Here is a 72,089-nt window from a genome sequence, read left to right as displayed (position 1 = left end):
GACAACGACACGACACAGGACACGTGTCTCAGCCAGAGAAGGACAGATGTGGCGCTGCAGGGACCAAAGGATTCGTGGTCACTTCATGTGTGGCCTCTGTCAGAATAGTACAAGAGGGTTTCCAGAGGCTGTCTCAGCCTAGAGGTCATTTGCTCTGGCTCCAATCTTCCTGGCCTCTCATGTTTAAATGCAGAATGGCCCTCCTTATCCTGTGGCATCTATCATCTATGATCAACTCTTTCCATCAAGAAAGATAAGGAGCAGACAGGCAGGGTAGCACTTGCCCTAGGAAGGATAAGGCAAGAGGCTCAAGAATTCAAAGTTAGCCGTGCTACAGAGTAGATTCCAGACCAGCCTTAGCTGTACATAGCAAGATCCTGTCCAATAAGAAGGGAATGGGAGGAGAGGAAAGGGCATGACAGCCATGACAGCGCACACCTCTAATCCCAGTATATGAGAGATGGAAGCAGGAGAATCAGGAGTTCAAGCCTAGCCCCAGCTACACAGTGTCAGGCCAGACTAGGCTATACAAGACCCTGGTTCAGGAAAGTGGGGAGGAACTCTTACCCCGCTCTCTTCAGCCTTCCGTACTACCGATCCCTCATAGAGCCTCTATAGTAAACCCAACCCCCCTTTGTCAGAGACTGTCTTCACAGATTACACAGCCTGCCTGGCCTTACTCTCAGTCACAAGGATCTTCCCAGGGCCTGGCATCCTCACATCAACAATAGACTTCACTTAGCCAGAGAGGGCAGTGCCAGCCTATCATCCCAGATACTCAGGAGATGAAGGCAGAAGAATTACAAGTTCAAGGCCAGCTTGGGCTTCAAAGCTAGTTCAAGATCAACCTGAGCAACTCAGTGAGACCATCTCTAAATAAAAAATATTTTGGAAAGGCTAGGGTGTAGCTCACTTGCCTGGCATTCAAAAGCCCTGGGCACAGGGCTGTGCTCTGAATTTATTCACCTTTCTCAATGCCTGGGTCAGTTCACCTCAATTTTGTACCTTCTGTATGTTCCCAGTGAGGCCTTCATGTTTTCCCAAGACAAGATTTTCAAGTCCCCGCAGGGCATATACCCTTGGTGGTATGCCTGTAAGTCTCTGCAGTTCAGTGACATCTGCAGCTATTATGGCACAATGGATGCCCCATCCTATCCCTCCAACCCCCACCACACTGTGGCCACAGTGGCCTCAACACAGCACTCAGTTCTGGACATCTTGGGATGGTGGTATTAAGTGGATGTTTCCCAGCCCTCTGTTCCCCTTCCTCTCCTTGCGGCTGTCTACATCTGGGCCTGGTCACTGTCAGCATTTTAGATGAAGGATTGAGAAGAATAAATGTGAGAATCTGATTAGTCAGTCTGCTGGCTTCTGGAAGCTGTGGTAGAAGACACATTGCATAATAAGAAAAGGCTATTAGCCATGGAAATCTGCAGATTTCAATTAACCTTACTTGGTGCAGATAATTGAGAACTGACCAAGAAAGAAAAGCTATTTTCTTTGCAAACTTCTTTTCATTTTTTAAATTTTTATTTCTGATGTCATCTTTTTGTTGTTTTTGGTTTTGGTTTTTTGTTTGTTTGTTTTTGTTTTTGAGACAGGTTCTCTCTATTATGTAGCCCTGGCTGTCCTGGAACTTGCTTTGTAGACAAGGCTAGCCTGGAACTCAGAAATCCATCTGCCTCTGCTTCCCCAGTGCTGGAATTAAAGGACACCACCACGACCAGCTTCTGATGCTATCTTCACGCTGCATTGATCAAAACTCGTCATCAATTGGTACCCTCTGTATGGCATCAGAGATAAATGACTGGCACGTGAACCCATAGGCTTAAGGCAACCTAAAATTCCCAGAGTCAAAAGGAAGTGAAGCCCACCTCACCCTCCATTCCTGTGCTGTTTGTTTCTATGGATTCCAGATTTTAAGTCTTTGAAGTTCGCTCAACCTAACAGGCTGTATGTTCCGGCCCTCCTCCAGGCATTGATACCCTTGAACAAACTGCCCCCTCCCTGCTATCCTTCCTCTCTTTCCCCTAGACTCCTGTGTGAAATGCCTAGAACCTCTCCCAAGCCTATGTCTTCCATATGTGACTCAAGTTCAGAAGTATATCAAAGGCCTAAGACAATGCCATTCATTCTGAATGGTCAAGTGCCTTCCACCAGGACCTTGCCGTGCCCTCCAAGAGAAGGCTAGATGTAAATCCAGTTGCTCTTGAAGAGTCAGGCACTAAGGGCAGCAGCCATGTGCATCCCTGAGTTCAAATTCTGAAGCTTCTTAGCTTTGTCTGTGTATTAAGGCAGCCTCAGCTCCCTCTCCTGGACACTAAGATTTCCCATAGAGTCTTCTTTGTACGTAGGTTTACTTTGAAACCTAAAAGAGGTGCTGTATTAGTTACTTCTCTGCCGCTGTGAGAAAACGCCATGACCGATGTGTCGTATAGAAGGAAGGATTTTTTAGGGCTTAGAGTTCTAAAGGGGTAAGAGCCCACCACCATCACAATGGAGAAGCATGGCGGCAGATTGGCAGAGCAACCGGAGCAGGATGCTGAGAGCTCCCATCTTAAACTGCACGCAGGAAGCAGAGATAGCAAGCTGGAAGTGGTGCCAGTCTTTTCGGCTCTCAAAGCACATCTTCAGTGACATACTCCCTCCAACAAGGCCACATCTCCTAAGCCACCCCAAACAGCGTCACCAACTAGGGACCAAGTATTCAAACACCCGAGACTATGGGAGGTGTCTCACCACAGAAGACTACCAAGAACCAGGTAGAAAATAAGTTCTAGAGGCGAGATGCTTCTTGCCAGTGTTACCAGTGTCCTCAAAGCCATAGTCATGACCCCAGATGCCTCATCAGCTATCACCTGAGACCCACTCTAGAGGGCCTCTAGGCTTCCACTCCCCTGGTTGTACCCTGGTGCTTTCTAGGGTTCTCAGTAGAGCAGCTGTATGATGTTTGTACAGATTCCTATCCCTGCCCTGCAAGATGGAGCCTGCTGTTCATGGGTCTTAAAAGCCATTTCCAAACCGTTGGCACAATTAGCAGTTAGGGATGCAGGAGCAACTATGACTGGTCCAGCTGATAGCAACTCACTCCCTCAGGATGAGTTCTTCCCAGGAGGGTCCTCCATTCTCCTGCAAACAGGCTGCTAGGAGATCCGGCTCATCAGGCTTGTTGACAATCCCAAACATGTCTCCATATACTTAGACTTAATTACAATTAGCATGGAAATTAGCGCTCCCTTTAAAATTAACAATTCATACTTCTAGGACCATTAAAACACAGACCCATGGCCCTGCACAATCCTTCCAACCATTCCTCTCTCCCTCTCTGATGCTTTGAATTTCTGCTGGGTTTTGCAGACAGCGCCATCTTCTGGAGAAGAACTCAGCTGCACCTTTCCCTAGTGGGTGGGACAGAGGGCACAAGTGCTAAAGCTTCCTCTTCTGGCCACAGTTCCTTTGCCAGATAATTCTGCTTTAGCTCTGCAATGGCTAATGGTCCAAGAAGGTTAGAAAACGAAGAGCCAAATGTAAGATCCAGAAATCAACCTCTCTCTCTCTCTCTCTCTCTCTCTCTCTGTCTCTCTGTCTCTCTGTCTCTCTCTTTCTGTCTCTCTGTCTCTCTCTGTCTCTCTGTCTCTCTCTCTGTCTCTCTGTCTCTCTCTGTCTCTCTGTCTCTCTCTGTCTCTCTCTGTTTCTCTCTCTCTCTCTCTCTCTCTCTCTCTCTCTCTCTCTCTCTCTCTGTGTGTGTGTGTGTGTGTGTGTGTGTGTGTGTGTGTGTGTTTGTATCCGTCCCGTCCATCTGTCTGTCTGCTGTGTATATGTATGTACGTCTGTAACACCCATGCACACCCACCACATGTCAGCCTCCAGCTCTGTTCACCTTGTTTATTGAGTCAGAGTCTCTCACTGAGACCCAGAGCTCACTGATTAGGTTGGCTAGCCAGTCAGCCCTAGGAGTCACCTGACCCCACCCCCCAGGGATGCAAGTGAGCACCCCCACTCCTGGATCTTTGCCTAGGCCTAGGGCTGGAGGTGAAGCTAGTCCCCATGCTTGCACAGCGGGTGCATTGCAGACTGAGCCATCTTCAGCTTTTGTCACCGGTTCTTTCCAGCCACCTGGCACGGGAAGTGTCTGCTTTATTAAACTGGTATAATGGATTTTTGTCTTGATATAAAAATAATTACCAGTCTAGAAACCCTGACTAAATAAAATATCAGAAAGCCCACAGGTAATGCCCAATAGTATGTCTGGCTCCCTCTCTCAGTTAGAAGATCTTTACACTACAGCAGGAAAAAAATCATGATATGGAAAAGCAGCTCCATGTCTCACTGGATCTGAAAAACATCAGGATGACATTCTATCTGCTCTGTTAGTCTATAACTCCTATTTAAAAATAAGTCGTCCAAAAACATTCTTTTTTTCCTAAAAAGAGATCTCTGGTTACAATTCTCCTCCAGCTAGGGTGGGTACGGAGTGTTTGGTTTATCATTTGTGGTATGCCATGCTTTGTATGTGAGTAACTGTGTTATTGCTATTTTAAAGTCAACAGATTCCAAAGTTCAACTGTGTATGAAAATGTCACCATGGAACCCATTATTCTGTACCATAACTAAAAAAAATTCTTAAACTACTAAATAATGATCAAAATTAGTAATGGTGGCAGCTAACCAACATAAAATCCTTACTGAAATATATTTTGCCAAAATTCTTGGCATAGTCATCTTTGTGCTAATTCAAAGTTATGGCACTAGATTATCCTCATCTTAAAGATCGATACACCGAAGAAGATATAGAATGTAACACCAGGATCATACAGGGGACTTGAAGCCAGCAGTGTGGATGACTTCTGAGACTCTGAATTGACCCATGATGACACCCTTCCTTACAGTAGACCAAAATCTGCATAACGATGCATCCGTGAACTCTCTGGAAAAAATAAAGCCACTCAACATAGAAGCTCTTTCTGCCCTCAGCTTTTCTGCCCATCGATCTGCTTGTGTCCATCCTCAACCCTTGAACCACTTCCAAACACGTAGTCAAGTCTGTGAAGATACAGACAGAAGACATCAAGAGATGGAAGAAAAGAAGGATGGTGAGGAAGAAAGGGATGGAGAGAAAAGGGGAGGGCATTACTTAAGATTCACTTTTATCTTTAATTATGTGTGTGTTTGAGTCTGTGGGGGAGTATGTGCCCAGCAAAGCATGTGCACTTGGAGGTCAGCAGGGTCAGATGCTATGGAGCTGAGGTTACAGGCAATTGCAAGTGGCCTGGCATGGGTGCTGGGAACTGAACTGGGGACTCTACAAGAGCAGTACGTAAATACGTACTCTTTTTTCTTTTTTCTTTTTTCTTTTTTTTTTTTTTGACAGGTTTTCTCTGTGTAGCTTTGCACCTTTCCTGGATCTCGCTCTGTAGACCAGGCTGGCCTCAAACTCACAAAGATCTGCCTGCCTCTGCCTCCCAAGTGCTGGGAATAAAGCCGTGTGCCACCACTGCCCAGTTGCAATACATACTCTTAAAAACTGTTGATCTCTCTTTCCAGGGCTAATAATGAGTAATTCCAACTCAAGGTTCTTCACTTGGGGCCTATGGGGCCATGAGGGCTCTAAAATTATAAACAATGTGTCTCCTATAAGGTTGTGTTTCTAGAGAAAAAAATCTTTAGATTTATTCCCATCGTCAAAAGTACTCACATCCTGGAAAATATTGAGTCACCAACTTCAACAGAGAACAAAACGGGGCCCCATCAACCACTTTCCTTGTCCCTCCACCTGGAGCACCTTCCGTTCAGCCTACATTCTCCCTTTTGGTCAAAATATGGAAATGAGCCCAAAGGAAGCCCAGGAAACAAGAGCACCTTTAGAACTGGCTAACATGCTCCTGTCATGTTCAGTAGTTAATGTGTCATGCCCCAGACATGGCCTCAAATGTGGAGGAGAAATCAGGCCAATTCAGACAAAGTTAACTTTGGTTGAAGTTTTCTAACACTGCATTCTAAGCATTATTACTGTTGTCCCTGTGTGATTGATTAGAAAAGGAGAACAGGAGGCACTGGAAATGCAAGAGTCAGGCCAAGTTCAGTCCGACTCTATGGCATCTGTTCCCCTCTGCTCTAGGAAAGACAAGCAAGAACTAATCATCATATGCTTCTCTGATGATGTTGGCAATGTCGTCATAGGGATGGGCACATGCATATACACATACCTAGGACTGAGTGGCCAGGAAGATCCATCAGCTTCACTACTTCTCTGATGTAACAAATATTGGGGGGATTTCATGTGGTATTGTGTTCCCCAAAAAATTGTGCAGGCTAATAAACTTATCTGGGGTCAGAGAACAGGACGGCCACAATATTAAACATGAGGATAGGCAGTGGTAGCACACGCCTTTAATCCTAGCATTCCAGAGACAGAAATCCCTGTGGATCTCTGTGAGTTCAAGGCCACATTAGAAACAGCCAGGCATGGTGACTCATGTCTTTAATCCCAGAAATCCAGCCTTTAATCCCAGGGAGTGACAGCAGAAAGTAGAAAGTTATATAAGGCATGAAGACCAGAAACTAGAAGCATTTGGCTGGTTAAGCATTCAGGCTTTGGAGCAGCACAGTTCAGCTGAGATTCATTTGGATGAGGACTCAGAAGCTTGCAGTCTGAGGAAACAAGACCAGCTGAGGAACTGGTAAGGTGAGGAAACTGTGGCTTGTTCTGCTTCTCTGATCTTCCAGCATTCACCCCAATAACTGGCCTCAGGTTTGATTTTATTAATAAGAACATCTAGCAATTCTGCTACAATTTCATAACTGAAGGATTCAACATCTTAATGCTGCAAGAGTTTTTAGTTCCTGACTTGTCCCACTAATTCACCATTTTACTCTATGAACTTCAATGAGCCATTCTCATTGCTGGGCATGAGGTAAGTAGATCTAGTATATTGTCTTGTAATATTGTCTCCAATAAGCTCCAAGGTCCATGCCCTGAGAGGACTCACTGGCTAGCAGAAAGAAAGTCATGTGGGTACAAGAAACCATGACAGTACTATGAAATAAGCACTGAGGGGCTGGGAAGATGGCCCAGTAAATAAGAACATGAGACCCTAGTGTGAAGACCTGAGTCTGAATCCCCACTGCCCATGTAAAGCCTGGCAGGGCTGCGGGTGTCTGTAACCTACTGCTTAGGTTGGGGGAACCAGAGACAGGGTGACTGCTGGGACTCCTGCCTTCCAGCCTTGACATGTTTCTGTGAGAGACCCTGTCTCAAGGGGGAAAAGCAGAGAATGAGGGGGCGGGACCTGTGCCCTCTGGACTTACATGTGCGCACACACCAAACACACAGACCACACATACACTCGTGTGTACACAACAGCAACAGAACCAAAGGACGTACCGAACCCGGTGGTGACATGGAGAAAGACCTTAGGAGAACCAAGATGTGTAAGCTGTGCCTTTAGGAGTTGGGAGAAGTTAAGAAAAAGCATGGTGGCACACACCTGTAATGCTGGCTCTGAAGAGGCTAAGACCAGAGGATCACAAGTTGAGGCCAAGCCTGGGTTAGTGAGACTCCGCCTCAAAGCACAAAAATCTCAAGAGAAAAGACTCAGAAGGGTTTGACAGGCAAACAATGCCAATACTTAATGTTATTGAGTCAATCACATTAATTATTGAGCCAATGTGTGATTTTTTTTCTTTGCTCAAACATTATGTTTCTATGGTGTATTCTGAGGTGAAAATAACATTTAAGTCAGGAGACAGAGTGAAGCAGATTAGTTTTCATAATATGGCTGAGCCTCATCTGATCAGTTAAAGGTTCAAGAGAACAAAATGCTCTGATAAGGAGTTCGGCCAGGAGACAGCCTGCAGCTGCGGCACTAGCTAGCTCTTCCTGTGTCCCGAACTGCAGGTCCCACTCTGCAAAGTTGGGACTTCACAGCCTCCATAAGTGCATAATCTAATTCCTTAGTATCCAAACTATGTGCACATACAGTGGCTTTGCATCTCTGAAGAACCCTGATGGATACAGTGATGGGATATTGTGAAAAGCAGAGGGACCACACATTGAGGCAACCAGCAGCAAGACAGCTCCAGAGACCCACACCTCCCATCTCACTCTAAGAGCACTGGAATGATGGATGAGTGCTCCCATGCCTAGCTTTACTTGGGAATCAGAACTCAGATGTTCACATCTGCATGGCAACTACCATACCCACTAAGCCACCTCCCCAGGCACCACCCACCCCTCCAACGGTGCTTTTGAAAGAGTGTAGATTGTTTCTACTTCCCTAAAGTAACGAGATTCACCCCAGGACCCGTTCTAAGGCATCATCATGAGAATAAGTTGAAGTCTCATCGGCCACTATAGCGAAAGCTGTACAGTCATTCAGGTTGGGAAGCAACCTGTGCACCCCAGTCTTTTTGCTGCAGTTTTAACACACTCCCCCCAGGTGTGATCTGAGTCACCCATGTATATATTTTAAAAAATGGAACCAAAAGGGTATGAAAAGATTTTTTTTAAAGGGAGGGGAATGAAAGGAGGGAAACACTTTGTGCTTTGATGATTGGCCAGAAATACCCAAGAAAGGGGGAGACCTGGTTGCTAAAACCCCTACAGCTTCATTCAGTCTTGCCAAGTGTCTCTTCTCAAAGATTTGGGGCAAAGGAGCAATTTGTTCATGAAGCACTCCAGCAGCCTCGGGATCAAGGACTGGGGTCTAGGGATTGATCCTCTGCCTGGCCCTAGCTCTGACACTGACCTGTCCCTGCCTTTGTGAGACACTCCCACTGCCGAGCTTCTGAGACAGATGTCACAGGGGTAGGGTGGGATGACCCCCAGGGTCTAGCTCCACTACAGAGTCGGACTTTTACTGTATTGTCACCAGTGGCTCTGACGTCCTGTCATCTGACTGTGTGTGCATGGCTTCAAGCCACTCATCAACTCTCTGGACCAGTGACATCTCCTTAGCCTTTTCTTCCACCTGCCCTTCTAATGGAGCTGGGCAGCCATGCAAAGTCTGTGAAAGTGAGGTTGGCTGGGAACGAACCGCTCTGCTGTACAGGGAGGATTTGAATGTAATTCAGAACTAGAAAGCACGGGACTCACATTGAGAATCTTCAGGCTGCAGAGTCCCACTGCTATTGGAAGAGGCATGGTGGCTGGTTAGGGATGGAGAAAGACCAGTGGCAATCTTATGGGACAGCTGGAAAAGTGTTCCCAGTTATTAGCTTTATGTAATTGGGTTCATTAAAGCTGTTTAAAATATTACTTTCAAATTAAGTTTTTAATTAAGTTTACCCAACTCCTTCTCTTTGAGATTTATTCATTTTTATTATATGTGTATGACTGTTTCGCATGCATTTATGTGTGTGCACCATATGCATACTTGGTGCCTACAGAGCCAGAAGAAGGATCCCTTGGAGATAGAGTTGAGAATGATTGTGAACTAACATGTAGGTGCTGAGAATTGAACCTGGGACCTCTGCAAAAGCTTCAAGGGCTGCTCTAGACCACTGAGCCACCCTTCAAGCCCCTAAAAGGTTCTTCTATGAGAAGTTGACATATATATATATATAAAGTAAAGTGGGACTGGACACCATGAAGGGACTGTACACCCCAGAGACCCACTTCCTCTAGCAAGGTCCCATGTTCTCCAACTTTCCTAAACAGTGCCACCAGGTGGTAACCAAATGCACGCGCATACACACACACACACACACACACACACACACACACACACACACACACACACTAGCCTGGACATTTGCAGGCTTGAGTCATCCCCTGCACATCCATTAACTAGTTATGTACACAACTCTGGTAAGATGGTAAGATGAACATCATTTATTTGCTATATTTCTGTCCTACTTGAACTGGGGTTCATGGAGGTCAGAGGTTTCTGTACACATATCTCTGTTGTTGCTTTGATGAAATACCTGCTAGGCAGCAAGTATTCAGTGTGTTCACTGACTAGATAGGGAGATGGACCTGAAGGAAGAGCATCATATTCTCTCTGGGTAGGAATTCATTTTCTCACCTGTGACGTCACCCACAAAAGGCTGAGGGTTGGCTCTTAGGAACTCTGATAGGACCCCAAACTGGCCATAGGCATGGCCCTACCTGAGTAGGCATAGTTTGGGAGTCCAAGAATACAAAGGAAGGTAATACACCCCTCATGAGTCCTGAGAACTGGGAGCTAACACCACAGTGATTATTCAGTGTAGACAGGATAGAGTTCACAATCCCTTCCTAGCTCAGGGACTGCTGTGGGTTTGGTCCTTGCCTGCTGGAAGGAACCTGTAAGTTCCAAGAACCACCTCCTCTAGGGACAATTCTGTGTCACTGGCACCAGAACAATTCCCAGTGCAGCTTTAGATGTCTCTGAATGCCCCCCTGCTTTTCTCCCCTGGGGCGTCTTTGACTACTGTGAATAGTGTGCACATCAGTCAAGTTTCTGAGTGACATGCATTGGTCTGTGAAGAATTTTAACCATTTGTTCCTGCTTTTTATTTCATTCTTTTCTAGGCAGCCCTGTACCAGTGTGTCCTTTTGTGCATTTTACAGAGTGACAAGTGCTATGTTTTAGAGACCAAAGGAGGAGGGAGGGCCAGGATGAGGGGAGGCATGTGTCATTCTCTCTGCTTTCTATGGAGGCTGCCTAGAAAGGGACAGTAGGAGTGCTGAGTTTTTATGGGGGACTATTGCTAACAGACCCTTCTGCACCCTAGCAGTGGTGTTAGAACTGTCAATCAATGTTTCTAGCCCATCCCCCACTTCCGCTGAAGAGTAGTCCAGGTGTTTCATTGAATGGATCTCACTGGCCATTCTAAGTGTGGGCCTTGATTGAAACCATTCACAGTGGGTGATTCCATGCCTGCCAATGAATCGGGCCATCAGCTCAATCAGTGCACATCAGTGCCTTGTCTGTGAAGGTGAACACAACAATCAAAATGTCTGATGGAAAAAAAAAATTATTGTAAGATGACCCCTCTCCAGACCTGGAAGTGTTCGTCTTGATTGCTTCTGGGAGTCATTTCTCCATTTATTCTCCCTTCCACTGTGTTCTGCCAGCACCCAGTGTTCTGAGCTCAGCTCAGTTCCTAGTGGTGGGGACGCCAAGCCATTTGCCATCTTGGGTCTCACAAGAAAATAAATACACTCTAAGATATACTATATATCACCGTGTGACACAATCTAAGAAGGAAAAGAAAATAAGGAAAACAAAGAGCTATGGGATGTATATTTTCAGCAACTTAAGCAATATAGCCAAAGCCGCCTAGAGGGCAATTGCCTCTGGCTAAGGAAAACTGGGAAGCCTTCTCAATAATGGTGACATCTGAAAGAATCAGAGAGAAAATTAGAAAAGAGGCTTAAAGTGAAAGGCATTTGGGGACGAATCGATGACCTAATGACTGATCAGATCTGGAGGTTGCAAGGGAATGATGAATCAAAGGTTATTGAAAAGCAGTGTTTGGAAACTGCAGTTCAGATATCCTTAGTGGGTAATGAAATCAACTAAATGATCGCAATCCATTCTTTAGTGAAATAAAATGGATTAGAATAAAATACAGCTTATCGCCCATAGTAAGGGTGTGTTAGTTTTCTTGTTGCCGTGGCTGAATACCTTATAAGAAACAACTGAAGGGGGAGGGGAGGGGTTTGGCTCACAATTCAGGGGTGCAGTTCATCGTGGTGGGAAGACACAGTGGTAGGAGGGACTCTTGGCTGTGGCAGCGGAAGCACAAGGCTGCATAGTCCCATCTGGGTAAAATAGAACCGAGAGAGCAGAAGAGACAGCGTGGGAATATAAACCACAGATCCATCCCACAGAGACCCATCTCCTCTAGCAGAGTCCTACAACCCAACTTTCTACAACCTCCAAGACAGCACCAGTGAAGGGACCAAGTGTTCAAAGGAGCCTATGGGGGACATTTCATATCCAAGCCATGACAAAAGGTTAGTTCTACACTGAAATTTTTTGTTTCATTTACATATAGGCATATGTAAACATAGACAAGCTATAATACAAATGTAGATTTTCTTACAGTGGATCATGGTTTTGTGCATTTGAAAGCATTGGCTTGAAAGCTTTAAATTTGTGTGAAGATAGGACTCTGGTACCGTTAGTTCATAATAATAATAGACATCAGAAAATGCCCGTAATTCTAAAGATGACTTGGAAAGTAAGATTTCTGCTAAATATCTAAATGGAAGGGTGCAAAGACAACTGGGAGAGTGAGACTACACCAGGGAAATGCCAAAGCTAGAGATAAGAATTTAGAATTCATTTTCTGACAAGTTGTATGTGAAACTTCCACAGAGGGTGATTATCGAAGGAGAGAGAGTGGCAATGGAGGAAAATGTCCAAGGCAAAGGAGAGAGTGTGGAAATGGAGGGAAATCCAAGGCAAAGCTCTGGGCCATGAAACCATTTCCACGGAGGGTGGTTGTCAAAGGAGAGAGTGTGGAAACGGAGGGAAATGTCCAAGGCAAAGCCTTGGGCCGTGAAGACATTTAGAGGGAGGGAGAAAAGGTAATGAAATATTGAAGAATGAAAGGTCCGAAGGACACCGGGACATTGGAAGGATGAAGCACTCAACAGAGAATGGGCAAAAGCCATGCTGAATATTCTGGAAATCTGGAAATGAGGACCTAGATGACAAGAACACCATGTGACAAAGCAAGTTCCAGAACACTGACAGCTCTCAAGAAAATTATTTCTGCACAGTGGGGAAAATAACGCCAGGAAAGTGAGACCATGAAAACCATGTGCTTTGGAATTGAGGGATGCATAGAGTTGAGTAGATGAACATCCTTTCCTTAAGTGTTGCCAAGGAGCCATGTTCGAAATCACAGCCACCAAGGCTTGGCTATCTCTTTCCTCAGCAGCCAGATCTTGTTTTGAAACCCAGATTCTTTTTTCTTCAAGATGATTAACCATCAACAGCACCAAACAAGTACATCCCAATAAGCCCCCCAAACAAGCTTACCTCAGTCAAAATTATTTTAGTATTTTCAGTATTTGAAAGAATCTTAGGATGATGGAAGCTCCCCACTCCCTGCGTTTTTGCCCTCTTCCCAGGAATGCCATGAGAATTCCCTCTCTGGAAGACTATTATTTGGGAAACATTTGAATGGGGCTGAGACTGTATACACATACCAAGTCAAAGTTATAGTTTACTCTGAAATGTCACCAACAACTCTTGTCACAAAGGCTTGGTCCTGAGAGCAGCAGGTGGGGCTGTTGTGGGAATTCGCTCTGCCAATGATTTGGGGGTATCTGGCCTGATAGAGGCATGATTTTCTCTGGGTATGTAACTGCTTAAAACTAAGGAGAAGACACATGCTTGCTCTCTTGTGGTGGTCGGAGACCTGACTACTGGTTCCATTCACCTCAGGCAAAATGGAAGGACTCTTCAACTAGATCTACCTTGTCCTGTATCTGTGAGTCTGTTTTCCCCATACACCCATTATAAATTGATACATATTCATATATGCACCCTTTCGGATCTCGTTTCAAGTGGTGCCCACTGTGATCTCAGCCCACAGCCCATGACTAGTTTTTGTAGCATCTGCCTCCAGCCTCCAGGGTTCTCATTTCATAGAGCCTTTGAGAAGTGACTACGTTGTGAGGGCTCTGACTTCATGAATGGGATAACCGTAGCTTATGGGACTATCAGGAAATTGTAGACATTTAAGGATGTGGGGGAATTTTATGAGGCTGGAAGAACGAGATCCTTGTGAGCATGTCCTTGAAAGGGATATTTTGTCCCTGGTCCCTCCCTCCCTTGCTCTTTGTTGCTACCTAACCTGGGCAATATTTCTCTGCTGCATGCTTCCTACCGTGATGTTCAGCTCATGCAGGCATAAAGGTGCAGAGCTGACTCACTGTGGATTGGAAACCTCTAAAGCCATGAGCCAAAATAAAGCTCCCCTCTCTTAGGCTTGTTTGTCAGATGCTTTGTTGCTATAACAGAAAGCTAATATGGGTGGAGGAGATGAAGACCTTAGGCTTCTAAAGAGCAAAATGGAGAGATGTCATCGTTGAGTCAAAGAATGTCTTGTCACTCATCAAATTTTGGCTGCCTTGATTCAGGAGCTGTAGCTGCAGGTGTGAGAAGTAGAAAGGGGCTCTATGAAGATGGCAGGGACTGCTGGCTAAGAAAACACACCCCAAGGGAGACTATACCAGCGAACACCTCACAGATTCTAGCAGTGATGGTGTCTGAGATTCAGTCTGATTGTTTCTTCCCAAAACTATGGTTTTCTGCTGACCTCAAGACTTCAGTAGAAAGTCTTAAGCACTGCAACTACGTCTAATAACTAGCATTTATTGAGGCTTGCACATGTCCCAGGTTTTCTCCTAAGTTCCTTCTATACTGTTAACTCATTCAAGCCTCACAGCAACTCAGAGAGAGAGAGCTATTATTAGCAGGCTTATCCTGGAGAAACTGAAGTACAGAGACATCAAATAAGCTGTCTAACACCATACAACTGGACACAGTCAGAGCCTGAATAGCTAGAAACAGTCAGAGCCTGGTACAGCTGGAGACAGTCAGAGTCTGAAACAGTTAGTACAGAGCCTGGTACAGCTGGAAACAGTCAAAGCCTGGCACAGCTGGAGACAGTCAGAGTCTGATACAGCTGGAAATAGTCAGAGCCTGGTACAGCTGGAAACAATCAGAGCCTGGCACAGCTGGAGACAGTCAGAACCTGGTACAGTAAGAAACAGTCAGAGTCTGGTACAGCTGGAAATGGTCAGAGCCTGGTACAGCTGGAGACAGTCAGAGTCTGGCACAGCTGGAAACAGTCAGAGCCTGGCACAGCTGGAGACAGTCAGAGCCTGGCACAGCTGGAGACAGTCAGAGCCTGGTACAGCTGGAAATGGTCAGAGCCTGGTACAGCTGGAAACAGTCAGAACCTGGCACAGCTGGAAATGGTCAGAGCCTGGTACAGCTGGAGACAGTCAGATCCTGGTACAGCTGGAAATGGTCAGAATCTTGAACTGCAAAGCTCATCTGGCCAACCACTACTCTCTAGCTGTATGTTCCCACTGAAGTGGGGAGCAAAGAGAGGATCTGTGTAATCCTTTGAATATGAAAGGTCTCCCGTGGGCTCAGGTGCTGAAGGCTTGGTCCCCAGCTGGTGAGGCTGTCTGGGAGGTGGTAGGAGATGAAAAGCCAGGTTGGGGGAAGTAGGTGCTTGGGAATGGACCTTTGAAGAGGGTCTTATCCAGGCGTTTCTGCTCTCTAATCCTAGCCAGTGTGAGGGAGAAGCTCTCCTGCATGCCTCTGTGCCATGATAGTCTCTCTTGTCTCTGAGTCTGAACACTTGATCCAGCCAACATTGGGCTGAATGTTCTGAAATTGTGAGTCAAATTACATTTTTCTACCCTTTAAAAATTACTCCTTTGATGTATCTGTCCCAGAGGCAAAAAGAGTCTAGTTAACCTAATCAGCTAGAGCATTTGGAGCTGGGATAGATCAGAAATCTTGGTGTGAAAATGGGTAAAGAACCCAGCAGAAGAGACCTGGCAGAGTCCTGCAGCCAGCACATGGCAATGACATTGGAAGAATATGGACAGTTCCTAGGGATATCCAGAAGCCATTAGGAAGAACCCAGATTGCTGCAGAGCTGTGGGACAGAGACCCTCATGGGGAAAAGGAGGGTCCCAGCTCCTATGCAGACTGATCACCCTGCATGAGCTTTCACTGTGCTTAGAAGTCCAGCATCAGTCACCATATGTGCCAGGCTTGCCCACCATCTCCCATGTTCTCTTTGATGTCCCTGCAAGTACAATCCAGATCTTCACTCAGATTCTTCTCTTACTTTATGTCCAGCAAGCTGACTCTGCCACAAGCCCTCTCTTTCCCTCAAGGCTACTCTAAACTACGCATGCAGCCTCCTAAGGTCCTTTACACACGGAGAGATCATGGAATGTATCCACAGATAAACAGGCCAACACGAAATCAATTTTTCTCCATTAATAGAAAGAATGTAGTGTAAAGATGACTTTTGAGCAAGTCAACTGAATGCAGTCGGGGAAATATGAAATTTATATGAGCAATTTGCGAAGAGGAAAGTGTGCCAGGCTGAGGCCAGTTTCTGTTAGAGTGCCATGTGGTAACTTTGTGCCTTTGGAAGAGGAATGCCAATGAGAAACTTGGGTGTGGAAAGACAAGATAACTGCCTTCCCCCAACCCCACAAAGAAAATGAGCTGCTTATCGGGCCTGGCGAGTCTATGGTATATGGTCAGCCTTATTAGCATATCTTAATTGAGAATTAGACTGTCATCGGAGAACACATTGTAAGGCATAAAACTTGGGAGACATATAATCCATTGAAATTCCAAATGCACATCTGGTCTCCTGACTATTCCTTCAAGTGTTTTCTCCCTTTTCCTCTGCCTCCTTCATTATTCATCTACCTTGTCTTCTGCCCTCCTGTTCACTGTCATTGTCCCCCTCACCACATTTATATTTGCCATGTATTTCTGGTTATCAGCACTCATTCCTTCATTTCCATCCCATTTCTGCTCCATATTGCTTTCATCCTTATCTCGTCCTACTGTTGTTCATTCTTCATTTTTTTCCATCATCTTTCCCCTCCCCCTGCCTCCCTCCTCTCCTCTCTACCCCTCCATCACACTCGCTGTTGCAAGTTCCGTCTCACATAAAAATTAACTCACAATCAAGAATGTCTTTGCTGGTTTCAAATCCCGTTTGCACAGCATATGCTCTGGCACTTAGAATCGCCTGCGATTGGTTGCGTCTCACAACCTGTTGCTCTAAGCCTCGAGTGTTTTCTTGACCCTCCATATTCCACACATCAGGCAGAATAGCATTATCCATTATCTCCTCAGAGCAGGGACAGGAAGGACTGTTGAATATACATGGCCATAACTGCGTCTATTTTATGGGAGACATCACTCGCTTTCAGAGCAGAGGACATCAATCCCTGCTGCACAGCCTTATCCACTATGTGTGTCCCAGTCGATCTGTACTTCAAAGCTCACCTGCAACTGCCCTAGTGGGCAATCCTTCCTCTGCACTTGAAGGACAAGTATGCAAACTGTTGAACTGGACTCACAGTTTGACCATGAAATATCTCTCACAGGTTGGTGTGTTCAAGACTTCATTCATAGCCAATAGCATTATTATGGAAGGTTGTAGAAACTTTAGGAGATGGGGTACAGCTGGAGGAGGTGGGTCACTGGAGAGCCTGTCTCTAAGTGCCATACCTTGTTCTGATGGCTTTCCTCTGCCTCCTGAGAACAGGGATTAAAGGCAGCACCATCAAAATGCTCTCTAGTTTTCTTTCTCATGCTCTGATAAAATACTTTGACCAAAGGCAACTTGGGGAAGGAAAGGCTTTGTGTGGCTTGCACTGAGTCTGTCATTAAGAGAAGTTGGGTAGGAACTCAAACATAAGCCAGAAAGCATGGAAGTACATTGCTTCCTGGCTTTCCCTTAGGCTCATGCTTAGCTACTTTCTAATACAGTCCAGAACCACCTGTCCAGGGAATGCCCACTGTGGGCAGCACCTTCCTCTATCAGTTAAAAATCAAGGCAATACCCCCCAAAAAATATCCACAGGCCAATCTGGTCTAGACAATCCTTCAGCTGAGATTCTCTTCTCAGATACCTTTAGACTGTATCAAGTCAAAGCTAATTAAGACAGTTTGTGACAGGAATATATTGATATATGAAGTGCTTTCCATAGCATACATGCACAGCTGCAGGCATGGGCTGTATTTTATTCTCATGGGTGGTCATCTACACTGTTACAATCATACCAGGGAGCGTATGTTTGCCAGAAGCCTGATATCAACACTGTACTGTCTTCTTGGGTAGTACCTAGAACTTTTGGAATAATTTTCCTATAAATCCACATAGGCACAAATCATGTGATCCAGGACTGATTCAGGAGCACTTTTTCCTCATGATAGTCTTGAGAATGCCAAGTTCTATTCGGAGGCCTTAAAATAACCCCAAGCCTTAAGCCAAACATGACTTGCAAGGTCACTGGCCAACCAAGACAAACAAAAAGGTATTATGGACAGTCAGGAAGATTCCCAGTTAATTGATCTTCAAACTATCTGAGTCCAAGATTGATCTAAGTTTATTCAGAAACCTCATAAAGTGTAGAAACTTGCACCAAATCTATCAAATCTCAATTACTCTACACTGGGATATTAGGTATACATTGCACTAAACCAGGGAACTAAGTGTTTCCTTTGTGGCATTTCCTGATTACTGATCCACATTAGCTCTCTCCCTCTATCTGCCCCCTTTTGGGATAGAGCATGTCTATGACAAAAAACCTGTCTCCTCATGAAGAGGTGGACATAGGAACTAAAGGCAGGTTCAGTGGCTTAGTGTCTGCCACAGTGGTTGGGTCTGAAGTTGAGACTGGGTTGGGGCCCTGCCTCTGCAGATATTCTGCAGGTAGCTGTCACTGCTGTGTTCTGACTAGGAAGGGGACCTAGTGACCAGAGAGTTGGTGTCTAATCAGACAAAGATGGAGAAGGTTGTCTTCTAAGTCAGGCAAAAATATCTTCCCCAGTGGCCAAGAAGAGCAGCAGAAGCCATGAGCTCTGTAAGGCTTGTCTGAGGCACAGACACAAAGACAGATCCAAAAACGTACTTCAAAAACATAATGCCTAAGTTAATCAGCATTTTTCCGAAGAATATTTAACTTTGGGGGTATGAGTTCATTGGCATTTACTGAAGACCTAACTTGTTGATAATATTGGAAATTAGATATTATTCCAAATTTCAGAAGATAAAACTGAGTCAAAAGAAAGATTAAGAATCTCTAGGAGCTGGGAAGATGGCTCAGTGGTTGAGAGCCTGTACTCGAAATAGACCCAAGTTTTGTTCCCAGCAGCCATGTCTGACTGCTCCCAACTGCCTATAACTAACGGAACTTCAAGAAGGTCCAACACCTCTGACCGCCACAGTCACTCACATGCACATACCCTTGCAAACACACATACACATATACAAAGATTTTTTTTAAGTATTTACACTTTATTTTTAAAAAACTATTTTTAATTATGTCAGAAGTATCTGATCTCCCTGGAGCTGAAGTTATAGGTGGCTATGAGCTATGCTATATATGTGTTCTGGGAATGCAAACTTGGGTTCTATTAGAGAGCAGTACATGCTTTTAACCACTGAGATATCTCTCCACTCCCTGCATCCTCAAAAAGAATTTTTAATTGTTTTTCTTTTGGTTCTGTGAAGAATGTTGTTGGGATTTTTGTGAGGATCATGTTGAATCTGTAGATGCTTTTAATATCCTAGCCATTTTTCCAGCATTAAGTCAGCCAATCCATGAGCATTCAAGGTCTTTACATCTATGTCTTTATCAGAGATATAAGAAGGTTCCTCGGGGTTGGGGGGGGGGGAGAATTCATGTATGTAGTGGCTGAATCTCTCTGGCTGTTCTGTCTCTGCTGTGTGCTTTAGAAATTACTGACTCCTGGGTCTCAAAATTCACTAAGGGTTACATCACTGTTCATCTCGGCCACTTGTAATATGCAGCTCTCTTGAGAGACAAACCAAAGAGACAGAAAATTCAAGAAAAATTGTGCAAGCGAACATTTTACAGGATCACAGTTTCTCAAACATGTTCATTCATATTCTAATAATGCAGGTTTGCACCTTGTCTTTGATGTTGGCACTTCCAGAAGACATAAGCTGGTATCTCAACTTCTTCCCCTCATTCTCTCAATATAAACCAAGAGTTTCAGAGATCATTGTGCCATCACCACCCTAAGGAAGCCAATAACCACAGAACTCTGGGCTAGGTAATATTTCTGCCATGGAGTGATTATGACCCCTTGAGTCTTCAAGGTGGTTCCAATGTCAGAGTTTCTGTCTGAGTATCACTGTGTGTGGCCTTTCCTTTCTCAGATCAACCCCAAAACAAAAACTCCATCCTGGGCATTCACTCCTTTAGCAAATATTAATGACTTGCTATAAATACACCCCTGTTAAAGTAAATGGAACCCCACCGAATTGTGGTGGTGAATAAATGAACAATGGTCTGTGGCACAGTCTGCAGTGTAGTGGCACCAGGAGGCAGTGTGTGGAAGTCAGGGCTTGTGAGCTGCCTTCGAGTCTTGTGGGACTTGGCTGCCTGGTGGGAGCAGAAGAGCATTTCAGGTAGAGAGGACCCCGGGAGAGCAGCAGGGCTTGCTCCCCAGGAGTGGTCAGGAGGGCTCACACATCACTGCAGGAAGATGGGGAGGGAGGAGGAAGTAAAGACGTTGAAACCAGAAAGGAGGTTGAACCTGGGCTTTGAGGAATCTGGGATGCCAGGTCAAGGAGTGTGGCTTTATTGTCCACATCACTGGGCGCTCATAGATGCTTTTGAACAGGACAGGGACCCAAGAAAAACATGACCTTTGGGGAAAAAGACAGTCTACTTGGAGTTGTGGGAGGTGTAGAGGAGAAATCAATTAGAAGCGGTTTGGTGTTGTTTGGTTGGTTTGGTTTGGGTTTTTTCCTAGGCAAGAGAAAACTAATTCAGAGAAGTTGTCAGGACCCTACTATGACCAAGCTAAAAGGCCATAAAAGAAACACATTTCAGGATTGAACAGATATAGAGACCATAATTTTTGTGGTCTTAACCCTTTATCCAAACTTGAGGCTGGCATCTCCCACTTTGAAATCACTTGTAAATAGCCATCAACACACATATCCTTCAGTAACATTTCCCACAACATGTCATTTCTGAAGTAAATCTGGTATGATGGTGCATGCCTATAATCCCAGCACTAAGGAGGCAGAAACAGGAGAGTCAAAGGCCAACAACCTCCACTATAGGAGACCCTGTCTCAAAAAAGGAAAAAAACGATGTGGCCACCAGGGGGCAGAGTTTCACTAACAACTTCCATAGAGACAAAAGCAAGCTGGCTTAAGGGTGTCCTCAAGACTCAGAAGAGCACACAGGTAGAGTGACCTGAGGCCACACATGGTGATCATGACAAGAAGCCACAGATAGAGGCCTGGAATTCTTACAATTTTAGGCAATGAGTTCGCACAGTGAGAGAACATGGGGAAAGGTTGTTTATTGAGCACTGTCTTCTGTTTCTATTCGGCATGTCTTCTGTTTCTATTCGGCACGTGAATTGTGCATGTGACTCTACAGTCTCGTTTTCTCGCTAACAAGGCCAAGTCTGAGAAGTTCATTATTTAAGGTGGCTATCTTATACCAAACACTCTTCAATACACAAGAACATGCTTGTGACTTGGCAGGTAGTGGGGGGGTGTGATGGTGAGTACTAACTGTCAAGTTGACAGAATTTAGAATTTCCTGGGAGATGGGCCTCTGGGCATACCTTGGGGAATTGTCTCTATTTCATTAACTGAGGCAGGAAGAACTGCCCACTCTGGGTGACAACATTCCCTCGTTTAGATCCTGCACTGTATAACTGGAGAAAAGCCAAGCAGCAGCAAGCATCTGTGGCTGTGTGCTTCTTGACTGTGGATGTGAGGACCAGCTGCCTCCGGCTGCCCTTGCTCTGCCTCTGCTGTCTTCTCCTCGTGGAACAGGTCCTTGTATTGGTTACTTTTTGTGTCATTGCATGGAAAGTGGCTTTGTGAGGGATTTTGTCACAGCGACGGGAAAGAAAACTAAGATGAGGAGCAGAGAACCAAAAGTCAAGTGGAGACCAAGGAAGAGCTCTCGGACACTGGTGGCTGTCAGGAAGATGTTAAGGCAGCAGTGTGGCAGAATCTAACACAGAAATGGTGAGGGGAGGGACTTCATTTTACCATGTGGTAAATAGAAGCCCCTCCCAGGAACTAAGTGGACACCTAAATGCTGAGGTGAACCAATCAAGTGAAGCCTTGAGGAAAGAGGGTTTGGGGCTGTGAGAATACCTCAGGCAAAGGCCCAGGCACACAGAGCTCTTGACATTCTTGTGGAATGCAAAGGCCTGGGTGTGATGACAGCCATGTGGGAATGACTGATGTGAGGTGACTTGAAGAGGCCAGCAGGAACAGGTCCTTGTATGGGTTACTTTTTGTGTGTTATTGCAATCACACACCTGAAAAAAGCGACTTACAGGACGGAGAATTGGTTCATGGCAGGTGTAGTGGCAGAAGGGGCATGCAGCTGTGGCAGCAAGATGTGAGCCTGCTTGCTCATATCCAGTGGGCCAGAAGTGGGGAGGGGACAGGGGGAAGTGGAGCAGTGCTATCAACTTCAGTCCCCACCCCCAGTGACCTACGTCCTCCCACTGAGGAGGCCTCACCTCCTAGTTTCCACACCTTTCAAAACAACCCCACCAGCTGGGACCAAGTGTTCAACAGATGAGCCTGTGGGAGACATTTTACATCCAAATCCTAACAGGCCTTGTAGACAGAATGAGGACTCGGGTGTGTATTTTAGTAGGTAACAAACTGCAGCCGAGGCCCAGACTCATGCCCTGTGATGTGAAGGGAGGCCCCAGGTTCTGTTACAAAAGTACTTTGCCATCCACATGGACTGTTCAGAGAGCAGTCTCTGAAGAGGGACAGAGTAGCTGTCACACCCAACCACACCTGGTGGGCAGTGTGCCTAGGGAGATTGGAGGATGCTGACATGCTGTCAGCTGAGAGCAGAGAGGAGGGCTGGACAGCTATGAGAGAGCGGTTCCTAGGACAAGCTCCATTCATGACACTTGTGCTTGTTGCAGGAGACAAGAATCTGGTTTAACCTATCAGAGGAAAAATAGTTGAAGTATATGAGTCAGCTATTGCTGTGTAACAAAGTGCCCCAAAACTAATAGGGTAAAATGACGTTAAATACTTATGATCTCATATGCTTTTTTTGGGTGAGGAATCCAGAAGTTCTTGGGGGAGAGATTCTGTCATATCTTACAAGGTCTTGGTCAAGATGTCAGCAAAGAGTGCTGTCATCTGAAGGCCTAACTAGGTTAGAGGATCATGACTGCCACGTGATCCGATTGTTGGTGATTACTGTGGTGGGGTCTTCAACCATCCTTGGAGTCTTCCTAGGCTTCTATGGCTCCCCATAACATGGTAACTGGCTTTCCTCAGAGTGGGAAAGCAATGAAGGAAGAAGAAGGTATAGTGTCTTTGTGGCCTGAACTCAGAAGTCATGTTCTGACACTACAGTGACATCCATTGGTCACAGAGGCCAGTCATACAGAAGCTACTCAGCATGTTGTCCCCAAGAGTGGAGATTCTGTGGTGATGATCTAGGACACTGCCTTCCACAGGAGTGAGAATGGGTTGATGGATAAGAGCACTTCTGTGCAAGCCTGAGGGCCTGCATTCAAATCCCCAGCACCTAGTGTCAGGTGTGCTTACAACCCAGCATTGAGTGACAGAGACCGGAGGATCTCAGGAGTTCATTGTCCAGCCAGCCTAGCCAAAACGATAACTTCCTGGTTCAACAAGACACCTGTGTCAAGGCAATATGGCAGGGAGCCATGGAGGAAGACATTGCAAAGTCCCATGCAAACACCACACACACACACATACACACACTTATTCTCCTATCTCCTTTTACTCTCTCACCAGCATAGGAACCCATTACCCTTGTTTCTTGCGAATAAGGTGGAGGCTCTAGGAACCTTTAGCTGTAGCTCCGTTGGCAGAGTGTCTGCCTAGCATACCCCAAACTCCAGGTCTGGTCCTCAGCACCACATAACCAGTGATGGTGGCACATCCTTGTAATCCCAGCACTCAGGAGGTGGAAGTGGCTCAAGGTCATTAAGACTACAAGAGACCAAGGAAAGTAGGGAGGAGATCGGTTCACAAGCTGTTCAACAGCACAGTGCTCTCTTCTGGGGAAAAAGAAAAAGCCTGGGCTCCTAGGTGGGAGATTAAGTTGGGGAGGAGGGAAAAAGGCAAGTAAAATAAGCTCCCCAGGATCCCAGCCCTGGGGGCCCTTGGGCAAACTACTGCCCCTCTTTGTGCCTCAACTTACTTATCTGTAACACAAGGCTAATACTGGAACCTACTTAGTAGAGTCCTCTTAAGGATGAAGTGCACAGGTTGTCACAAAATTCTTAGAATGATGCCTAGCCTTCCTTTCCCTATGTCACATGAGTGTTTCATAAGTAAGTCAGCAATCTGGCCAACAGTCAATAAAGTCAATAATATAAACAATTCACTCTATTTCACACCCTCTGAGGAATCTTGATCTGAATTGCTTTTGAAACTATCTTTGTTCACACCAATTTTTACCTGAAAGTTCCCAGAGGATGAGGTTGTCTAGACTGCTCCCTGGTGACAGGGAGCAATTGTCACAGCTCACAATTTGGGGTTTGGGGTGGTTTTCCAGCACGAATTGTGAGCCTGCAGAGAGACTCTCTTTTCCTTTCCAGGTCGTATTTGCCTTGTATGGCATCCAGCTCAACAGTAAATGAAGGACACACCCATGTGGTATTAATAGTGCTATTTTGGGTGATGATATAATGGCTTCCAGAATCACCAAGAGGACTTTCGCAGGCACGGCTGCTCTGAATGTCGGGGTGGGCCTTCCTCACCACAGGGTCCTCCTACCAAGAAGAGTGCTATTTTTGACATTGGGCGGGTAGAAGCCTTGGTATTTCCTAAGAATGATTGAGAACATACTGGCTTGAGGGGGAATTGGGCCCTATGAGAAAAGACCCCCTTCAGGCTCCATCCCACCTTCCCTGAAACCCAGCCTGATTTGGGATGATGCTTTCTTTCTGAAAAAGAAGGAAATGGAAGGAAAGGAAGGGGGAGGCAGAAGCAGAGGGACTGAAGTTCAGAAAGGCATAAAAATATGGAGAGCCATCAGCACGGCTGGTTCGGAGGTCTGTTGATTTACATGTTGATTTACTCAGAAATGCACCCATGGAGCATGAATTAGGTACCACTGTTATTTCAAAAAGTTTGGAAATATTAATACATTTCAACCTTAAAACAACTTCACTAACTAGATGACGGAGTAAGGGAGGGAGGGGTTTGAATGAATGTACCAGCTCAATGGAAAAACACATGATCTTCTGCACAAGAAAGCCTGCTGAGAGGCCACGAGCCTTGAAATCTTGCAACAGAACAAAAGAAGATCAAAATTGAGTTGTTCTGCAGTAAAATTGTGATTTTTTTTTTACTTAGTATTATTGAAAACAAATATGTCATTTTTTAAATGAAAGAATGATTATATGAGACTTATATAATTTAACTGGTTTGCCTGTTTCTTAATTCACTAATAAAATAGGTTATAGGAACATGGCCATGTTAGATCATCTGTCCTTTTCTTAAAGTAAAACTGAATATCTTTCATAATGAAATTGAAAGTGTACATTGATGACTTTATCCCTCTTCTCCCACAGAATCTATTTTTATGAAATGATGACCTTGATCTACCTCATTTTGTAAATGGGCTTCAGCGACCTCCAGAGCATGTCTAACAGGCCTGAGCAGGTAGAGGCGTCTTGGCAGGAGAGCCCTGGCAACCCTGGAAACTGCAGAGCCTCAGCTGGAAACCTGCCAGTTGTCAACTCCAATCCCACCTGCAGCCTGAAATGGGGAGAGGCCAGCTGCATACTACACCAAGTCTTTCCCTGACATCTAGTGTCAGCTCCTGAAATGACAGGCTGGGAACAGGACACAGGAGAGAGGAGCAAGCTAGCCTGGCTTGTCACCAGGATTGAAGAGCAGTGTTCCTAAAGGTTGCCTTTCATCCCATGGCCTTGCAGGGTCCCCCAGTAAGCAGCTGCTGAGTCACTGCCTCACAGTTGATCCCTGACAGAAGCTGAAAGGAGGAACCTGGAAGATGGTGGGCCATGCATCACTTTTCTTATTGCACAACGCATGTTACTGACCAAACCCTGATGAGCATCCTTCATGCTTACTTACCTCTGGTTGAAAAGAAATCAGAAAGGAGAAAGAAAAATGGGAAGAGCTTCTAGCTGTGGCTCCTCAGTATTGCTCTGAACAGGCTATGATTGTAGCTCAGTGGTGGGACCTCAGATCCCTCTCACACTTTAGCCCTTTGGCCACCTTGGTAGATGGTGCCATAAACACATATGCTGTGAAAAACCACTTGCCAATACCATGCATGCTTCTAGCAATGCCAAGATTGCCCTGCAGGGACCAGAAGAAATTCTGACCATCCAGAAAAACAGAGACGCTAGTCAGAAGGGCAGAGGTGGAAGCAAAAGTCTCCACCATCATCAGGAAGGATAAGAACCTGCAGCAGCCGTCGATGCTGTCTCCTGGCAGCCACTGAAATCATCCCAGAGTTGTTGACAACCCAGTTCCAATTAGGCGTCTCCTAGTATCACATGGGATACTGTCAATAAGCCCTAACAAACCCATAATGTAACAAAGGCGTCCCTGCCAAGAACTGTCCCTGCGGTTTCCCTAGACTCCTGATATTTCAATGTCAGCCAATTTCTCCTTTATCTGAAACGGAGATTCTTTGATCCTTTTATTCATTTCGTTTGTTCAATGAATGTTGACCCAATCTGTAAGACAGACCAAGACATGAGATGGATGATAGCTTCTGAGAAAACAAAGACGGAAAACATCATAGAACCAAACCCCAGAGTGCTTGCAATCAGAAGAAGTACACTTGCTGCTTGCTGTTGATTAAATCTTATCTGAAGAATTTTTTTTTAAGTACTGGAGGTTTTAACCTAGTCCATCATGCATGCTAGGCCATCACTCCACTGTGGTTACAGCCCCAGTCCTGTGAGGACCATTTTTGTTTTTGTTTTTGGTTTTGTTTTGTTTTGTGTGTGTGGCTTTTTTTTTTTGTCTGACCTTAAGTTTTAGACCCCTCCCTAAGACATCATTTCTTTACCTTAAAACCATTAAGTCTGAAAGGCTATCGGGGTTGCACCCTACTCCATAATAATTGTTACACCTAATAGGATGGAATGCCTTCTTATGAGTTCCCTTTTTAGGTTGGACAGGTGACCCTTCAGTCAAAAGGGCAGTGGAACAGAAGACAAGAGAGGGTCATTCCTTCTTCAGTACCGTTAAAGCCCTAAAAGACAGAGAGCATTCTTTCTGCAAACTTGGCTATTGAGAGTTTGTTCTAGAAGGTCCATAGAGCTGGTTCAGGTAAGTGTCATATGCATGTGTGATACTTTGCAACTATAAAGCAAAGAATGTCTTAGCAGCGTCTTTCAGGAAATAACTGTGTTCTTTTAAGAAAGGGATGGAGTATCAATAAGGAAAATCAACTAGCATCAAAGGCAGAAGCTACCATGAGAACAGCCAAAAGCATTTATGGTTTGGACAGGAAATGTCCCCCAAAGGACTTGTGTTGAAGGCTTGATTTCCAGGCTGGAGGTGCTCTTTGGGAGACCATCGGATCATGAGTGTATCCACCGATGAATTCATGGTGGTGTGAGTGACCAGAAGCTAGTGCCTACTTGGAGGAAGTAGCTCATTGAGGGCTGTCTCTCTAAAGGATACTGCCCCAGCCAGCGGGGTTTCAATGGGGGCAACCCACCTGTGGGAGGAATGAAAGGGAAGGGCGACACAAAGGAGGACAGCAAGACAAGATTCTGATCAAGCTGCCAATCTTTATTTTAATCTGCGAGGCTTATATAGCATAGGAGGGGAAGGGGCAGGAAGGAGGGGAGGGGAAAAGGGGCGTGCAGAACATGGAAGGGGAGCAAGACATGTGAGGCAGATCATGCAACTTCGAGATGTCGGCTAAGGTCACTGGTCAGGGGCAGTTTATTCTGTTGCTAGGCTACCTGACCATGAAATGCTCTTTACGTTCAGTTGTCATGGCACCTGACTGTGGGATGTTCTCTTATCTTTGGGGGCCTCTGGTTACTTCTCTGGGAAGGGGCTTATGACTTGTTCTCTGGCCTAGCTAGTACTTTCCATGGTTCATGTTTGGTTCCTGACATCTTGGTCTCTAACAGGATACATCTTTCCCCAGCCCCTTGGTGTTTATGCTTCTTGGCAGCCAAGAAGTGAGAACCTCTCTGTCACCTGCTCCCCTACCATGATGTTCTGCCCCACATCGTGCCAATGGAGCCAACTAAGCACAGATTGATAATTCTGATATGGTGAGTCATACTAAACCTTTGTATGTTTAAAGTTGTTTCTCTCGGATCTCATTTATCACAATGATGAAAAATAAGCACAAGCTTTGAAGCCTTTTTAAAATTACTATTTTGCAGGTATGAATCTTCAGTACATAAAACCACCTGATGTGAGAGATGTGGACTAGATGTTTCTCTGGATTGAGATGGGAGAGAGGCAGGAAGCTCACAGGACTCAGGAAGCTCACAACCTAAAAGACACACATGGGCCCCTTTGCAACAGTGTATCTATCAGTAGTAAACTACTTCCGGGAAGAGGAGGCTTTTTGGAGGAACTGCCTGAAAGTTGTACAGGGATCTCCAGTGACGTATCTGTGATGAGTCATCATATGCTGGGGTGAGCTTATTGGTGGTACAGCTGCCTCGTGCTCCTGTGAGTAATAACCCCAGTAAACTCAGGTTCACCAAGTTAGACATGGATGGAAGTTTCTTTGCAGTGTTGTTAATCCTGAGTCTGGGATATTCGTTTACCCACTCTAGGAAAAGCCATATAATAGCAAGACATGGTGAATTTGTTTCTAAGATGGTGGGGGTGGTTGCTTAACCTCACTAGGGAAAAAATGGTTTTAATTATTTTTTAATTTTAGCTTTCAAATTGGATGACTCTGAAATATATGTTTGTGAGCTAAATAACTGACAAATTCCACCCTTGAAACTTAGCTGATTCTTAAGGTTTGGGTGGGTGAGAGGTGTTTTTAAAACAGTTCTTTTTTGTCATTTACATCTATCTTATGACCCAAATGCTGCCCTTCAACACAACTAGTTGCATTTGGAATCATTAGAAAATTTAAATAAACTGAATGGTCGAAAGAAATAAGTAATTAGCACCAAATAAAATGACCTTTAGAATTGGTCTCATAGATGCCCCCACATGTTTGAATATATATAAAGAAGACTATACCTTATACCCAAGAGGGGGAAAGGGATTTAGAGACAACTAAGGTTCATCAGTCTGGTTGGTAACACAATACCTATCCTTCTCACTGAAGGCTTGTCATAACTTGCCTCAAAGTATCAGCTAGTATTGATTTCTGCCCTTCAGCTTCTGGAACAACCATTTTTCATTGTCTACCTCTGAGAAGCTCCATGCCAGAAAACCACTGCTCATCTGGGTTTCTCATACCAGCTCATAAAGAGCTATAGGCAAAGCAGGATCTCAAAGAACTTCTTGAGCCAATTAGCTTTTAGGAGCCATCAAGAGCCCAGTTTTCCTCCTCAGGGTCAAACAGTGAGTTCACAAGTGGTCTGGTAGAAATCCTTCTCTGCTATCATCTTCCCCTCACTTCCAACTTGGTTTGTTCAGTCAGCTCGGCATCATGGAACTTTCTAGACTGGCTGTGTGAATCTATTTGAAGAGTCAACTAAACTTTATATGCAAAAATAGCAGCCCAGTCTCCAATTCCTTCACTAGGTACATTCCAAAGATGTCTTGGTTTGCTCCAAGGGTCCTTATCATCCACAAATGAAGTCTGTTTCTCTTGAAATTCATTTAACTCAGGGACTTAGCAGAACCACAGTACTCAAAGAAGCTTTGAGAAATCATCTGGTACAACCTACATCTCTGAGTGAAAAGTCTAAAGCTAGGGTTGAAAATGGGTTTCTTCCTCAGTAAAACTTCACTGTCTTCATAGAGATTTATTGGGTTCATTATGAAGGGTTAGGGGAGGGGTGGCTCAAACTACAGGAGAAATTGCTGTGGTTAATTAGTGATGGCTACCAGAGCAGGTAGGTTGGCTCCAACCTAAACCACCCTAGAGAGAGCGTTGTCTCTTAAACTCATCCTCCAGTCTTCCTCCATCAAGGGCTTCCATTTTCTCTCATCGAGGTAACCATTCCCCCATAAAGCCCTGTTGGAGTCACAGTTCACCTCACTCTTCCCTCCTGGAGACAGCCAAAGCTCTTTTTATCTTTTATCCTGGAACCGACTTTTCCTGCCCTTTAATCATCACTGTTTCTTGTTTCTCCAGTCACTCCAATTTCTTCATCTCCCTTTGAACAGCAGTGACCAATACTGAAGACAGTGTTCTAGTTCAGACGATAATGAGACTGATTCAGAATATAAAGGGGAGATCGCCTCTCAGCTCATGTTTCTTCATTCCCCCACCCTGGGATCACATGAGCTTTCTCACCACAGCTTTTGACTAATCTCTGTGTCAGGTGTGTAGACATCATCCTAGGTCTCTCGCTGATGAGAAGACTGCTCAGAGAGGTTCAGCGCCAAAGTAAATTGCCCCAAAGAAGTCTCCACTAGGGTGGGGAGGACTAAGAAATTTGGACAAAAGCAAAGGATGCTTTAAAACTATTTTTAAAACAAAACCAGATGTTAAAAACTGTTGAAAAGGAAAATTCAGTAAAAGGCAATGTTTCTGAGAAGCAAATTTAAGCAGATTAGACATTTTAAACAAGCTTCATGGAATACAAAATTACAAGTCCAAGTGTGTCCCAGATCCATGTCCTGTCCTCTTGTCACCCTCCATGTCCATGAGTGTAGGATCTGAGTTACAAGCAACATAAACAGAAAATGCCATACTGATTTGAGCAAGTTACCATCGGCAACAAGACAGCTGAATTCCAACAGACAGAAGGAAAATGGTTCTCAAGAAAGGTGACCCTGGATGAGGAGTGGATTCCATGAGTAAAGTGTTTGCCATGCAAATATGAGGTCCTGAGTTCAAATCCCAAAGGCCCAGATAGAGTCAGACAAAGTAACATACATTTGTAAACTCAGGGCTCCTATGGAGAGATGAGATGTAGGGACAGGAGAGTCTCTGGAGGCTTGTAGGCCAGCTAGCCTGGGGTTTGCCACCATCAGAACCTGTCTCAAACTAGGACCAACATCAGAAGTGTTCTCCCTAGGTATGCTGTAGCATGTCTGTACCCTTCCATACACACACACACACACACACACACACACACACACACACTCACACACACACACACACACACACACACACACACATATACACACACGACAGAAGAAGAAAAGATAGCCCAAAATGACACATGAGTCCTGAAAATCTTGCCTTGCCTAAGTTAAAACATGGCAACACCCAGCCTCCCAGAGCAAGACATCTTCAATAACCTACAGGATCACTTTGGAAAGAACTCAGTCACAGTCACCGCAGAACATTTTCAGACTCAATCCCAATGCTGCTAGCTAGCTTTCCTCGCCATGGCAACCACCTTCAGGACTGTTTTGAAGGAGGAGCATCTAGTCTGGACTCGGAGCTTCAGGCTGTCAGTCCGCAGGGTGTTGTTGGCTTGAGACATGCCTGACCATCATGGGAGTAGCATGTGGGAGAGCAAAGAAGAAGCTCACTTCATGGTGGACAGGAATCTTTGAGGTGTGAGCAGGGTCAGGACAGGTTACATGCAGCACACACTCCCATGGATGCACATCCCTCAACTCGGTCCCACCACCGCATGTCACCATTTTCCAATAGTTTCATCATACTGTGAATCTATCAAGGGACAAATACATTAATAGGACAGAGCCCTTAGGATCCAGTCACTACCCAATGCCCATCAGCTAGCAGCCAAGACCCCAACTGCATGACGCTGTGGGGGACATTTATTTGCAAAACATGGCCATCCCTAAATGCCCAGCTAGTTTTCTACTCCCATTGATTAATTTATTTTTTTTATGCATTTGAGTGTTTTGCCTGCATTCATGACCGTGCACCACATGGTACAGTGCCTACAGAGTCCTGAAGAGGACTCAGATCCCCTGAAACTGGAGTTACAGAGGGTTGTTAGCCTCCATGTGGGTGCTGGGAACTGAACCAGACCCTCTGGAAGAGCAGCCAGTGCTCCTAACCTCTGAGCATCTCTCGAGCCTGTTCTCCCTGAAACCTTGCTGAATCACACAGTGTCTCAATCACACCTTCAGTATTAACCCCTGGTGTCCCCATCCCACCTCCTTTATCCCATTGTTCTCTTTTTAACCTTTCCCCTCAGCTCTTGCAGCGATCAGTGCTATCTCCACAATTTCCTCTCTTCCAGGGGAGCCCATTCTGTCCTCTGCCAAATTCATCCTCCCAGAACACAAACTTCAATTCTGTGACTCTTTGCACAAAAACTGTTTTTTATTTTAGGTAGTTTCCTGTAGTCCAAGCCAGGTTCACATTCACTAGGTAGCTAATAGTGACCTTGAACTTCTCATCTTCCTGCCTCCACGTTCTGGGATTATAGGCATGAACCTGGAGAGCAAACCTCAGGCCTCATTTTAAATGCACGCTCCCAAGGGCACAGCTCGAGGAGAACCTGAGCAAACTGTTCTAAAATAAAAGCGGTATCTGGTGACTTCCACTGGGTAGACAGCCGTAGATGGTTTTAGTAGGATTTGTGAATGTCCTAGATTGTGTGTCTGTATGTGTAGTGTGTGTTGAGTGTGGTGTATGTGTCTATGTATGTCTGTGTGTGTGCATGTGTGTGTGCACAGTGTGTGTGTGTGTGTGTGTGTGTGTGTGTGTGTGTGTGTGTGCAGTGTGTGTCTGTGTATGTGGTATGTGTGTGTGTGAGTGTCTGTATGTGTGGTGTGTATGTGTGCATGTGTGTCTGTGTGTGTGCCGATGTGCCATGAAAGCTTGTGAAAATCAGATGACTATTTTGGGGAATTGGTTCTCTCCTCCTTCTTCATGAGTTTTGAAGATTGAACTAAGTCCTTTGACTTGCACAGCAAGTGCCTTTCCTGGGGCCCAAATGCCATCCTGCTGGCCCAAATGTCCCTCCCAAACTTTATCAAAGACAAAATAAAGCTGAATGTATTTTCACAAAGAGAATCTTTAACTTAATTCTTATGATCCCAATGACATTTTTTAAAATGCCAAGGTAGAGACATCTTCTTCCCTTCTCTCTGCATCAATTGCATTTCACTTCTCTGGAAGTTTCGTCTCTTCCCCACACAGACACTAAGTCCTATAAGGGGAAGACACAGTGTTGACAGCCATCACAACATCCAATTACATCAGGCCCAGCACTTCACCCAGAACCACTCCCAGGACTCTACTGAGCATGGTTGCCAGGTCTCGTGCTGAATGTTGAGGATAAGAAAATGAAGGATGACTCCCCTACCCTGGTAGAGTTCACAGTCTAGTCTATCTAGAGCTCAAACATTCTAGGAAAGATGGTCTGGTAAAATATGAATTGTGGTGTTTGGTAAACACCAAGGCCCTAGCCAGGCCAGGGAAATCAGACTACACTGTCAGCCATCGTGAATGTGCAGAGGATAGAGGAACTTGAGGCAGGTGCCAGACAACAGAGGAAGAACCATACATCAGGACACACCACTAAATATTGTGTGTATTTTGCACTCAAAATCTGTGCTTGCTAGCTATTTTATGAACTTGATATGAGCTAAGGTCACCTGGGAAAAGGAGTCCTCAACTGAGAAATGCCTCTATCTCATTGGCCTGCAGGAAAGTTTGCAGGGCCTTTTCTTGATTAATGATTGGAAAAACCTAGACTGCTGTGGGCAGTGCCACCTCTGGGTGGATGGACCTGAGAAGTAAGAAAGCAGGTTGAGCAAGCTATGGAGAGAAAGCCAGTAAAAAGCATCCCTCCATGGTTTCTGCTTCACTTCCTGTCTCCAGATTCCATACCTGACAGCCCTCAATGATGGACCTAACATAGGTAAGCCAAATAGAGCCTTTCCTCCCCAAGGTGCTGTTTACCACAGCCACAGAAAGAAAGTTAAGATGTAAGTACAGTGGACATGAGGACAAAAGGCAGAGGTAGATGTGTTTAGAGCTTTGAACTTTATCCTGAATAACATGAAGGAAACTATGAAGGACTAAAATCAGGTCATTGGCACAACCACATTTGCATGTTCACAGATGCTTTGCGGTCAAGTGGAAAAATGACTTACATCAGTGGGTTCTGAGCTGTTTAGACACTTTAAATAACTGTTATTCCAGACCTGAGCCAATGTTGTAATAGCAAAGAGAATGGAAAGAAGAGGTGCATATAGAAGTGCTTAGTATGCTGATATTGTGTTCCCCAAAATATTGTGCATTCTAATAAACTTATCTGGGGTCAGAGAACAGAACAGCCACAATATTAAACATAGAGGTTAGGCAGTGGTAGCACACGCCTTTAATCCTAGCATTCCAGAGGCAGAGATCTACCTGGATCTCTGTGAGTTTAAAGCCACACTGGAAACAGCCAGGCATGGTGACTCATGCCTTTAATCCCAGGAAGTGATGGCAGAAAGAAGAAAGGCATATAAGGCATGAGAACTAGGAACTAGAGCTGGTTAAGCTTTTAGGCTTTTGAGTAGCAGTTCAGCTGAGACCCATTTGGATATGAGGACACAGAGGCTTCCAGTCTGAGAAAACAGGATCAGCTGAGGAATTGGTGAGGTGAGGAAGCTGTGGCTTGTTCTGCTTCTCTGATCTTCCAGCATTCACCCCAATAACTGGCCCTGGGTTTGTTTTTATTAATAAGATCTTTTGGGTTGGGGATTTAGCTCAGTGGTAGAGCTCTTGCCTAGCAAGCGCAAGGCCCTGGGTTCCATCCTCAGCTCAAAAAATAAATAAATAAAAAATAAAACCTTTCAAGATTCGTGCAACAACTTGGGAATTAGAATCAATGGCAATCAATTACTAATTAGATGGAAAGAATGAGGGACAAGGAGGAGTCCCATGTGACACTTGGGTCTCTGGCTTGTTAGTCTGTTCCTGAGGCAGAAGAAGAGACAAAAGAAACTCATGGGTCCAGCTGAATTGGTAGTTCACAAAGGCCTGGATCCAGAAAGTTAACCTGAGTCAAGATGTGGATTTTGGATCCATTACAAGATAAATGATCATTAATTATATAAACTTTAAGCAACCCCTGTGCAGAATGCAGAAATAAACTGGATAGAAGACTTAGAAGGGGGTCAAGGCTAAAGTTTAAGAATATTCACTGGGGCTGGAGAGATGGCTCAGAGGTTACGAGCACTGGCTGCTCTTCCTGAGGACCTGAGTTCAATTCCCAGCATCCACATGGTGGCTCACAAACCATCTATAATGAGATCTGATGCCTTCTTCTAGCGAGTGTATAAATAGATAGATAGATAGATAGATAGATAGATAGATAGATAGATAGATAGATAAATAAATACTTTAAAAAAAGAATATTCACTGGATGTTAAAGAAAGCTACTGTTGGTCAGTCCTTAAAAGGACAATCAAATTTTGCTGGGTATGATGATGCACATCCTTAATCTCAGCACTCAGGAGGCAGGTGCCTCTCAGTGAGTTCAAGACCAGCCTTTGGTCAACAGAGCAAATTCAACCAGGGCTACAAAGTGAGACCCTGTCTCAGAAAGGGAGAGAGAAATATATATATATATATATGTGTGTGTGTGTGTGTGTGTGTGTGTGTGTGTGTGTGTGTGTGTGTGTGTGTATGGAGAGAGAGAGAGGAGAGAGAGAGAGAGAGAGAGAGAGAGAGAGATCATTTACCAGAGCAGATGTACACAGAAGAAAGATACTGAGAAACCAGGAGTCAGGCAGGCAATGTCTTCATAGACTTGAACTTCTAAGGCTCTCCTCAACCCTCTAGCCATACCCTCCAAAGAACAAGAAGTCCCAGGAGTCAGGCCAAAGGACCAGATGTACCTTCAACCTTGCTTCCTCCTTCCTAACTATATTCTGATTATCTAAGACCCAAAGTTCCTTACCCAAATCACCACTCACAACACTACCAAGTACACAGTGTGCACACTCCTAGCTCAAAGGACACCAACTGAGTAATGATCCTTGGAAAGAAGGGGAAGGGTAAAGACTGGCCTGGGAACATGCACACACATGCAGCTAAAGCCCCTAAAGCTGAAGACTGGACCAGATCAGGGATACGAGCAATGGAGAAGTTGAACTTCCAGCCAGTGACCAATAACTGTACTCCCCCTGGGAACCCCATTCTTCCCTAGAAGCCCAAGGACCTTGGGTATTTTAAATTAGATTCTGGTCTTCTTCATGTACTTAAATGTATGGTATGTAGGCCTCTATGCATGCCCTCATCCTCCTTAGCCCCAAGCAAAACAGTTGATGAGAATTAGAGTCTTAAAATAGAAGGAAGCAATTTTTTTGTTTGTTTCTTTTGTTACTTAAGACATGAAGAGCAAAATCATATCTGATCCTCTGGAGGGGAAAATGGTAGAGATGCAGGGAGAAAGGAGCACGTCTAAGAAGGATCCCTGAGAGCTAAGAGAACCCAGGATGGTGGTGGTGCTGGCTGCTCTGAGCAGCCTCCTGAATCAGGACAAGCAGTGCTGAGAAATCAGAGGCCCAGGCCAAGGTCAGGGAACAGGTGGCTGAAAGGAGCTTACACCAACAGTTAATAATTGTCTGCAAGCCACTTTTTTCTCCGTCTCCAGAGGCTCTGACAAGTACTCAACACAATGAGATGGGCAGAATCTGAATTACCCCAGGGAAAGATATTAGTAGTCATTTCTGCTATGCTGTGCTGATATGCATTCTGTGGCATGGTTCATGAAAAGAAATCTGCCTGAATGGTTTTAATGTTTTTTAAGATAGGATGACTAAATGTCAGATTCATTAATGTCATCCAACTCACTCAACAAAGCAAGGACTATAACTCTCAGACTTAGCCTTGAAGTAGCTAGTTATCTCAAACCTATGGCAAAATACTCAAAACAAGTACAATTCTGACTCACCTTAAAAAAGGTAAATACAAGACCTAAAAGTGGTTGATTCATGACAGCAATCCCAGTACTCAGAAGGTGGAGGCAGGAGGATCAGGAGTCCAGCCTTAGCTATGCAGTGAATTGGGAACCATCCTGGGCTACAAGAGACACTGTCTCAGAAAAATATAAATACATATGTGCTAAATGTCAGCATTTCAGAAAACAAAAAAAGTAGTGAAGTTGAATTAAAAATAGCAAGATTTCATAATGTCCCAAAGCTTGTAAATTACAATGCTGAAGATTTGGTGCTGTTCAAACATGCCTAAATGATCTGAATTTAAGTGATCCATGTATAAATACAAGGGAGGCAGCTAAGAAGTTGCAGTCTCAGAACACCCAAATTCCAGCATCAAATGGATGAAGAAGGGAGATGTCTCAATTCAGACAAGGTCATGCTGAACACCACGTTCTTCTGTATTTAATGGAAAACTAAACACTCTACTTCCTTGCTGTAATCAAGACATTCACCCTCCTTCAATCAGACACAGTCAGCTTCCCACGAGGCTTGGAAGAACAACGGAAGAGTCTGGTATTTCATCTAAATCCTGTCCCGCTGAAAATACACTGAATTTCCAAAGTAGATTACCAAAATCTTTTTAGCCCAGACAGTAAGTGAAATAGTTCTGGTTTTATTTATTTATTTATTTGTTTGTTTGTTTGTTTGTTTGTTTGTTTATTTGCTGGGAGACAGTTTTGAGATACAGTCTTGTTTATGTCTTTTGCTGGCCTGAAACTCAACTACATAGACCAAGATGGCTTCAAACGTGTGGCTTCTGCCTCTGCTTTCATAGTTTGGGACTATGAGCCCACTCCTGGCTAGTACCAACCATGTTTAAGTCATTAATAACTCAACAGCCCATATTTAGCTCTTACTGCAGTAAGCTCTTTCATTTGGACAGTCATTCTTGAACTGTGGATCACTTTGTAGGTTCTCATAGATCCAATTCCCTAGAAGACTGAGGATGCGCCTACTGTATGATGTCCATGTTGAATAAAGCAGAACGGTACACACCTGTTACCCCAACCTTCAGGAGACTAGAGACTGCATGCTACAGTCTAGTCTGAGTTACACAGCAAAGCCCTGTCTCAAAAGAACAAAAGGCACAGCTCATTGCTCCTGAGGTGGGAGAGCAGCATGAAGAACTGAAGAACGCAAAAGCCTTTCTACCCTCCCTGAGGTAACAGTGCCCCGCTGTCCTCTAGCCTCCTCCTCCACCTGGCCACCCCCCAGCCTCCTATTGCTCTATGTAAGTATGACAGCAATCCCCAGTCTAGATTGGAAGCTGGAGCGAGACAGAGATACACATCTGATTCCTCTTCTATGTTCCCAACAGGTGGCTATGGCACCTATGCCTAGCAGTTTACCAACACACGTCTTCACAGTCACACCTCTGCTCCAAATGTGGGGCTCTCTGTCGCTCCTAGAGAAGTAAGGCCAGGTAGGAAGACTTACTTCTTCCCACAGGCTCCATGTCCCACCTCAGGGGGAGTGTTCCCTAAACAGCCAATTGATCTAACAAGTCATACCATGATAAAAATTGCCAGCAAACCCGATTCCTTCCACCCTCCCCCCACCATTGTCCACATCCCCTTTGTGCCCTAGAGTGGGCCTATCTCAAACTCACTGCAGCGTTTCTGAGGGTCATTTCACCTGCATTGGTATGTTCTGGCTTTTCTTAGCAGACACAGGAGAATCCCACTTATGTTATTGGATTATGGAGCCCCGCACAACACACTTTTAGCTCACCTGTGCCTTTCTTCAAGGCTCCTGTGAAATTGTCCACTGTTGCTGAAAAGTCAGTGGGGTTTCATAAAAGACAATCAGGACCCAGTCCAAAGCTGAGTGACATAGTTATCTGTCAACCATGTGGCACCTGGTGTTTATCATCTCAATGAATGGGGTCCCTGTGCCTATGTACCTCATTCTTGAGAGACAGGGGAGATCTCTGTGACTCATCTTCTCCACACTCCTCATTTGGATCTGCATATTTACTTAACCACTTTAATTCAATTAGACTCTATCTGAGACATTTACTTGCTCAAATATTTATTAAGCACCTTTATACATGGAAATCTGAAAATTTTTGCAGGGTAACATTCGTATCTTGCGATCTTACTACCATATACACCTAAATGTCAGCTGGAATCATGGAGGTATCTGCTGTTTAAACTTTCTTTAAATCATTTTGAAAACAGTTGGAAAGCTAGCACACTTAGTGCTGGATAAGCAGGTACCCCAGCGATGTCTCATTTTATGTGTCAACCAGACTGGGTCAAAGTATCCGACTGTGGAACCAAACATTATTCAGAGTCTCTGGGAACGCATTTTGGGGATGGAAACAGCTTGTAATGGATTTAAGTGTAAACAGACTGCCCTCCACAGTGTGAGTGGGCCTCGTCCAATGAGCTGAACACCTGAGGAAAAGCACATCTTTAGAGGAAGTACTGTAGAAGATCACTCCGAGGTGTGATTGCTGTGTTGGCTCTTGAGTGAGTTTCTGGATAGCCCTCCTGCAGTTTTTCCCACCACACCCTGTCTACCACCCCAGTTCTTGGAGTAGAAGATGACATCTCGGAGGTGGAAGACTTGCTGGGTGGGTCTACGTGTTCGATTGTGACTAAAGACCTTTGTGGGGAAGGAATGGACAGTCAGGAGAGTCAACGTAGGAGCTGGAGTGTATCATGGGAGGAAAATCTCTAGGAGAGCTAAGTAAAGGAAGTACGCCTTTTATGAAGATGTCCTAGAAGTAGCCTAAGGAATCTCATGGGCAGCCAGGGGTGACAGGGCACACCTATAATCGCACCACTCACAAGAGACAAAGCTCAGAGGAGTACAAGTTTGAAGCCAGCCAGGGATACATCCCCTGCCAAAAAAAAAGATGCATGGGCTTCTAGAAACCAGTGCAATTTGATCTGCTAATATGAAATACACTAAAATGTGTGTGTGTGTGTGTGTGTGTGTGTGTGTGTGTACTCATCCATCTGTGCACATGTGGAAGCCAGATGTTGATAAAGGATGGTCTTGTTCTACTGGTTTTTCACCTTGCTTTTTGAGACAGTGCCTTTCACTGCATCTGGAATTCTAACCATTTTTTTGCTAGGCTAGCTAACCAGTTAGCTCTGTGGTCCACCTCAGTCTCTGCCACTTGCTCCTGGGACTCCAGACGTACATTATCGCACCAAATTTTTTTTTATGGGTACTGGGAATCCAAGCTCCGGTCCTCATGCTTGTACAGAGCTATCTTCCTAACCTTTTATGTTGAAATTTCATTTTCAGGTTTCATGATATATTTAATACTTATCTATTCTTATTATGTGAGTGTTTTGCCAGAAGAGAGCATTGGATCCCCTGGAAATGGAGTTACAGATGACTGTGAACCTCCATGTGGGCACTGGAACCAAACCTGGGTCCTTTGCAAAAAGCAGCAAGTGCTTTTAACCACTGAGCCATCGCTTCAGCCCCTCACAGTATATTTTTTATGTATTTCTGTGTCTTTATAAATTATGTATTTTATGTGCATTTGTATTTGGCCTGTATGTACATCTGTATGAATATATCAGATCCCCTGAAACTGGAACTATTGGCACTTAAGAGCTACCATGTGGGTGCTAGGAATTAAACCTGGTCATCTGGAAAAGCAGCCAGTGCTCTTAACCATTGAGCCATCTCTCCAGCCCCTCTGTAGTTTTTTAGTGCAAGAATATAAAGGGCCAGAAGACTACCTACTAATAAGTCATATTTCTCATACTAATGTTGATACGATAATGAATACAAAATATCTGCCTGCTCTCCACCATCAATGACAGCTCTGACTGCTCACAGAAAGGAGCCAATCTTGCCTTCTGTCACTGAATCCAGGCAGAGATGTTCCTGTTAACACAATGGGCTTCCACAGATAGGAAGTAGCATGGCCCTTGTGAATCACTGTGTGCTGTGAAGACACACTTGAGGAGCTGGCTACTTCAACCAAACTATATAAGTGCCTCATTTCTTAATGTCATAAGCCATTCTTATTAAAGATGATAGCAACTTCTTTTTAATCTACTAGCTTATGAAATTCCATTTTTGCCTAAGAGGTCTAATTAAAGCAAGGCAAAGCTATATTTAATAACATTCAGTTGCCTGAAATAATTATTAAAGAAATCCTTGAGGTTTTACCAGAAAGTAGTTTAATGTCTCAAATAAATGTCAAGTTCCCCAAATCAAACCAGTAAGAAATTTAATGAGGAGGAATAAATGTCACCATTCTCTGTATCTTCTCATTTAAAAAAGAAAACAGTCATACAATGTAGGGAATCAGAATTTGTTTTTAATATCCCTAGAGTTATAAACATATGTATCAAAATATTTACAATTATAGTATATGAAATAATCTATTAGTGAAGAAGCCAGATACAGTACTAGAATAATCCACCAATGCAATGCAAGTTACATGAGACGTAAATGTCACAGAAAAAAGTAAAAGACGAGGGAATGCATGGTTCACTTCAATCAGAATTCAACTTTTTAACAAATGTGACCATCTTTTTCTGGCTATAGCTGTCTACTCACATCCTTCTGAACATAAGACAGCCTTGAATAGAATTTAGTGATCAAATTGTAATTTAAGAGTTTATTATCCCAGTTTTCCCTGACCAATACCTCTACCCTCGGCCCAGCAATTTAGTAACCCACCTTCCACATTCCCTTAAACATAATACACATAGAGAAATATACTTAGTAATAGTCCCTTTACATAAATACCAGCAATTATAGCAAAACAACTCCCCCCAATGAAGAAATGTGTATAAGAAATGGATAAGAATACCCCTAGGAAAAGGAAGGTAGGCAGGATGTCTGACTCTTCCTAGGGGTGGTCGGTCATCTAAGGGTAGTAAAGCAAACAATGTCTACAAAGAAAGCCCTTTAGGCAGAAATCTGAGATGGCTTGAAATAGCTGCTGTAAACAGAGCTCTGCCCACTGAACCAGGACCGTGACACTACTTCGAAGTCTTACATAGGTGTACCCATGCGTCTGCCTGTCACCTGGACTTTATTCACCTCATGGGATTAAAAAATGTTGTTTTTTTTTTTCCCCTGAGAGCAGGCACTCTGTTCTTATCATAATTGAAATGTAGTATACTTGATACTCCATAAGCAGACAGCACCTTTCCCCGCCCCCCACCTCCAGGGCTTGTTCTTTTTGGTTTAGGTTGGTGTGTGTTTTAATTGGCTTCCAGAACTACCGTCTTCATTTGGGAAACAGTATGAGGAAATCTGTTGAGAAGGGACTACTTCAGCCGGGATCAAAGCCACAGTGACTACAGAACTTAGATGTTACGTTCAGGTCCCCAGTGTTGGTGATTATCAGACAGAACTTCCTCAAACGTCCCTAATTCAGAGGAAACTTCACAGAATCGTACGCATCCCTTGCCTATTACATTTACAAGAAACATTGTGTGCATTGGGGGGATCCTAAAACCACAACCTCACTATAGCACTGTGATAGGTGTGCCCTTTGACCCTACGGTTTGTGGGGCATTTTCATCTTTGGCTCTAGAGAAACTCCAGAAAAGCTGCCTTGGCTTTAAGAGAGAGTCCACAACAGGAGGCTTCCATGAGGGACATCTCAGTGAGGTGTGAGGAGGCTCTGCCTATCTCCACCTATCTCCCAGGTCCTCCAGGATAAAAATCTTCTTTTTCTTGGTTAAATCAAACCCACCAACTTAGCCTTATAAACCATCTCTCTTTCTACTCTTCTGTCAGAAAGTCCACCAAATAGGGGCAGTGGCCCTGGCCAGAGCTCCCCCACCCCCACTAAAGGCACTTAGGGTCTGAATTTGGCAGTTGGCTTTAGGTCACAGGACCCCGTGGCCTCCAGGCTTAGTGTTCTCAGCAAAGAGGCAGAACCTGCTCTTGCCAGGACTTGGACCACTATCAGAGCCTGGTGATATAGGTTTGGAAGACCTCAGTGTTCGGTCCAGCAGTCATCCTCAAGAGCAGAACCAGAGGTATGGCAGCTGGTGAGGCCCCAAGTGTGTTATGTAACTGAGGACAGATGGGGCCATATTTGGTGGCTAGAGGAGGACTCTCTGGTGGCCTCAAGGAAGCATCAGCAAGTAGCCAACACCTTTCTTCCAAGGGCAGTTGCTTGGTAGTAGAGAATCCCACCCCCAAGAAATGGTTTGGGTTTGGGCCTCCCCCACTGTTCCTTCCCCTCCCCTCCCCCCTCCCTTCCCTTGGTTATTCCTACACAGTGACTTCTGCTTCCCTCCCAGATTAAGCTGCTTCCTCCTCCCCACACCCGCCCCCCCTAGGCCCCCGTGAGCTTGTTCGGTCTATTTCTTCCTCAGGACCATATAGAGAATGCCAATAATGAAAGTGAAGCAGAAACAGATCCAGGTCAGGATGAAACAATAGCCTTGGTGGCCGCCAAAGGCAAAGTTCCTGTCGCTGTGGGCATAATGGTGAGTATAGACAGACACTCCAACCAGGATGCAAAACCCTGCAAGAAAAAAGGCACTGTCACGGCTGGCACCAAAATTGTTTGTTTTTGTTTTAGATCCCACTTCCCTGGACAACAATGGAAAAGAGAACGCCAGTTGTTTGTCCCTAAAAGGTTGCTTTGCCCAGAGTCACACTTGATGGTGTGTTGGTGAATTAGAGATATCTGGGCTCTCATATCTGCACTGGTTCATGTGGAATGAAGGCTAAACCATGGAGCATCCTACTGGCCACCTGCCTTTCCCACCTGGACTCTGGTATGTCCAGGGATGGTGTTATGAGAGCAGCATGGCCTTTTACCAAACTAGGTGTTTCTGGGAAGATGGAGGAGATGGCGCCTCGCAATAATTGTGCGCATCACGGCACTAGCTGCATTTTTCTGAGGACTCCCACCTTCTCACCACTTGGTGGCTCCTAGGGACATTAGCTTTTAAAATGATAAAAACAGAAGGGAGTTGTTAATCCGAGCTGCAATAGCAAATCAACAGACAACTAGAGGAGAGAACAGCCCGGGGCAGCTTCACACAGTCATGTGCTCATCTGAGGCAGTGACTGGAGCAATGAATGATGTGAGATCTAGAGAAACATTTCTTGCATGGCTAGGGATGTGTGTAGTTCAGTAGTCAGGTATTTATTTAGCATTTCAAGGCCCTGGGTTCAGTCCCCAGTAGTGAAAATAAAAAGAAAAAAAATGCTTCCATGTAAAATAGACTCTTCCCTGGATACTCACAGCACACCAACATGGTGGACCCTGAGAGGAAGAATCGGTTTCCCTTCTCCATGGTGAAAAGCTGGAACACGAAGACCACAAGGGAGATTATAGAGAAGATGATGGAGAGGATCATGAAGGCTTGCACTGCCTTGAGAGCATCTGTGAACACAGGGCAGGAGCAGAAACATTAGACACGAGAGTCTGGACATCTGAGCACACCCACAGGGCTAGGCATTGATGTCTGCACTCATACCTTCATTGCCGTAGGACAGAGAGCCATCACAGTTACCATGAGTACAGTTCTTCCAAAGCCCTACAGAGGATAATACATCGGAGGAAACCATCCAGACCTGGAACCAGAGGAGACAGAGTCCATGAAGAATTGCTCTTCTGTTTTCAGAAGAAAACATCATCATGTGTCAGGACTGAATCTTAACCAAAATGCCTATGCAGCTGTAAAAATGGTCAAGCCTTGTGTCTCTGTAGACATTAGATCCAAAGTCATAAAGATTGCAAGAGAAAAAACTGTGGGCCCGAAAAAAAGTCTCCTTTCCTCTTTGGATTTCATTACTCATGATTCACACACACACACACACACACACACACACACTCATTCACCCACACACATACTCACACACTCACTCACAATCACTCACACACACTCACTCACACTCATCCACTCACACATACATACAGCTGAAGAAAGTTCACCATACGGTTTAAAATTCTGAAGTTCTAAAGAACAAAACCTCTGGATGCAGAAACAAGCATTGAATATGTGCAACGCTTTAAAAGTCTCACATTTAAGTTCCTAGCTAAGAAGGAAAACAAGTGAGGCCTAGTAGCCACTGCCTCTAAGTCCAATACCTTGGCAATGACACAGGAGGCTGAGAGGCTTAAGGCTTCAGCTCAATTAGAAAGTGTGAAGCCAATGTAGGCTCCATGAGACTCTGTCTCAAAAGACTAAGACAAGAGAAGAGACTAAAACTGCTCAGTAGTTAAGAGCAGCCACTGCCCTCGGCGTTCAGTTCCCAGCACCACACCAGGAAGTTCCCAACCACCTGCACTCCAGCCGCAGGGCCTGTACCATCTTCCCTTGCACTCATATGCACACACCCACACACACACATAGATTTTTCAGAATGAAGAGAAATCTTTAAAGAACAAAAGACAAGGGAAAGTGTCCAGCTGGAGACAACTAAGAAGCAGGAGGGCTACTCGGGAAACAAGAATGAATCTGGTGGCCCACCAGCCACGATAATCTATACAGAAGGATCAGACGTGGACTGTCACAACATGCAAAGTCATTTCATATCCAAATAGTGCATCCAGGGCTTCAAAGCAGCGGCAGCTAAAAGCACAAGAATGACCAAAACGTATATCCCCAGGTTCACCATGGTGCCTGCATCTTTTCTTGCCCAAACCAAGAAAAACAACTCCTCTCTGAAATAAAAAATAAAAAATCAGTGCAGAGTTCTGTCTACACATGCACATGCTGTAACAGGAAGCCCGAGCATGCACAGTCGCCTACTCTCTCAGCTCTACTTCAGGGCCTGACACTGTGTGGATGTGAAGCCCTGTGGGCATCTCGTAATACAGTTTGAAGTTTACCCACTGTTATCCTGCGAGGCACAGGAGTCAGCATTCAGCACTGATAAATTGCAAACCTGGAGGAGGCAAGACGGGCTGGGGTTGTGTCCTCTCTCACAATATTTAAACTAGCCCAGCCTGTATTCACACCCACTGATGTTTGCAAAGCCCTTCTCTCTGGACTTTAAAAGTTATCCACGCCTTTCATCCCAACACTTGGGAAGCAGAGGTAGGTGGATCTCGGAGTTTGAGGTCTGCCTGGTCTACATAGTGAGTTCCAGGACAGCCAGAGTTACACAAAGAATCCCTGTCTCAAAAAACAAACAAACAAACAAAACTATTCACCTTTAACTGCAGAAAGGACTGTAGCCCATTCTAGAATAATCATTTGTCTAGCTAATGATTGGCGTCTTAGTTTCTTTTTTTATTTGTTTGTTTGGTTGGTTTGGTTTTTTTGTTTGAAACAGGGTTTCTCTATGTAGTTCTGGGCTGTCCTGAAACTCACCACACAGACCAGACTGGCCTCGAACTCACTTAGATCCTGCCTCCCAAGTGCTGGGATTAAAAACTCGAGCTACTACACCCAGAAAAATGTGTAGCCCAGGCTGGCCTCAAACTCATGAACCTGTTGCCTCCGCTTCTTTAAAGCAATCTTATCATCAATTAGTGACTACTCCTTAGTCTAAGAAGCTGGCTCATTTTGCCTAAGATGAAGACAATACAAGCAAATAGCTGGAAATGACCACTAGGGGTCAGAGTAGCCCCGAGTTCGGAGAGCAAAGACCAGAGATCTCCATATGATTGGTTTGTTTTTTTGGTCAGCAGGAACTGAGTTAGTTAATCCTGCCAAGTTCCATTTCACACACCAATTTCCACTCAAAACTTGAATTAGTCAACCTAACAACCAAAGCAGTGTTCACATTCTCACAGTCACCTACCTGGTAATCACAAACTTCTGCAGGAGGGGAAAGGCTGGCTCACATAGATACCTTTAACTTCTGAACGGGGAGAGCATGTCTGTCCCACAGGGCACCTTCGCCAGCCATCCTGCCAGGAGTGCACTTTCTTCCACTTCCCTTCGTTCTCTAAGGGGAGCCCCACCCACCTACTCACCCTCCAAATGCACCTCAATCTCCACCTTTGGTAGAGAGGATCCTGCTAGAAGCTGAAGGTTTCTCCTTGTACTTCCCGTCTCCCAGCACCCCTAGAATTGTACTCCCTGGACACTTGCTTTTTATACTTCAGTTATTTCATTGTTTGATGTATGAGTACATGTTTGATTTCCTCCACAGCTAAGCTAGAGGGTCTCTGCATTTTGATGTAATACCCTACCCCCATTTTTCTTAACATTTTGCAAAAATATTCCAGAGACCCTCCCATGGATGAATGTACAAGAGGATGTGACTCACATTGGAGATGGTGGAGACAAACAGCATAATAGCAGCGGCGATGTGGACCACAAAGATACCAGCCAATAACACCAACATCTTGGCTTTTTGGTGAGTCGTGAGCAGAGAGTTCTGAAAACAGGAGACAAGGGAGACCAAAAGGTTACCATCATGCTGAGTAAAACAAATCCCACCTTCGCACTTCGTGGGCTCTCTGTTAACATGAGATTACGGTGACATTTTTAAAATTCAAAATTGCATCAAAAACTCCTAATAACAGCTTTTCACTTATCCTGACTGATAACTCTAAGTGCCTAATCATCTGTGTAGAGGCATGTACTTCTGTTTTGTTCCCACATGTTTATAGATTCATTTCTTTAATATATTTATCTATCCCCCCTTTTTCAAGAAAGGGGAAGTATCATATTTTTCTCACAGCTGCTAATGTTTTGTTTGCGATTTAGAGGCCAAAAGTATGGCTTTAAATTTTGAAAAGGATTTTGTCATCTCCAGAGCTCTGCAGAAGCATCATACACAATTCCAGTTTGCATAAGGAAAGCATCCATGCTCCCAGCAAAATGCTCACCCAGCAATTTGAATAGAAATGATGTTTTCTGCAGAACAAGCCCCTATGACTCAATGGCCATAGAGCAAAGTGGCTACTAATTTGATCCCGGATGAGATGTAAAACGGAAGAGATACTACTTCTATTATTACAATGCTCTTTGGCATCCAATATTATAACAACATAATTACAGTGTAATGGTCCAATCATTTACTGATTTAGCATTCCAGACTGATATTTGCAACACCTGAGCCTTTGGCCCTGTGTGCCTCTTGGTGGAGATGCTGTCTAGGCGCGCCTAGGGCAATGTTAAATTTCCTATGGCTCAACGTGAACCGCTCTGGGACTTTAGAAGTGTAAAGCCTGAGATAACACCAGATGTGCCTTTTACTAGCGTGTTGTGTTTATTCAACTTCAGTCATTTAGGACCCAGCCCAGAAGACAAACAGATGCATAAATCACTACTCAGAAGACTAGGAACTAATATAAATTAACAATGTGTGTGGATAAACAAAAGTTCTCAGCTATGATTTCAGTAGAGACCACCAATCGTAAAAACTAGAAACTAAAGGAAGTGTGAGGGATGCCAATACAGGAGCTATTCTGACCAATGTGAGCTGCAATATCTCTGTGTCATACCCATGACAGTTAGATACAGAGCCAGCCCAGGGAGACATCAAAAGGAAAGGACCAGAGCACATTCACCCTCTAGGCAGGGAGTACGTGAGGATGGCCCAGCCTCAGAGATGGTGGCTGGTAGCCTGCAATTGCTTGCTTCCCCCTCTCACTCCGCCTGGTTTAATTGATGCTTTGAGTATGCTTTCATGCTACACTAGGTATTTATTAGAACACCAATGCTATCATTATTCTGACATTTCAGGTGTCTTTTATCTCCTCTCGCTTTCTCATTAGGCACTCAGAATCAAACGTCATCAATTGCACGCCTGGGTTCTTGGTTCTTTGTGGACACTGGCTTCCACTCTGCAAAAATCTCTTCCCCACTGGCTTCTTCCCTTCAACTGGGGGAAATGGTATGAGAGGCAGAGAATGTTTCTCATTTAACTATGAATAACAAAGTTGATGACATTTCCCTGCTGCCTCTGGGGATAGAACTCTCACGCCTGGGAATTCTCTCTCCCACATTCAAGTTCTCTGTTGCCTTACTGGAGTTCTTGCAGACCTCTACAACCAACCCCCCCCCCCCACTTGGCTTTCAGGGACGGAGAAAGTTGTTTTGTTTTGTTTTGTTTTGTTTTGTTTTGTTAGAGGTTGTTAGAATCATTCCAAGTGCTTTGATCTCTGCCTCAGTTTCCTCGAAGATGGGGTGGGAGGGTGAGGATGCCAATTATACCCAGAAGTGTGAGGATTCAACATAAGTGAAACACCTTGTGCTGCATCTGGCGTGGCGGGTACTGATAATGGGGTTGTCATGATTGCTGTTATTGTTGCTGTTTTTCTTCTAGGAAGCAGAATAGCTGTTGCCAACCCAATCCAGTTACTCAGTCACAGGCAGCCCCATGTCAAGCACAAGGAGTAAGAAGTTTGCAGGCTAGTTTACCAGGCAGCATATGGCTAAAATCATTTCGGTCCTCAGAAATTGTCATTTTTGTCCAGTCCTTGCTGCTTGAGTGGGGGAGAACACTAAGAACACATCCTCCAGAGTTACCAGAGAAAGTTAGCTTTCCTCAGCCCATTCCTCTGACATACCCTCCCTCCCAGGCTTGCCCCTCCAGAATGAAGCCAGCTCAAGGCAGGAAATGACAAGATTTAAATAATGGGTGCTTATGTTCAATCCTCCTTGACCCTTTAATGATTTTCTCGTTCCTTTTGTTTATATTTACAAATAGCCTCCTTACAGTGAGAAGTGGTTAAGGAGCCAAGAACGGAATATAATCCACCAAGTGAGGCCTCTTTAAATGAGTTGCCTGACAGGGGTGGGTGGGGAGGAGGGATGGAATTCAGGGGCCTTTCCGTATCCTTGGATGCCCTGGGACCCTATCCAGCAGAGTCCATCTTGTTTCATCCCACTTTACATCCGGCGACCCCTTATCATGTCCTAGAAGAAGCAGGTCCTCTCCCAGCCACTCCGGCTCACTTCCCACCTCAGTACAGGCACTAGTTCTTGTCCCCTGCCTATTGTCAGACCGAAGAGCAGGGGAATCAAACTAAAAAATGACTCTTATCTGAGATTGGGGCAGGGGGTGCTCTGTCTTTTCCCTATGGTAAGGGAGCAAAATATCTCAGATCAATGGGTGTTCTTAATGAACAGACACACACACACAATCCTCCTTGCTTCTGGCTGTTTAGATAGAGTTACTCCATAATACACATAACTTCATCTTTCCATTGTCCCAGATTTGTCAGCTTTTATCAGTGAAATCCATTGGCTGCTCACAGGGGCTTCTGTTTTGTTTGTTTGTTGTTTTTTGAGACAGGGTTTCTTTGTATAGCCTGTCCTTTCCTGGAACTCACTTTGTAGACCAGGCTGGTCTCGAACTCACAGAGAGCTCCCAGCAACTGCCTCCAGAGTACTGGGATCAAAGGCATGTGCCACCACATCAAGCACCTTCATTATTTTTAACACCCCTCTTCCAAATACTGAGAAACACAATGGAATATTTTATGAAATTTCTGTCTTGGATCACCCATGGTTACAGAGCTTGTCTGTTGCCCACTCAGTCAAGGACAGTAGTCTCAATCTGTGGGTCACAACAGATTGTGCATTTCCGATATTTATATTACAATTCATAACAGCAGCAAAATTGTAGTTACGAAGTAGCAGCACAAATAATTTTATGGTTGAGGGGGTCACAACAACCTGAGGAACTGTATTAAAGGGTTGTGGCATTAGGAAGCTTGAGAACCACTGATCTAGGAAGACAAAGCCCTTAAGGTCTTTATGGAAACTACCAGTGGCGGCTGATGAGTGGGTATTTGAGAACTTAGCAAACAACAGCAAAGTCCATGTTCCTGAGACTCCCACCCACCATGGTCTTTTGTAACTGGTCCGTTGACTCATTCCATTCAAGAAATAAGACTCAGAATGTACCCCATTGATGTAACACTAGCCTGGCATGTTCAGAGCCCTGGAATTGGTCCTTAGCACCACACACACACACGCACCACACACACACACACACACACACACACACACACACACACACACCTACTAGAAGCACTTAGACACTGTTGAAAGCATGGACTCCTACAGCTTGTGTCTCACTGAAGCAATAATGGAAATTCTCCCTGCTATTTCTCCAAAACGCTGTGCTTGGCGTTCTCCAATGGAAAACACATTCCTCATCCTTGATGGGTGGACCAAACCCTGAAGCAGAGAACACAGCACCCCAGCTCTGGATGGCAGCCCTCCTCCCCCTCTTGCTGCATGGACAGACCCAAGGCGTGTCATCTCTTGTTGGGGACTCCCATACCAGGAAAGTGACTCCTCACGGTACTTTTATGCTCCCCAGTGTGGGCCACCACACCTGGTCAATTCACAATGTTTTGAAAGGTTTAGAAGTGTGATGGCTTATGTGGACACCAAGAACACTTCTCTTCCACCTTCCCCACCCGTAAGCACAGCAGTCACCCCATCTGCACTGTGTGATTGGCATGGGTGTGGTCAGGGTCCAGGGAAACTGAGAAACAACCAAAAGACATGACTGGCCACACCAGAAAGAAGTAACTATTAGGAAAAATAGGGATCAGAGACTTGGAGCCAAGTAGAACTTGGAATCACTCTGTAGTCCAAACTAGACTCAAACTTGTGGTAATTCAGCTTCTACCATCCCGAGCGGATAGAGTTCCACAACCCACTTGAGAAGAGTGAGACTCTTGCCAATCAGACAGTCTCTATGGATGGCAAGATGGTGCAAGATGCTTCCTGGGACCATGTCTGTGGATCTGGCTGGCTGAAACCAGTTTAGGCACTTCTGGGGGTTGGGGTGTCTAAGATTCTAAGATAGTCCACTACTGGGAACTGAAGAGCAGTAATGGTTCAGCTGCCGCCCCTGCCTCTCCCTGGTTTCCTGCCCAAAGCATCGCAGTCAGGTGGGAGTCTACCCATATTACCTGGCACTGGATCCCTAGTGCCCCCACCCCATTATTGTGATCCTAGCCTGGACGCTGGCATCAGCCCCTCCCAGGACACTTTCTCTAAACTCCCCTCCCCATGCATTCTCTGTAGTGGCACTGGGTTATCTGACCATGGTCCTCCTCAACCTATAAACCCCCATCCTTCCACAGCTGAGAAAACCATCAGTCACCAGGAAATGAGACTCCAGGCAGACAGCTGCCCATGGAATCCTGGGAATTTGGCTTCCAAAAATGAAAGCTGCTTTTATATCCTTCCCCGAGTAATTACCTATTAATTTTTCACACCCAAGCTCAAATTCTGCCTCCTCCTTCTTTCCACAGGTCTGAAGCAGGGTCTTTTCTCCCTCCTGTTATGTTATAGCCCTTATTCAGTCCTAATAAAGGCACTAATGGCAGCCTGCCTGGTGACAGAGATCTTTATGGACATGTTTGGCTCCCCCACCCTGAGGAGTCTGAGTTCCTAAGGGCAGAGTCTATGACAGGAACCAGATAAACCTCATTAATGAACACATAAAAACACAGGAGTGCAATGTCTCTTCACTATGGAAAAATCACAGCAAAGTGACTGAAGGCATTATAAGGGATACAGATGTCTCCCTTCTCTCTTTTTTTATGAAAGTTTTTCATTTTTATTTTATGTGTATGGGTGTTTTCCTGAATGTATGTCTGTGTACCATGAACATGAGTGGTACCCATAGAGTCCAGAAAAGGGTGCCAGATCCCCTGGAACTGGAGTTAGAAACAACTGTAAGCCACCAGCTAAGTGTGTGCTGGGAACTGAACCAGGCCCCTTGGAAAAGCATCCAGTGCTCTTAATTACTGAGCCCTCTCTCCAGAGCTTCCTTCTTTCCTTTCATGTAGCATATACTTTAGTCCTCTATCATTTTTATAAATTATTTGGTACATCACTACAAGTATGGGTTGGGCAACTTATTATACACAAACTTCATATTATTTATTTCCATTTAACTTTTATAACTACTTTTTGTTAAGTATAGAACTTCCCAGCTAAGAGCTTTAAAATTACTTCCAAAACCAACAAATTCATCTACAAACTCAACCTGAAGAACTATGTAAATCACAATCTCCTCCTGCCTGGGGAACTACTTACCGATCAAGACCCTATTAGAAAAGTTCTTCCAAGTCCAGTACATACGGCCCATGGAATTCAGTTTTAACTCAGTTGGTAAGAGTGAGTGCTTGCCTAATCTAAGCATAGTAATCCAGCTTGTCTAGTCTGCATACACCTTTAATTCCAGCACTTGGGAGCCAGAGGCAGGCAAATAAATCTCTGTGAGTTCAAAGTCAACCTGGTCTACACAGTAAATTCCAGGACAGCCAGAGCTACATAGTGAGACCCTGTCTCAAAACAACAACAACAAACAAAACAAAACAAAACAAAACAAAACAAACAAACAAGAGTGCTTGCCTGGCACTCAGGAAGCCCTTGGTTCAATCCCCAGCACCCACATACGCAATCCCAGCACTTGGGAAGCAGAGGTAAGAGGGCCAGCCACCCAAAGCAGCTACATTGTAGATTCAAGGTGAGCCTGGGCTACATGAAACACACACACACACACACACACACACACACACACACACACACACACACGCACAGCCCAGTCCTGAGATTATTCTGTTGCTAGACCCTCCTCTGCCCTACATTGGCCAATGCTGTTCCAACAATAAATGAAATTCCCATCTCCTGCTGGCTAACTGCAAATTGGGGTGAAAGCTTTCTTGCGCCATCTGATTAAAGACCTGGAGGGAAGAGAGAAGGGAAACCCCGCTCGGACAGGGGTTGGGTCATGTGACCTTCAGGAGTCAACCCTGACTGTGCGCATCTTCCACAATGTGACATCTGAAATAGAACCGAGGCTCCCCGTGCTTCCTAAGAACACTGCAGGGTAGCATGGAAGTCTGTCCTCCACATCAAAACCATGCTGGCCATGGTTTGGGTTCGGATGTGTTTGTATTCCCAATGAGGATCATTTTAGTTGGCAAAATAGGTGTCCATGGGACATGAAAGCAAATAGAAAAGGAAGTGCTGCCCTTGGGGAGCAGTGTGAAGGATGTGTCTGGAGGAGGGCAAAGTTGGGATTAAAGGCGAGCTGAGGAGATGGGACCTTGGATGAGCTTTCCTGGCCATTGTTATTGCTGTTTTATGTCATGTGTACTTTTCCATCCTCGGCATTGTTTTTACATACGGATGGAAAGGGAGCCATGTTTCTCTGCGTGGGAAACAGGGTGAGGGGGTCCTAAAGGACCAAGTCTTCCTGCTTCTGCTTATGGGATGTTCAGTGTGGGAAGAAAATGCTGCAGGTTTCCCTTGGCTTTGTGTATCTCCCATTAGGGCTGATGCTTCCAGTCCTGGTAGAGTCTGTGGCCCTCAGCAATTGAGCAGTGAAAGAAGCAGGGGTCTGGATGATTTGGGGAAATAGTTGTTTCTCCATGGTCCTGGATCAAAGGGAACTCCCATCTACAAAGATGGACTGTGATAAATAGTGCAGTGTCTTCGGGGCAGATATAGCCTGTATGGACTGTCACACACATAGAGTCAAAGTGTAAGCTTGAAGAACAAAAGAACCTGTTAGAAGGAAGGATGGGAGGGAGGGAAAGACACAGAAAGAGAGAAAGGAAGGAAGAGAAAGGGAAAATGGGGGGGAAGACATGGAAAAAGAACAGAAGGGAAAGAAGAGAGGAAACAAGGAGAGAAAGAGGGAAGAAAATAGCAGAAAGGAAAGAAAGGCAGAAAAGAGGGAGAGAGAGAGAGCGTGCACACTCCAATTAGATAGGTGAGGCCATTTCCCACAAACGTTCTATCTGGCTAATGGCCAGAGTTAAAAGATTTTGCCAAACCTGTCCGCTTGGTGGAATCTAGGGAGGCAGAGTCCCAAGTGATACAGAACATAGGCTCTAAGTTCAAATTTCTTAAGGGTCACGAGTGGACCTCACAGGGTTAGCATGAGCGCTGAAGGGTCTGTGCCTAACACAAAGCAGACACTATGTTGTAGTTCATATTTATTCGTTAGTGTAGCGTGAAAGACTCAAGCCAGTGAGGTGGTCTTTCGGCTTCTCTGCAGCCTGAGAGCCTGAACTATGCAAAGGCAAGCAAACAGCATGAACATTGTTTTTGCAGATGCATCCACAGAGACACTCAACCCCAACCCCACCCCTGTCTCTCTCTTATTTCTGCTTGTCCTCCATTATGTCCATTGAGTAGGTGGATCTGAACAACATCTGCAAAGCCTGAAACAGACCTGGGCTGTGAGGCCTGAGTTCAGCCCACGCCCTCTGACTGCAGCTGGCCAGTGTTGAGGAGGATGTCCCCTGGGTGAGGACGGAAGCTTCCGTTGACTTACTTCTGCTCTTGACAAAGGAGAAGTATTCCTGCAGCCAGATTGTCTTCCAGGCAGATGTTGCCAAGATAATAACTAGGGTTTAGTAAGAAAAATCAAGGTGTGGCTGGGCCCTCAAGGCTTCTGGGTGTGTCCGACAGCAGATGGCAGTAACATGCTTCAACCAGCATAGCCTGAGAGAGCAGGAGGGCTGTGGATAGCAGAAGCACCCAAGTATGCTGGATAGGCTGCTGGCTTGGTTCAGTTTCAGAGAAGTTGGCTACTTAGAGTTGAGAGGTACCGGGGTCTTTCAATTTCAGTCATGCACTTTGACTAAGACCCCACCTCCTAGGTAACATAGTTAGAATGAAGCCACGATCTTGGAACCCCACTCCAAATCAGATTTCTATCTTTTGTCTGAGAGGGTGTGTGCATGCCTGCCTATGTGCATGCGTGAGTGCGTGTTTATGAGATGAGGTTTCATTAGTGGCTTGGAGCTTGAGACTCAGCTAGGCTGACTGTGAGCCCCAGGGAGCCTCCTGTTTCTTTTTAACCAAAACTGAGATTACAAATCCAAGCCACCACATCCAGCTATCCATGTGGGCTCTGGGAATCAAACTCAGGTCCTCTTGTTTCCACAGGGAGCACTTCACCTATTGATCTATTTCCCTAGACCCTCCTATTTATGTATTTATGTATGTATGTATGTATGTATGTATGTATGTATGTATGTATGTATTTTTGACATAGAATCACTATGTAGTCCCTGCTAGCCTTTAACTCACAGCAATCCTCCTGCCTCAACCCTCCCCTGTATTGGGATTAAAGGCATGTGACACCACATTCAGCTCTTGTCTGGGGGCTTGACAGTTGCTAGTGGCTCTTCCCCCCACAACTTTTGAGTTTATCAGAGTTGGACAGTCCCTCACAATAGTTCCAATGGTGCATACAAAGGGTCTTTCAAAGGCCGTTGCTTCTTCCTGTCACGCTGCTGCTTTCTAAGGTCCACCCTGTACAGACAGCTGGCCCCGTTAAACCCCTCACTGCCAGCCCTGAGACTGGTTTCCATCTTCGGCTCTGGGCTACACCCTCAGTCCTGGCAGAGTCTCCTCCCTGTGGAAGCTCAGCAAGCAGCTGTGAGCCAAGGGAAGCTCTGGGCTTAGCTGTGGCGCTTTGTGAACGGTCCCGCATGAGCAAAACTCACTGTTGCCATTTAGCAAAATTTTCTCCCCTTCCTTTAGGTTTCTGACAGCAGAGGTCTAAGATCAAGGTCCACACTGTATTCTCATCTGACTCTCTGGATGGAGAAATACTGGAATGCTACCATGAAACCCAATGGCCCCAAGCATGTATCAACCATGCCAAAAACTAAGAGGATAAATACATCTTCATGGGGACAAAAACCGAATTTTGATCCAGGAGCTATCCTAAGACAGTGAGCGTGGATGGCTGTCAAGGGGTAGAGTCAGCAGTAAGAACACTTTCCACATCTCCCTTGCCCATTTACTTTCTCTGTACACTTGTTCTTTCTAGACTTTTCTATTTGCGTCATCTCCAAACACAGCCATCCGCTCACTTCCTCACTTCCCTTGGGTTCTCAAAGCTCCCCTTTCCTCCCAGTGTATCCCCTTAGCTCCCACCCACACCCACACATAGCCATGCCTGCACCTGTTCTCCTTCCTTGAGAAGAGAGCATCATCTTGTCTTACTCAGGACCAGGTCAGTTTTTGAGCCTGACTTTGCTCAGGGCCCCTCCTGAGACAGTACTCTTTGTTCATAAAACAAACCCCTTCCCTCTTTCCAAGTGCTGGGTAGTGATGTCCAGGGCTGTTTCAACTCTTGGATCGGATAGGGCAGCACAAGCCATGTTCATTCTCTCTCTCTCTCTCTCTCTCTCTCTCTCTCTCTCTCTCTCTCTCTCCAGTACTTACAAATGAATGCAGAGTCACGCACATGCCAGGCAAGCATACAGTGAGCAGAATCTCTAGCCCCTAGTTCCATTACACTAACTTTTATGGATTAAGTTAGCCATTAATGTGAACTCAAGGGATTTCTTAAAATAGAAGTGGTAGGGTCTTAGATTTTTCAGAGCCTTGGTGACCAAATTGTTTCTTCTTCGTTTCTTAGTGACTGGTTTCTGATCACAGAGAAGATTCAAGGCAAGACCACAGCCCCATCTTCCTACTCAGTCACCTCACATCCTCCTCACAATTATGGACACAATTTCAACATGTGCCATCAGTGCTATATTATAACTGCTTGTCTGAAAGAAGACCCCAGGAGAGAGATTCAGGAAAGTCCGAATCAGCCCCAGCTACATAAGGCTGAGCACTGGCAATAAGGAATCTCTTCAGTTCCTGAGAAAGGCTTTTTTCACAACACGGAAGAAAACATTGACCCCTGATATTTTGCTTAAAAGGAAGATTCAGAAGAAGCAGGGTCCGAGTTTGTATTTTTCTCTTTCTCCTCAGTGTCAGGGAACACCCCCTCCCCACCCTCTGGAGGCCCCCACCCCACCCCACCCTGGACCCCTGTCAAATTGAGGGAAGTATCTCACAATTCAGGGTGTCAGGAACTGAAGTGTCCAGAGTTTTTTGGGGGACTTAACGTTTAGAAAATGAGTGTTAGAAATCCCAAAAGACCCTGAATGGACCCATGGCATTCTTTGATTCTGGAAGAATAAGGATAACCCAGAAATTCAGGGTAACCAGAGAAGAGTTTTACAAAAGCAAGTCTTAGGTCCAGAAAATTCTAGTTCCATGGTAATCAAGAATTATAACCCTTCAAGGAGTAGATATTCAGATGGCTGGCAGTAGACAGAGGTTCTTTTGATTGGCGGACTGTCGCCACGCCAGGTTGTAAAAGTATGCAGGTATACATGACAAGCACTATAGACCAAATCAGGGACAATCCCCCAAAGGCTATCAGATGCTGTTTCAGGATCTGGGACGATTTAACTATGACCCAGTAGAGAGCAACATTAGGTGTGTCCTCCCATGACCATATAAGAGTCCCAGAGGCCTCTGAGAGCATATGTTAGGTGGCTATGTATACAGATGTAGTAAATTACAGAAAAGACCATAGCCATGTGCTTAGAAAATGAAAGAGCTAATAATCAACACTGTAGGAATAATTTGACTAGGTGGATAATTTTAATATTTCAAAATGCTCTTTCTGCCCGCAGTAGTGGTATACACTATAACCCCAACATTTGGGATAGTTGAGGAGGAAGGATGGGGAAAGTTCTAGTCCCTACCTAGCCTGACATTCACATAGAGATCCTGGCTCACAAAACAAAAGCACTGAGCATGAGTGGCATATGACTTTAATCTCAGCACTCAGGAAGCAGAGGTAGGCAGATCTCTGCGAGTTCAAAGCCAGTCTGGTCTACAGAGCAAGTTCCAGGACAGCTAGGGCTACATAGTGAGACCCTGCATTTAAAAAACAAAGGAAAGATTAAAGCAAGCTATTGTGGGTAATGCCACTCCACCAGACTAATTAAACACCAGATGAAGATGAAGTATCCAGAGAAACAGGAGTGTGGAGCATTGGGTGGGGCAGCGGCAGAACCAGAATCAAAAACTTTTTTTTTCTGGGTCATTTCAGGCCTGAAAACAAGAATTTTCAGAGAAGCCGTTTTTGCTGAATTTCAGAAGCACTGTCTGATATGATTTGCTGTCCAGCAAAGAAGGATGAGTGTGGGTGTGCATTCTGAGGCACCTACACTCTGGATGCCCCCTCCCTGGTATCCCAAAGAGCTATGAGCCACAGAACAGCCATCTGTCCATGATGACATAAAAGTCAGATTTCTGAATACAGAAAAGGGAACAAGATTACCTTCACATTTTTGTTGTTTTGTTTTTAAGACAAAGTTTCACTATGTACCCAGGTTAGCCCCAGGTTGGCTTTGAGCCCTTAACAGTCTCCTCTGCCCTGAGTCCTTGGATTACAGGTATGAACTACCTAGCCCAACTTCCAAATTTCAGATTCATGAAAGCATTGAAGAACAGAAAGGAATGGATCTAAGTCATCCTGTGTCTTCCCTTGGCCACATCACAAGTAGAGACCCCTTCCAGGTCTGTGGAGGCTACAGAAAGTCAGTTTTACCTCCAAAGAAATGTGTTCTGCTTCGCACCATGCAGTCCCAAAGTCACCTAGAAACAGCTAAGAGGCCCTGCATTCCCACCAGCCTCCATGGAGCCCTTCCTCAGGGCTGGAGACTGGCCTAATCTTGTCTCCAGAGGAGAGCAAAGACTGGTGAGAAAGCCAGCCAACCTTTCTCAAGGTCTCAGGACAGACTTCTGTCGTCTGGCAGACGGCTGCCCCTTACTAATGGCCATAACAACGGTCTTAGGACATGATCTGATCCAGCTGGATCTTGATGGCCTCCTGCCAACTCCCAGGACAGTTTAGTAGCCTGGAACAATGTAAAATCTGGGGGCTCCCTGACAGAGGTGCCAGACCGGATGTCCAGCAGCCCTGGACAGTGCTCTGCCTTCACCCCACCCTACTCTGCAGACTCAGGGTGAAGCTGGAGATTCCTGAGGGTGAAAAGCCATGGTGTGTAGAGGAGTAAATAGCATCCTTTTCCAGGATGGTCAAAGACTCAGAGCCCAGAAAAGCTCTCGCACTACTTGGAGGGGAAACAGCAGGAGTTTGGGCAGCGATTTTGAAAAAAAAAAAAAAAATTGTCTTCCAACTCCACTGGGGCAAGGGTAGAAGGGGGACGAGGGGGCAGGGGGGGGAGGACAACGACAAAGCATTATATTCTCATCTATCAAGGGACAATGGAATTTAAGACAGCTCCACAGGCCAGGGGAGCAATTGGAGGCAGTTTTCCCCTCCAGCGTTCCCTCTTTGCTAACTTGTTCAAGGCTGCCTGCCTGGTTTCAACCCGATCAGAAAGACACACAATCATGTGCTATCTTCACAGGAAACTGTGGCTGTAGACTTAACAACGGCTCCCCTCGTCCACACCCCTGCAGTCTGGAAGTAATAAACACTGGAAGCTGAAGCAGTTGTTCCCCAAGTCTTGAGAGGGGATCCTCACCCTCACTCATCACCCCCACAATGGGGGGAGGGGATAGCTTTACAAAGACTTGACCACTCAGTGCACAGACTGATTTCTTTAAAATTTTCTCTTCCAGCCAGAGACCTTCATTTCTGAAGAAAAGTGTGCCTCACTTCATAGGCAAGCTGAATCCTGTCACTCTCTTTAGACTTGTTTACCAGGGGGGGGGGGGGAACCACATCTGTGTTGAAATGAACCACACCTCCACAGACCTTCAACCAAACGCTAAGCTAATAAACACAAAAGCAAACAGAGCCGGGTGTCTGGGTTCATTTTACATTTAGCACGTGGGTTTGTAGTTACACAGTATTTCGGGCAAAAGAAGATAAATATACCCATACGACCACTGCCACGCTGGAAAATTCCACATCCACTCAGAAAATTCTTTAGTCGTTTCTGATAGATCTTTTTAGCTGGCTCTGAAACGCAGCTGTCGGGAGTAGAGGCACAAAGCCATCCAACAGCTTTACAGGAATGCCAGAAGTCCCCCAGCCCCACCCTCTCCTCTCTGCCTCCTTCTCCCACCGCCACATCTGGCCAAGGATTCCGGAATCCACACCAGTCTTCCCATTCCACCGAATCAACCCCTCCCAAAGTTTTATTTGAAACACCCTTTGCCTCTGTTTCCCTAACGGTTTTTCTTTAAACAAACCAATCCCCTCTTCCCATCCTGTTGAGGGGCGGGGGCGGGAGAAAGTAAGAAATGAAATACTTAAACAGAAAGAAGGGGCAGGAAATGCCACAGCGAAAACAGACTGAAACCCAGACTTTATCCACCATCATCCAAAAGCATAAAAGACCAACAAACAGCCCACAGAGCAAAGGAAACTTTCTTTTCAAAGGTTACCTATTGCATTTAACCTTCGTAGAAAGAAAAAAAAAAAAAAAAAAAAAAAAGTTGAAGTGTCCTCATAAGATACCTTGTAGATTTCACCTCAAAGAATTTAAATCAAAACAAAAGATTTGGGAACAACTTTCGAGCTTGCTTTTCGTGCATTTTCAAAGAATGTAGAGTTTCCTCCATAAACAATATTCTACTCAGGTTTGTTCCAAAGTCCTTGTCCCTTCCACATCCTCAGAACAAAAATCCAGATACCAGCAAGAGAACGTGATTACAGCCAGGGCCCGCTGATGTCCCAGATTCCCCCACTACTTTGAGCTAAAAGTTTCAAGGACTCTGTTCTTTGAGAGCCACGGAAGGCAAGCAGAGAAAATAAGCGAACAAACGGCTTCAAAGAGCTTCAATGGTGCAAAGGAAGGAGCCCCGGGCCTGCAGTTTCCCCAGAGGGAGCGGTCCTACCTGGAGTATCGGGCGACGGAGGCAGATGCCCTGAGTGGTGGAGCCAGCTGCTGGTCCGGTCCGCTCTTCGGGAGGTATGTGGCCACAGTGAGGGGAGGGACCTGCCTCCCGAGGTTATAAGTTTCCTGGGCTGGTGTGCTGGGGTGTGTGATGGGCGGTTTCTTTTCCCAGTGTTTTAAAGGAGTTTCTATGAATCAGTCTGGATTTAAAAAAAAAAAAAAAAAAAAAGTTGGTGAGCTACGCCCTGCTAAGTTGGCAGTCAGTCAGATGAGGCTGGGAGTGAGCCATCAATGCAAAGAACCCTGTTGTAGCTCCCTCTGAGTCAGACACACAGACCACAGTGGAAAGGGAGTGACATTGCTTCAAATGAGTAATAGGAGTCACACAAACAGATCTGTTTACTGAAGCCCGTTTCTGCTCCCCAGAATGGAGACTTGGTTGCCACGGACATAAGGCAAAACACAGGTTAGGGTCAGGAGGAGAGGTGGGGGGGGGGGGGGGAGTAGGGACAGCCCTGTGTTAATTAAAACCCCAGCTAATCATCAAACAGGATTCCCGTTCTTCCTCCCCCATCACACATATCGGCAACTGCTCATCACCAGGAATTATCACATTGGTTTCTCGTTGGATTCCCTGCCTGACCCTCCTGCCCTGACCTGTGGGAGGCAGTGAGAAGAGGAGGCCCACAAAGCAGAAGAGCAGCCAGCAAGCTCTGAATGTTGGGGTGCTGATTGCAATCCTGGGTCCTTATTTATGCTCTCTGGCCCTTATAGCATTGCTGGAGGAAGTCTTTGAATTAAGGACTTTGCACTCCGATCTTCATGTTATAATCACTTGGACCTTGCTCCACAGTTGGCTTTTGTGAAGGCAGCTAGGGACATGATCATTACAGCTTCCTCCCAGTACCACTTCCCTCTTAGGGTTGGAGGTGGTGGGCTGCAGAGTCCCCTAATCCCACAGCTCTGGCTCACCAAAGACTTTCAGGTCCTGGATGCCTACATTTAATCCCAGCTCTCCTTACTGCAGTATGACTTTAGACTAAGTATTTACCCTTTCCCTTCCTGATTCCCTGTGCATGTAATGGGAACAGTAGGTACCTAGTACACACATATGGCAAGAAATACATGTACCAGTAAGGTGGGTCATGCAATGGATCATGCCTGTATTCGCGACATTGAGAGGCTGAGGCAAGCCAGGCGATGGTGATGTACGCCTTTAATTCCAGCACTGCCTGGTCTACAGAATGATATCCAGGACAGGCTCCAAAACTGCAGGGAGAAACCCTGCCTTGGAAAAAAAAAGGGGGGGGGGAGTGCTGAGTCAAGAAGATTGCTGTGAGTTCAAGGCTATCTTGGGCTACATAACGAGTTCCATGCCAGCTTGGCTACAGAGTGAGACTATCTCAAAAGAGAGAAAGGGGTTAAAATAAAAATGTCAGTGGCTGGCTGGTAGTGGAAGGAGAACCACAAGTTCAAGGTAAGTTTGAGGCCAGCCTGGGATACCTGAGACTCTGAGTGAATGAATGAATGATATAAAACCTATAAGGTTGAGCACAGTCGTCATTCAATATTAGCTCCAATGATTATTTCCCTGGAGAGTTACCTAAATAAGAGAAGTGACTTCTCAGAGAAGGTGTGGAAGTTGCTGTAGCTGCCAGACCCCAGGACCCCTGATCCTGCTGTTCACTTCAAATCCTGACATCTTCCAACCCAGGGCATGTCTCTTGTTACTTATTCATTTATCCAACCAATATTTACTATGCAGCAGCCTTCCTGGGGCCCTGCTAAGAATTGGGTTAGAAAAGTGGACTGGATTCCCACCCTCTTGGAACTTAAATTCCATAGAAAGACAGAGAGTTAGGTGGTAAAAGCTGTAAGTAAATTTCAGTGGTGCTTGGTTGCATGTCTGTGTTTCTCCAAATCTTATAGAAAAGAGATTATTTTTTTAAGTGGATGATTGAGGAAAACACACACATACCCTGACTGGAGACTTCCCTCTTCACAAGTCCCTGAGAAGGAAATTCTACCCCTGTAAAGGTGAAACTGTCTAGATTTTTCATTAAAAACTGATGATGTGACAAAGATTACATCAGTTTCTCATGTTTTTCCTCACCTCCCACCTCTACCATACCTCTATCACTCATTTGATAATAATAAAAAGGGGGGGCACTTGTCTGGGAGAAGCCACTCCCAGCAGTGGGCTGGGGCCCCAGGAAGCTACAAAGCCCATCCGGGAGGGTTGGGGAGGCACTGGAGACTGGTGAGGCCAGAACCCTCTGAGCTGTCTGTCAGTCTGTGTGCCCATACCTTCATGCCTTCTGCCCATCTGAGGCTCTCTCTTGCCTCAGCAGAGTGTAAAGGAGAGCCGGGTTCCAGGGGTCAAGTCCTCAGATGCTGGGAATGTGGGCTGGTTGCATTTTTAAGAAGAGAAACCTGGGGCCAGTGCACAGAGGGAGGGGCTCTGAAAGCACACACAGCGGGAGTTCTAGTTTTTCTTCTTCTGCCTGGCACTGGAGAGGACCCAGAAAAGTCCTTCCTACATTGCAGCCAATGCAAGTAGCCACTGTGGCTCTCCAAACAGACCTAAAAAATCTCACTGAGAGAAATGTTAAATGTGTTGAGCTTTTACACACACACAGAGAGAGAGAGAGAGAGAGAGAGATCCACATAAAGGCAAATATTTGTATCTATATACTTTAAACATAAATGCCATCTAAGAATCCTAACATCTCATAATTATCTCTTGGGCATCACTGAGCTGGTTTATAAAATAATTTCAAATCTAGGGAAGAATCCAATCTATTTTGGCTGCAGGTGCCAAGTATCAAACCTCTGGATGTATGAAAACGTGTAGACTAAGGCCCAGTGTTGTGGTACACACCTTTAATTCCAGCACTCTATTGGCAGAGGCAAGCAGATCTCTGTAGGCCAACGTGGTCTATACAGACAATTTCAGAACAACCAGGGCTACATAGAGAGATCTTATCTCAAAAAACAAAAAGTGTGCCTGGGCTGAGAATGTGTGGCTCAACTGGTAGAGTGATTGTCTAGTGCACATGGAGACCTGGGTTCAATTCCCACCCCCAAATAAAACTGAGCACAGTGGTACATATCTGTAATCCTAGCACTTGGGAATGGAGACAGGAGAATCAGAAAGTCATAGTAGATTGGATGCCACCTGGGAGACAAGAGACCCTGCCTCTAAAAATTAATAAAACAAAACATAGCATCTAGCTCTTGCCACAACCATATGGGCACAGTTGTGACTTTGGACGATGATGCTGTACACAGGGCTGGGGAATGGGGCTCTCTCTAGCATCTAAAGGGTTGCTCTGCTCTGTGGCCATTTCCCTCACTAGGAAAGTGGATCAAGGATGTTCATTCCCACAGAGCCAAAGAGCCTGGCACAATTTCACCGGACCTCAGGAAAGGCCTATAATCTTGGGAAGGAATGTGCCCTCTTGCCCAGTGAAACAGTGTATGCTGGCACTGGGACATATCCCCTCTTCCCACATCAGTGAGAATCTCTTCTGGCACCATGCCCTTTAGGGCAGATTTTCAAGTCTGTGCTGGTGTAAACACTTTTAATGAATGCTTAAATCGGAAGCTTCCAGTGTCTGACACATGGTTCAGAAGTCTGCTACTTGGGGGTCTGCCCTACCCCCCTCAGCTCACAGGAAATAAAATTAATAAAGGCTTGAATTCCATGAGAATCCATCCAACAGGAATCCTAATCTTAGCTACACGGTCCCTCAAAGGTGGTACGACAGAGTATATCATTGTTAATATCAGCAAACACTGTTTCAAACAAAATAGGTTGCAAAAAGCATATATACTTACGCAGTTTTCCCCAAAGTTGAATGTCTGCTCCTTGCTATTCCTCTTTGAAATTGGAGGACTTAGCAACAATTCCCCTTCTTCCTCTTCCTTCCTTTCTTTCCTTTTCCTATAGCCCCCCCCCCCCACCCCCCCCCCCCGTCTTTGTTTTTCCCTCCTGTTCTTACTGTGTGCTTTCTTATGCTCCTCTCTGTAAATGCAATTTTAATTCAGTCTCATAACACGAGAAGTCTCTAAGAATCTTCTCATTTCATGGCTCTCTGAAAATTTGTGCTGAAACTATTTTGGAAAGATAATATGGATGAAATTCCAAGAGGGCTCCAAGTATGTGGGCCTGAAGCCTCCAGCTGTGCACAGGGGACCTGTTTGAAAGGGCTTGCTGATATTTCAGAAGGAGGCTGGGTGGACAAAGACATCTGACCTCAGGGGACAAAAGTCCACCCTGGTGACACAGGCCAGTTGTCAGATTGAACCCAACCATGGCAGCCGGTTTCTTCAGGAGATGGGGATGCAGAATATACACAGATGTTCCAAATGGCTCAAAGAACATGTCCCCTTTTGGAGTGCATCCCCTAGGGTATGGTTTTATGACCAGAAAAGAACAGCAGCACACAAATAAGAAGTGAAATAAAATATAAGAGCAAAATGAAAATATTCACTCTTTTCTGTAGCAGGAATCTTAAAGAGTCTTGTTAATAAAATCAAACCTGAGGCCAGCATTGGGGTGAATGCTGGAAGATCAAAGAAGCAGAACAAGCCACAGCTTCCTCACCTTGCCAGTTCCTCAGCTGATCCTGTTTCCTCAGACTGGAAGCCTCTGAGTCCTCATCCAGAATGAATCTCAGCTGAACTGTTGCTCAAAAGCCTGAAAGCTTAACCAGCCAAATGCTTCTAGTTTCTGGTTCTCACGCCTTATATACCTTTCTGCTTTCTGCCATCACTCCCTGGGATTAAAGGTGTGAGTTACCATGCTTAGCTGTATCCTTGAACAGATGGATTTCTGCCTCTAGAATGCTAGGATTAAAGGTGTGTGCTACCACTGCCTATCCTCTATGTTTAATATTGTGGCTGTCCTGTCTCTGACCCCAAATAAATTTAAGGGTACACAATATTTTGGGGAACACAATACCACCACACTTTTCCTAGCTCAGGTTAGCTGCAGAATTAGAATGTGTATGCTAAAGGAGTCTTGAAGAATTGAGGTTTCTTTTGTACTTTGCTTCTATCATGAAGCATCCTTCCTACTACTTCATGGACCATTTCAGGTAAAGGACTGAATATCCATAAGACATGAGAAAAAGACCATCTCTGCTGTGCTTGCAATGGTCAGTGCACACAATGAGCAGATGCCACTTTCATAGCAGGTATTCAACTAAAATCTAGCACATTCAACCAACCAGCCTCTCGTAGCCAAGCAAATGAATCTCATGTTTTCCTTCAAGATTTGTTTCTAAAACTTAGAAAATGGTCACAGCAGCCCTCTAGCTGAGATCCCACCATTGAGGGGAAAGCAATTGCTGTGTTTTTAAAGTTATCTGAAGGAAATTGTCATGGAAGCAGACCCAAGACAAGCAGTCCAGCCTAGAGATCTTCAAATGCATTCCCCACAGAGACTGCACGGACGGCAGACTGCAAAGGTCTTTAAGACCAGCTAACACTCAAAGGCGGGAGGTTTTGCACAGTGAAAAGAAACCCTAAGGAGAGTCAAACTGTTATGCAGCCTCATTGGGCAATGGATGTTCATGCTGGTTAGGTGACAGCATAATTGGTCCAGTTTTAACAATATGACAAGAAAATGCCCATCATGTTTGTGCATCTACACATGTACACACACACAAACACACACACACACAAATGCAAAAACAATTTTTAAAAATTTTGCATATATGAGTGTTTTGCCGGCATGTATGTATGTGCACCACATGCTTGCCTGGAGTCTGTGAAGGTCAGAAGAGGGTACTGAATTTCCTGAAACTGGAGTTATTGATGGTTGTGAGTGCTGGATACAAAACCTGGGTCCTCTGATAGAGCAATATGAGTTCCTAACCATGTCTCCCATCTCTCCAGACCCTATAAACAAATTTTAAAAACTGTTCCAGGTGCTGACTTGGATTTCAAAAGCAAATACTTAAGTAAAATTTCAAAAGAATTTCCAGCAATTTCTGAAATGGACCCAAACATCCTTTTGCCATTTAAAATGATGCATTTATGTGAATTGACATTTTCAGGATTGATGATTATATAACCCAAATATCTACCATCCATAAAAATGTTGAAGGTGTTCTTTGTTCTGCAATATCAACTACTCAGCCAAGATTTAATCTTTTAAGCCTATATAACTCACTAGCATGTAAATTTGCTTTCTTGTTGAGTAAATAGTGAGGTTAAACACATAACAACAGACTTGTTTTAAAATATATTTATCTATGATTTATTATCAGTAAATGTTTGATTTGTATAACTAATTTACATACCTCTATACCTAGAGTGTCAGAAAAAATTACCAGGCAACAACCAAAAGAAAGTTCATGGGACTGAAGAGATGGCTCAGTAGTTAAGAACACTGGCTACTCTTCCAGAGAACCTAGGTTCAATTCCCAGCGCCCGCATGGCCTCTCACACCTGTCTGTAACTCCAGTTTCAGGACTTCTGACACCCTCACACAAACATATATGTGGGCAAAACACCAATGATCATAAAATAAAAATAGATTATATATGTATGAAAGTTCACAAGTGGAAAAGGTTTAAGGTCCATTCTATAGAACTCTGTGCATGGCCAGGCAGTGGTGGCGCACACCTTCAATCCCAGCACTCGTGAGGCAGAAGCAGGTGGATCTCTGTGGGTCTGAGGATGGCATGGTCTACAGAGGGAATTCTAGGACAGACAGGGATATACAGAGAAACCCTGTCTGAGAGAGAGAGAGAGAACAAACTTGTCTCAAAGTGTCACGGCACTGATGTGGGGGTTCACTTGGATCTGTGGAAAGCAAACTTAGAGGCACCTTAAGAATGAATTTAGTCTTTCATGACTGCAGGGGCATCCTGCATGTTCCCTTCACCCAGGGCATTTTTATTTTCTCTATATTTTCTCTATATTTACAGTTTTAGCCAGCTGATTTCCATATGTTCAAAACAACCTGAAAGAAGCTCCCAAAAGTACAATGCCAAGTGCAGATTCCTCGATTCATCAAGTACCACAGTTTTCTGTGTTTCCTGAACCAAGTTTTGCATAGGCCTTGGTATCCTTGGGAGACTCTGAGACAAGAGAAACAAAAGGTGTCTGCTGAACAAAAGATGGATTAGAGCTAGGTGCTACTCTCTTGGAGCCCAGGCCAGGTGTAGCTCAGTGGGAGTGCAGTCACAGAACTCTGTGCATAGAGTGGAAGTGTCTCAATAGTTTATGACCTCCAGCTTCACAGCCATCCTTCGCTGGAGAGGGCAGGATAAACACTGATGAACACACATCTCCCCTTTATAGATGATACTGACCCCCTACCACTACCTATAAATTCAGGGACTTTGTTGCCCATCAACCCTGTATCTTCAGCCAAATCACAGTGCTCTCTGATGCCAAGATTGGTAGCCATCTTTCCAATTACAATTTCTGTCTAGCTGTGCCAGGCTATCGATATGCCAGTTGTCTTAAAGTTGGGGGTTTCTAAGTTTCCAATGCCGCATCTCTGGAACTTCTTGGAGAATGATTCTGTCCACAGAGACTCAGACCGACTATTCTGTTCTTCCAAAGTTTTACTCTGTGTGTGTGTGTGTGTGTGTGTGTGTGTGTGTGAGAGAGAGAGAGAGAGAGAGAGAGAGAGAGAGAGAGAGAGAGAGAGAGAGAGAGAGAGAGAGAGAGATTGTGTGGGTTTGTGCACAAGAGTACAGATCAGATTCCCTGGGGCTACAAGATATATGAGCCACCCAATCTGGGTGATAGGACCCAAACTCAGTTCTCTAGAAGAACAGTAAGCACTCTTAACTCTTCAGCCATGTCTTCAGCCCCCTTTACTCTTAAAGGGAAGTTTTATCTGGAAAATCTGGAGTCATCTTAATCTATACCCTGTACTAACCACTTGCACTTAAAGATCCCGACCATCACACCTTCCATAATGCCCTTTGTGGTGATATGTCGTGTACCCTAATAAAATTCTCCTGAAGATCAGAGACTAGAACAAGTCGCTAGATTAAACATAGATGTCAGGAAGTGGTGGCACTGTAGCATGAATCTTAAAAGATCTTATTAATAAAAACAAACTCAGAAGCCAGTTATTGGGGTGAATACTGGAAGATCAGAGAAGCAGAACAAGTCACAGCCACCTCACCTTACCAGTTCCTCAGCTGATCCTGTTTCCTCAGACTTGAAGCCTCTGAGTCCTCATCCAAATGGATCACAGCTGAACTGCTGCTAAAAGCCTAAAAGCTTAACCATGCTTCTAGTTCCTGGTCCTCATGCCTTATATACCTTTCTGCTTCCTGCCCTCACTTCCTGGGATTAAAGGCTCACTTCTTGGGATTAAAGGCGTGAGTCACCATGCCTGGCTGTTTCCAGTGTGGCTTTGAACTCACAGAGATCTGGATGGATCTTTGCCTTCAGAATGCTAGGATTAAAGGCGTGTGTGCCACCATTTTCTATGCTCTATATCTAGTGGCTGTTCTGTTCTCTGACCCTAGATAAGTTTATTAGCATGCACAATATATTGGGGAACACAATATCACCATCTGGCACACACCTTTAATCCAAGTACTTGGGAACCACACAATTTTAATCCCAGCACTTGCAATTGCATGCCTTTGCTTAGAAAGCAGACATGCCTTTAATCCCAGCACAAAGAAGGAAGTGATATGGGTAGGCAGAGGAGAAGCTGATATAAGGCAGAAAGAGACAGGAACTAAAGGCTTTTCAGGCTGAGGAGTCCTAGAGGTAAGATGTGGCAGTGGCTTGTTCCTTTGTCGCTCTGATCTTTCAGTATTGACTCCAATATCTGGCTCCAGATTTTTATTATAAGGCCATTTAACATTCGTGTTACAGCCTTCCTCTGCTTAGCATGCTGGGTAATAGTTCCTTAATTACTAAAGGGAAGGAACTATAAGCCAAGTGGATGGGATAAATTCCTCCTGTCATTCTCCAAAGCTCTGACACTGCACGCCGGGATTCAGCCCTAGTTTGATCTTTGACAATACATAACAGCAGATATAGGACCAATGCAGGTGTTTGTTAAAGGATGGTGAAGTAAACACACACACACACACACACACACACACACACACACACACACATGCTATTTGGCCTTTTAAAAGAAGAAAATCATCATCTTTAGCAGTATGTATGAGCCAGATGTGTACATTGGTAAGTGAAATAAGCCGGACGTAGAAAAGACAAATGCATGTTCTCATCCATATGTTCAGTCCAAGCAAAGCGTAACTCATAGAGCAAGTAGAATGCTGGTTCCCAGAGGCTGTAAACGGGGCTGAGAAGATGCTGATCAAAGAGTCTACAGTTTCAGTTGGACAGAATGTAGAATTTAATCTTCAACCAAAGCATGAAACAGAGCAAAATGGAAGTGGGGAAGACTATGAACAATAGCCCACCTCCGGTGATGGACTTCCCCCAGCAAGGCTATACCACCTCCCTAAACAGTGTCACCACCTGGGAACCAAGTGTTCAAATATCTGAGCTTATGGAGGACATTTCTTGTTCAAACCACCATATTGGATTAATAACAGAGTATGGTTTGCTAGAAAATTACTAAGCAAGCATATTTTAAATATTCTTACCATAAAATAACTTGTTAAAAATTGAATATTTTAAATTTATTTTTAATAATTTCACACACATGAACAATGTGTTGTAATCATACACACTCCCCACAAGAATCCCCAACATGTCCCCCTGCCGGATTCATGTCCTCTCCCTTTTTCTGGTGGTTAATGACCCACTGAATCCAACTAGTTTTGCCTGTTGGAATGTTGACTAGTTTTGTTGACTTTATCTTGTATGAGTGACCACAGCTATGATGAGTTTGTGAGTACAGTGGCCATGTCATGCCCAGACGAGAGACTCTCACAGTACTCTCCCCATTCCCATTCCCAGGCTCTTACATTCTTTCTGCTCTCTCTTCCATGAGGCTCCCTAAGCCTTAGGGCAGGAGGAGTTGATACAGATGTCCGGTTTAGGACTGAGCTCTCAGTGGACACTCATTCTCAGCACTTTGAGTCTCTCTCTGCCCTAACTGCTGACCACTGCAGAGAAATGTAGGGTAGAGATAGAGGGTAGTACTGATCTATGTGCAAAACATAAATATGTAGGAAATCATTTGGTAACATGTCCATTTAGCAAGACAACAGTAGTAGGTTCTATGCCAGCACTGTGAGAAACAGTCACCAGGGAGGAAGTTTTTAGGTCAGTTCCACCTTGATTTCTCTATGGCTTTCTACATAAAGTTTAGCCACAGGGTCTTGCCAACTAGGTCTAATAGGCAACCAAGCACAATGACAAGCCTGTGCTGTGCTGTGCTGTGCTGAGGATTGCTGGGGCCTCCATAATCAATAACTCCTAAGGAGAAACCCCACACCTGGCATTCATTTTGACCCATATCTTCTGGGGGAGCCATACAGGGTACTTTTGTTGAAGATCCTTCAAAAAATTTAAATTATATATATATTTTAACTAGTTTACAAAGTAGTGGTTTTCTGTAAAAGTTTTTTACGCATCCTTAGTTTTGGTTAACCCACTCCCAACCCCTCCTCTCCCCTGTAACCTTGACCCACTCCTGCTTAAACCTTTGACTCCCATTATCCTCCCCCTCCAGTGTCATATCATGTGTGTTCTACTGTGCCCTCGCCCCTAAAGTCCACTTCTCCTGCCCCCTCACGCACCCTTTCTAGCATCCTGAGATCTACATATCAAATTAAACACACAAATATAAAAATGCAAAGCTAATATCCACAAATGAGAGAAAACCTCTGGC

At 44.9% G+C, this 72,089-nt stretch overlaps 1 protein-coding gene across 1 annotated transcript; it reads right to left on the bottom strand.

Annotated features, from left to right (window-relative positions):
- Positions 1-43,047: 43,047 nt before the first annotated feature.
- Positions 43,048-61,416, bottom strand: Emp1 (epithelial membrane protein 1). The gene is made up of 5 exons (XM_036182603.1): positions 61,287-61,416; positions 46,939-47,049; positions 44,193-44,289; positions 43,958-44,098; positions 43,048-43,228 (listed from the first exon to the last, which is right to left on the bottom strand). The coding sequence occupies exons 2-5, from the start codon at positions 47,014-47,016 to the stop codon at positions 43,062-43,064; spliced, it is 483 nt and encodes a 160-aa protein (XP_036038496.1). The 5' UTR covers positions 47,017-47,049; positions 61,287-61,416; the 3' UTR covers positions 43,048-43,061.
- Positions 61,417-72,089: the final 10,673 nt, after the last annotated feature.

This window comes from Onychomys torridus, chromosome 3 (assembly GCF_903995425.1).
Source record: "Onychomys torridus chromosome 3, mOncTor1.1, whole genome shotgun sequence".
Lineage (NCBI taxonomy): Eukaryota > Metazoa > Chordata > Mammalia > Rodentia > Cricetidae > Onychomys > Onychomys torridus.
This window is presented reverse-complemented; position numbering and strand designations above follow the sequence as displayed.

Bases quoted from the DNA above. Each gene is read 5' to 3' on its own strand.
- Emp1 (XM_036182603.1), bottom strand. From the start codon at position 47,016: ATGTTGGTGTTATTGGCTGGTATCTTTGTGGTCCACATCGCCGCTGCT. The intron at 44,099-44,192 runs GTATGAGTGCAG...CTGTGTTCACAG, and splicing joins TCTGTCCTACGGCAATGAAG to ATGCTCTCAAGGCAGTGCAA. The intron at 43,229-43,957 runs GTGAGTATCCAG...TTTTTCTTGCAG, and splicing joins GTCCACCATGTTGGTGTGCT to GGTTTTGCATCCTGGTTGGA.